A 70,959-nucleotide genomic window follows, 5' to 3' on the forward strand; every position below is an offset into this window, starting at 1 on the left:
TGGAGGAATGTAGAACAGAGGAGTTGTAAGATCATGGAGGCTCCACCCAGATTTCAAAGGAAACCCAGAAGACTAGGTGTGGTGTGGCCAGGTCAGTCCCTGAGAGGGCAATGTGTGAAACTGAGGAGGAAACTGAAGATACAGTAGAGACCATGGGAGCTGAAGATGCCAGAGACATGGAACAGCTGCCGAGGAAAACCATGGGCAATGAGCAGAGCCAACCCAGGAAAGAGGCCATGTGCACTACAGCCAGCAAGGCCAGAGTGGTGGGGTACAGGCCATGAAACTCACACCATGTCACCATGTGCCCTGGATGCAAAACATGGGTCTACAGGATTTGATGTTGGCCCTGTTGGGTCTTTGGCCTCACACCTCCTTTCCAATCTCCTGTTTATCCCAAAAGAATGAATGTGTTTACTGTGTGATGTGATTGATTGGTTGATTGATTGACTGATCGATCGATTGATTTTATAAGTCTTCCTTGACTCTCAGCTTCAGTTTGAACTTTCTTTTTAAGGGCATGCCTGAGAACAGAATTGAATTTTTTTAATTTGTTTACTTATTTTTATTGCACATACAGTGTTCTGTCTGCATGTATGCCTGCACACCAGAAGAGGGCGCCAGATCTCATTACAGATGGTTGTGAACCACCATGTGGTTGCTGGGAATTGAACTCAGGACCTTTGGAAGAGCAGTCCAGTGCTCTTAACCTCTGAGCCATCTCTCCAGCCCCTGAGCCATGTCTCCAGCCCCCTAGTTTGAACTTTTGATCAATGTTGAAATTGTTGAGGTTTTTGGAGAAAGCCTCAGTGCGGTGCTGGGTATGCACAGGGCAACTGCGTTGAGTCAAATGACCGTCTTGCAACTGTCTTCATTTGGAGATTAAGTGTGGTGTAAGGAAGTGTGTGTTAGGGTGTCACACTGACACGGAGTGGGATTGCTCCGTGTTAATCTTGATTGTTGATTGTCAACTTGATTGAATTGAGAGATACCTAGGAAATTAGTAAGGAACACCCTGGGTGTCTGTGACCATTTCCAGAAATGATTAGATGGTGGAGCCCCTGACTTAACCACTGATTTAATCCACCGAGGGTCTACTTTCAGTCTGCTTTTAGGGAGTGGAACTGTGGGCCTAATTGGAGGAAGTGGGTCTCAGAAGGGTATATCTTGGTGTGGGCTCCTTACTGTGCGTCTCTTTGCTTGCTGGCTGCTGGGATGATCAAGCTGCCTTCTACCACATTCCTCCTCCATGATGCTCCAACCTTGCTGCAGGCCTGAAAGGGAGGAATAGTTCAACCACCCACTGAAGCCTTTGAAACCACAAGCCAAAGGGAATCTTACCTCCTTAAAGTTGTGTGTCTCAGGTACCTTTTTTTGCTAAGTGGAATCAAATCTACACCTCTCAAACCCAGAGTGGGCCCTCACCCTGGCTTGCCTGCAGCAGGCACTCCTGGGGCCAGAGCTCCCTGCTTCAATTCTCCCTACCAAGGTCAAGGATGGGTAGCTGAAGGGCACAGGGCAAGAACTCAGAAGACCATCATCTAATCCTCAGCCACCGATGATTTCAGACCCACAGCATCACCGTCACTGATAAAGCCTACAGTGTTTGATCCAGTTGCTGTCATTTCCCTGGAGTTCTGGGAAGTGAGTTGCTTTCCATCATTTTCATCTGTAATGCCCAGCAGGCTCTGAGGCCTCTGCACTTCACCGTTCTCATTCTCTGTAGCTCGCCCACCAGGGTTTGGGGTGACAGGTGCCTTCCAGTTTCTCTGAAAACAGATGTTTTTGTTTCTGTTTCTTCTGCCCCTGTTTCATAGCTGCCTTTCCCCGGGGCCAGGGAATATGGACTTAAGGGTGTATGTACTGACCCAGGGTGTACTGACCCTCAGACAGAAGACTCTGAGGTCTGGATCAAACCGTAAGGGCAGGGGTATTCATGTGCCTGTCTCTCCCTGACCTCCCAGCCCCTCGTGCTTAAGGGCTGGGCCTCATCTCTCTCTGCATGTCCGGGGTTAGCATAGCCAGGAGGGGGACAAAGGAAGTGAATAGAAACCAGGATTACTTTATGCCTAGTGACCCCTTTGCCTTCCTTGGGGTCTTTTCAGAACATCTCCCAGCTCTGCCTCTCCCTCCACAGAGTCCATTATGCCCTTCCTGACACCCCATGAAGCTTATGTAGAGTCAGATGGGGGTGGGGAGGCAGAGATGAAAAGGGTAGTTAGCCAGGGCTCTCCAGACCCAGTTGCACACAGGCAAACATGTTACTCTCCCTCACGGTTTCGGGGTGACAGGACTCACCCAGGCAGCTCTTCTCTTTCACATGCTAGTCGATGAGACAATCGGCTCAGCTGGCATGGCACATATGCATGGCTACCCCGTTGTGGGCAGTGGGAAGCCGCTTCAGCAGGTTATGAACATGGCTGGTCCTCTCTATCTCATTTAAGTATCATCTTTTATCCATTCCCTCATATGCATAAATCACGTCACGCTTTGTGTCTAGGTGCCCAGACTCTCCTTGTGTGTGGTTGGACAAAATGCTGTGACCTCGGAGCCCCACAGGCTGAGAAAACAAGTATATTTATTTTAGAATTTTTAATGGTGGCCAGGTGGTGGTGGCACACACCTTTAATCCCAGCACTCAGGAGGCAGAGGTAGGCAGATCTCTGTGAGTGCAAGGCTGGTTTGGTCTACAGAGTGAGTTCTAGGACAGCCAGGCAGCCAGGGCTACACAGTGAAACCCTGACCCGAAAAAAAAATTTTTAATGTGTGTGTGTGTGTGTGTGTGTGTGTGTGTGTGTGTGTGTGTGTGTGCCACAGAAGCCAAAAGAGGACATCAGATCCCCCTGGAGCTAGAGTTAGGAACAAAACTTGGGTCCTCTGAAAGAGCAGCAAGCACTGTTAATTGCTGAGCCATCCATCTCTCCAGCCACTGAAAACAAGTATTTGTCTCACACTAAGTACACTGCTGTCCTGCCCCACACTGGCATTCTGTAGGAAGGAGAGTAGCATGGTGGGAGGGAGGGGTGGAGGGTCAGGCTGCTTTTTCCATCTAAGCTGACTGCTAGGCTTTCCGGGGCCTGTTTCTTCCTTTGTAATGGCTCGCAGCACCCGAAATGCATGATGGGGGACAGATTATATGTGCCTGGGAGGGCAGTTGTGTCTCTTACTCTTAGTGTAAAAGCCGGGGCAGCTGGGGGGGCTGAACACCCACAGCAGGGTACCACCCCAGCACACAGGGGTGTTTAAGGGCCCAGGATGGTGGGCAGATGAGCAACAGAGGAGAAGAAAGGTCATGGCAGTGTTTCTGGTGGGCAGATTTTTTAGGTTCTTGGTCTTGTATGCAAGGAACTGAAATAAAGGCGTACAGAGATTGCAGAAGGAACAGGGACTTTATTCGGAGCAAAGTGAAAGCAGAGATCAGAAAGAAATATGCTGTCAAGGCTGAGGGAGGCGGGCTGTATGAGTGACAGTGCACTCCAAGGCTCCAGATTAGAGCCCTGTATGCTTTTATACGGTCTACGGGGAGGAGGGGTTTGACCACTTAGGGCCATAGTTTGAACAGGTCTGTATTTTGATGATTTGAATAATATGTCTTTGCTAGTATATACACAGAAAGGAGCAGGGAGCTAAAAGAGGCAACCCCAGACTCTGGCTGACTACAGGGCACACCCAGGCCTTTAACGTGCCAGCCTGACTGGGGTACAGGGCCTCCCAACCATGTTGGAGTTCCCAGCAAGTGTGCATTTCTGTGTCAGAGAAATAACTTGAAAGATTGATCTCACACGAGCCAAGCTAGGAACAGTGACTTCCCCTGCTATTCCCAGCCCCTCCAGAGGTGGAGTCCCTTAAAGGGGAAAGGTTGCTGTGGAGCTGTGGGTGAGGGCTGGAACACGAGGAGACAGAAAATGGAGAGGCTGAGCACCCCTTGGCTGCAGCCATCTCCTCTCAGCCACCTAGAGTCTCAGGCCCTGAGGGTGGGAACTTGTATATCACAAAACCCCCGAGACTATGGCAGCACCTGACGCACACACACAGGTCAACACAAGTGTGCTGGGAGAAGGGCTGGGAATCTCAGGCAGTGTCATGCTCAAGGTAAGATTGTCTCAGGGCCAGGTCCTGGGGTGCCTGATGATATGGGCGCCTCATCAACTTCCACAGCAGCCTAAACTCTCTAGTAAGAATTTCACTGTTATCCAGGCATGGAGAGGTACACTTGTAATCCCAGCACTTAGGAAGCTGAGGCAGGAGGATAGCCAGTCTGAGGTCAGCCCAGGTTGTATAATGAAACCTTACCTCAAAAACAACAGAAAAAAAATCTGATTTTCTTAGTGCCAGCTGGGGCAGGCACTGTCGCTGGCAATGGTGGGATGGATGTTTACCATAGAGATCTCTGGCTTCTGGACACCCATCTAGTTCTAGAAAGGTCATCTTCCTTGAGAACCCATCCTCCCCACACCCACCCTGTACCCCAACTTCCTGGGGTTACCTCTACTCCTGGTTCTATCATAGCACATGGCCAACCGCAGCACAGTGTCTCTCTGACACAGACAGCTGGTTGAAGGTGGACCTAAGACAGGCTGGTCCAATCAGAGCAACCCTTCCTTAGAACTTTGCTTGGGGCAGATCCTATGCCTGAACTTGAACCTCAGGGATCAAGTCCCAAGAGTCAACTGCTTGAAAATGAGCCTGCCAGCAGCAAATAGGTCCAGAATGGGCAGGAAGGCAGACTCCATGGCATCATTTGACCCCTCCGCCATGCCTTGATCAAACTATACCTGAAGTCATAATGGTTCCAACTTGAATCATACATTTATTTTCTGCATAAGCAAGAGAGCTGTGTTTTCTGTCTGCAGTGGTTCTGGTCCTGGCTGGCAGGGTGAGGTGGACAGTCAAGATAATACAGCTCAGGACCCTTTGAATAAAGTAGGAAGTCTTGAAAGATGGTAGGGGTGGGCTGAGCCCCTCCTTTGGCTGGGAAGTCAAGAAATTTACAGAAATGGATTTGTTCTGTGTTTTTCTGAAAAATGAGACCAGAGAAGCAGACTCACACGTCTCTCCCTTTGGTTTGGGGAGGGAGATGACTCCAACAAGGTGAACCGGGGTATAGGAGCAAGACAGCCTGTCCTTTCAGACACATAGCGGTGGCAGGCCATGGAAACCGGAAACTTCAAGAGGGAGTCGGGAAGGCCTGGCGAAGGTGGGTGTATGACACTGTATGACATGAGGATGGTTGGCTGAGTCCTGGGGCTCCCCTCTGGTCCCTAAGAGCACAAAAGTATCCCAGATAGGATGTGGCCTGTCAACAACCTCCCATCCCCAGGGGACCTCCACTGAGGACATAGGCAAGTTCTGCAGCTGTCTGGGAAAAACACCACAAGGAGGGGATGACATGTTCTGTCAGCGCATCATTGGGCTTTGGTAGGGATCCTGAAGGGTCAGGGTGGGAGGACTGGGGTGAGACCTGAAAGGAACACAGGAAAAGATCAGTGTCAGGCACAGACTGAAGCCCCAGCCCAGGGCCATCCAGGCCCTTGGCGGCTTCCCACCTCTGCCTTCCCCAGCGCTGCCCTCTGTTCCTCCCCCACACAACCTGCTGTGGGTACTGTTGGGGTTCTCTGGTTCCATTAGGCTTTTGTGGCAAGGATGGGCTGAGTGAGAGCCCAGAAGCCCCTATGTCCCGGCTCGGGTCACAGGGCAGGTTCTGGCTTCCCAGGGCTGGATCTATCAGGGAAGAAGCTCCGGAGGCAATAATAAGAAGAGGGAAACTGAGGCTACTTTGATACCCATGGCCCTCTGTCCTAATCTAATGTTCCCCTCAGTGACCTGAGGCCCAGGCCCAGGGGCAAGGTGCCCTTCCAGCAGTGGAGGAGAGGTGTGTACCCCTAGAGCAGGCTGCAAGGACGCTTCTGCTGTCGTGTGGGCTGTGGGCACAGGACAGCCCGGATGGCCTCATCAAAGACTGTCTTCAGGCCTCGCTGGGTGAGTGCAGAACATTCCAGGTACTTCACTGAATCTGGGGAGGGACAGCAGAAGAGCAGGGCCTGAGTCATGGAGAAGATGTGTCATCCCAAGTGGAGAGTTGCATCTCTGTGCCTCGTCTTCCTCCTGCTGGCTCAGTGACCCCAAGGCAGGCCAGGCGGTGGACAGGTTATAATCCTTCCCGTGAAAGGACAGGACCTGCTTCTATGACCAAATCTCCCAACATTCCTCATGGAGCTGACACCTCTGGGCAGGTCTGAGGGCACCCCAGTACTTCTATCACCCCAACTTATGAGGAAACCAAGACTAACAGAGGCTGTGGGACCTGTCTACCCCAGAAAGAAAATAGAGAGCCCATCTGAGCCCTCCGAGGACAGATGCCCCTGGGAGGAGTCTGCACGACTTCCCATCCCCAGCACCCTGAACACAGAGCCCTGAGGGGAGAGAGAGGCTGTGGGATTTCAGAGTCCTGGGGAAGGAAAGGGATGCCCTCACTGGTGGCCTCGGCTCTTCTTTCTGGGGCAGGAGCTTCCGACAGCTGTGAGGAAACAGTTGCCCTCCCTACCCCAGTCACCTGAAAGGCTCAGAGCACAGCAGCCCTGGGCCCAAAGGTTCAGAGTAGGGGAGAGGGGCCCCCACTGGAGGGGGAACCACCAAAACCAGGGAGACAGGTGCACCATGGCAGCAAGGAGGAAACGGAGCTTCAGGGAGCCAGATACTTTGCAGTCACTCCAGCGTGTTTCCTGTCCCTGGAATGTTCTCAAGGCACTCTGTTCCCACTGAGAAGATGAAGCCAAGGTCCCATCCTGGCCTCCGGCCATTTATTCCACAGATGACTCTGGGTGGGGACTCCTGGCCTCTGCCCCTTGGGGCTCCCCATCCCTGTGACCAATTGTGAGACATTCTGAACTCAGATTCCTGGGGATTCGGCTGGAATGTTCACCTGCTCATTCTCACAATAGCTGGAAGGGAGTGGCTCTCAGCTCCTCAGAGGATGAAATAGTGGGAGAAGAGGAGTCACAGGCAGAAGGACACACACACACACACACACACACACACACACACACTAATACACACACACATGCACACACACATGCATACACACACATGCATACACACATATGCACCTACACATACACACACACTAATGCACACATGTACACACACACACACACACACACACACACACACACACACACTAGGAGACTAAGGCCCAGAGAGCAGGAACTGGAAGCCCAAGACCTCACAGCCAATCAGTGATGCAGCCAGGAACAGATCCTATGATTATGGACAGGAAGAAGTTTAGCCAGGAGTGACTGACCAGGTCTGAAAAATCCAGCACCAGGAAGCCTGAGACAGGTGGTTTGCACAAATTGGAGGCTAGCCTAGGCTACACCAGTGAGATGAGCAAAGGGTTGGGAGAGAAGAGAGAGGAGAGGAGAGAACAGGAGAGGAGAGAGGAGGGAAGGAGGGGTAGAGAGAGGAGAGGAGAGGAGAGGAGAGGAGGGGAGGGGAGGGGAGGGGAGGGGAGAGGGAAGGGGAGAGGAGAGGTAAGGGGAGAGGAGAGGAGAGGAGAGGAGAAGAGGAGAGGGGAGGGGAGGGAAGAGGAGGGGAAAGGAGTGGAGGGAAGGGAAAAGAAGAGGAGGGGAGGGGAGAGGAGGGGAGAGACAGATAACCTTGGCTGGAGAAGCATCTCTCTGTAGTGGGCAGCAGTCAATGTAGAGAAACATTATTCAGCATGTAGAGAGTAAGTGACTTCTGAGTGCTCAGTACTACATGGGACACCTATACCAACCCACACCCCACCCCAAGGCCTAGGGAACATTGAGTGAGACAGAGCAGAAAGAGTCAGGGTGGCATTGGATGCTGTGAAATGCTGTCTTCTGGGTATGACATGGTCATTGCACCTATGAACTCACAGCAGCTATGGTTACCAGAGAGAGACCTGTGCAAGGTCAAAGCTGAGGTCAGTCGACATTCCAGCAGGCATCACTAGTGGGCTACACACACTCACACACATATGTGTGCATATATGTGTGTGCGTGCATGTGACACACACATGCACACTCACACGCATGCACGCTCACACACATCCACACTCACACACACACATGTACACACAGGCATGCATGCACACACACATGCAGGACATTAAAGGAAGATGGACATGTGTTAGGTGTCTGGGGAGAGTGAGGGAATAGTTCAGGGTGGATATGATCACGACACATTGTTTACTATTATGAAATTGTCTAAGAATAAATAAAAATAGCCGGCATTGGTGGCGCGCGCCTTTAATCCCAGCACTCGGGAGGCAGAGACAGGCGGATCTCTGTGAGTTCAAGCCCAGCCTGGTCTACAAGAGCTAGTTCCAGCACAGCCTCCAAAGCCACAGAGAAACCCTGCCTCGAAAAACCAAAAAAAAAAAAAAAAAAGAATAAATAAAAATATCCCATTTTCAAGGACATATAAAGGGGAAAGTGAGCTGAGTTCCAGCATCCTCACTCTCTGCTTGCTGGCTGTGGGTTATGACCAGTTGCCTCAGGTTCCTGAAACCATGTCATCCCCCCTTGAGAGGTGGGAGAGCAATTCTAATGCATCCCCAAATCCATGCAGACCAGTTTGGAAACAAGCTGATTAAGAAGAGAAAGCTGGTGTATGTCTCTGACATGTAGAAGCTAGAGCAGAGGGCCCAGGGTGAAGCAGCAGAGAGGCCCCTGGGGAGACAGCCATGACAACCAGCGAGTCACAGGAAGGCTGCGGTCTCTCTTCCTGTGAAGAGCCACTCCCTCCGTTTCCTGCAGAGGAAGAGGTGCAGGGCTGGGTGGAGACCAGACCTAGCTGGTAGCCCTGCCTCAGGAGGACACCATGAGAAGGTCAGACCCAGAGTTAGGTCTCCTGGGGATGGAGAGTTTGGCCCAAGCAAGGTGTCCCCACTCATTCAGCCAGCCGCCAGCTTCCGTGCTGTCAGTCACTGCCACTGCCTCCCCAGCTGGGTGACCTTGAACAGTCAAGCCTCCTCTGACTGTCCTTGGAGGCAAAGAGTAACTGGTGGAGAGTCAGGATGCGTGGAGAAAGGGAGATGAGGGCCAAGCACAAGGGAACAGTCACCCTATAAGTCCCCAGCAGGGACACATTCTCCAGGAAGCCTTCCAAAAACAGCCCAACTTGACTTAGCTGCCTGTACTCCAGGCAGCCATAGGCCGTGCCTCCCACCTCTGCTTCAATCTATTTCCAGCAATCCCTTGATTCCAGGTCTACACCTGGTTGACATCACAACCAGCTAACACAGAATCCCCTGTGCGGTGCTGCTCGGGGAACCTGGGAACCAAGTCATTTCACTCATACACCCAACATGGCAGAAGCCATCACTACTGCCATATCTTCCTGACAGAGAAACACAAGCACAGAGAGGCCGAGGGGCCAGCCCAAGGTCACACAGCTGGTACAATGGCTTGGAGCACAGCCAGAGCTTGATCACACAGCATAACCCTAGGACAAGGCTGTGTCCAGGCACCCCCAGCCCCCGCCTCCCCCTCTCTGAGCTCGAGCTCCATACCAATATCCTTGGCCAGTGCCAGGCCCTGCGGGTAGGTGATGGGAGCCAGCTTCTTCTCCTTCAGCTTCTCAATGGTGTCCTTGTCATCTCGCAGGTCCAGCTTGGTACCCACCAGGATGATGGGCGTGCTGGGGCAGTGGTGCCGTACCTCGGGGTACCACTGACAGGAGGGGAGAGTGAGAGGGAGCAGAGGAAAGTGGGACACAGATGCCCGAGGCAGCAGGCAAAGGGAGGAAGGGGCCCCAGGGCAGGGTCACAGGTATAGCAGAATCTGAGCCCATGTAGAAAAAAAAAAAAAAAAAGGCAAATATGTTTTTGGAGATAAGAGTCAAGAGAGGTTGTGTGTTGTTAAGAGGGGACACAAGATTGGGCAGGGAGAGGGACAAGGAACAGAAGCGGCGGGGGGGGGGGGTTTGTGCTTGCTGACCTGGCCCCAGGGAGACTTTCCCCTCATTGGCCCTGTGTGGCTCTAGTGATCCTCTACCCTGGATTCTCCAAATCCAAGGTGGACCTTAACAGCTCATCCCTCCTCCCCTCAGTGCCACTTACATGTGTTCCCCTAGCCTACTTGAAGCTCACCTTGGCTCGGACATTCTCATAGGAGGCTGGGCTGACGAGCGAGAAGCAGATGAGGAATACATCCTGGAGACAGAGCAGAGCAAAGTTGGTAAGAGGGAGGCCCGAGAGTCCTGTATGGGTGCCCCTCCCCGCATCCCTGGCTCCTGCCTCCCGCTGTGTCGCCATCTATCTGGTGATCTGACACTCTTTATGCCATTGTGGGTAGGGAGACCAGATCTGGGGACCCAGAAGCCACAGAGCCACCTGCAGCAGGTCCCCTGCCCACACCAGACCAGGCACACAGGACTGGCTGCTCACAGGGACCCTACTGTGCACTGAGAAAGGCTGGCATCTCAGGGCATGGGTACTAGAGGCAGCAGGGCTGAGGGAGCCCCCTCGGGGTTGAGCAGGCATGGCTGGCCCGAAGGTCACCCACAGCAGATGGAACAGGATCAAGACCTGGACCACAAAGAGGCAGAGATGCGTACCGTCTGCGGGTAGGAGAGCGGCCGGAGACGGTCATAGTCTTCCTGGCCTGCAGTGTCCCACAGCCCCAGATTCACAGGCTTACTGTCCACCATCACATTGGCTGAATAGTTGTCAAACCTGTGGGAAGCAGGAAGGACGTGGGGTTAGCTAGAGCCCAGCCAGGACTTGCAGCACAGGCCAAAGTTGTTCTCAGTGTGCTATGACTAGCCTAAAGTCACTCAGCACTGTGCATCTGGCTGTTCTCACAACCGACGGGGACTGTTAAAAACATCTCAAATACAAGTAAACAAAGAGAAAAAGTGTCTAGATCACCTTTATGCCTCCACTTGTCCTTAGGAAAAGTGTCTGCTGGGTTATCCGACACCCTCCACCCCAGGTCGATGAGAATGAACTCTACCCCCCTGCTGTGCTGGAGACCTAGATTATCACAGTGTCTGCTGAGTGACTGCTCATCCCTTATTTAAGCTGGGTCCCCCTGAGGCAAACTTTGAGTAAAGGAGGCAGTGAGGGCTGCATTTGGGAAGTAACTCCAAAAGCTGTCGGAGGGAAACAGGTAAGAAACAGGAAAAGGTAGCAGCCAAATCCAGGTGCTAGTGGACTGATGCCCTGCCAGGGTGTGGGGACTATGGTGTGAGCTTCCTGAAAGGGCAGGAAGCTGCAGATGACCCATAATCTCACTCCCATGATGAGTGAATGTGCTCGGACCATGTCTAGAAGACAGACAGACAAACATCAATTGTGAGCCTGTGGCAATGTCTGCCTGGGCAAGCACTGGTGTGGGCCAGACCCTGGACCAGGAGCCCATTGAGCAAGTGTTGGGACAGGGAACACACTTTGAAGGCCCGGGGTGGGGGGGATCCATCCCAGCACTCTACACTGAGTGAAGGGGGCTTTAGGAAGTAAAATCCCACTACTCACACCCCTAGGGGAAAGTAACAGGTTTGTCAGTTGGGGCTCGAGACCAGGATCAGAGTGGTATCATGACCCATGTGAGGTCACATAGCCAGAGAGTGACCAACCAAGGGGAGAAACTGTGTCCAGCAGGCTCGCTGCACCCTGCCACAGCTGTGCCCCTAGGGAAACCTTTCATCACTTGTGTGTGCCAGCTCGGCATCACCTGATCTCCTGAGCTCAAACATGCACACACTCCTTGTGTCAAGACCTGGTCCACTGAGACCCTGAGCTCCTAGCTTCCTCATCTGCTCTTCGCTCACAAGGCAGGCTCACACCAGCTGAGCTTGCCTACGCTGACATCTGGGGAAATGCCCCTCCCTACCTCAGCTTACCCAAGTAGTCCCACCTATCCTAAATTGCCTCCCACCTTCCCCAGGACTCTGTGTCACTCTCTGGAACACTGCAGAGAGACTTTTCTAGTTTCTAGTCAGGTCAGCCCTGCTAACAACATTCCTTGAGGGAAGGGGGACCCACCTTATTCCTTTCTGCCCTGAGGCCGGTCCAAGATAGATGGCTGGCACATAGTAGGTCTGCTGCGTGCCTATTCTGGGACCCACCCCTGTGAATCTCAGAAGAACTTTTGAGAGGCAAGGCTGGCCAAGGTAGGAAGGCAGGTGTCTGAGCTATTTGGGGCACTGACAAGCTAGATACATCAGGACCTTCTATCTTCCCAAGATGCCTTGCAGCAAAGGCATCTGTCTTTTGGGGAACTCTCAGGGCATCTTGAGGAGGCAGAGAATGGCCAGGACCTTTAAAACACACCCCTACTAGTGTCTCCTGGGACCAGAAAGAAGGGACAGTCCTATGTGTATTAGCCTTGAAGTCCCACGTGACCCAGGAGACAGAAACTGAGTCAAACGTCTTTTCCAAGGTCAATCATCTCCTAAGCAAGGGAAGTGGCTTCATACACTGCTCCTCCTATGACATCCATTAGGGGCAAGAAGCAGGAGCCCAGGACAGCTGCCTAAACTTCAAGAAGGGCAGGGTTTGCCCTGACCTGGCTGTGTGGCTCAGGGACACTCACCTAACGTCTCTGAACCTCACTCTCTTCCTCATTTCTGGGGTCATTATTGAACTCAAAGAGGTGGGAAACATTCAGATCACCTGACTGGGAGACACCGAGCATCTAGGCTTACTGTCAAGGTCTCCAATCCCCCCCTCTCCCCCAGCCTCTCTAGAGAGGACAAACTAGCTGCTGTGTTCAAGATCAGCCAGGGACACGACACATGCTTTGACTATGCCACACTTCCTCTTCCTTAGAATCCTTTCATATGCATTACTGTGGCCACTGTGACCCCTTTTTCTAGATATGAGAAGTAGGCTCATAGGCAGGAGTGGATTTATACCCAACATGTTCCCGATGGTAGGTGGCAGGGCCAGGCATCTGGACTTGTTACCTGGTTTGGAAAAGCCCCTGTAGTGAGCATAGCTGCTGAGCATGTTATGAAATGGTGAGGATGCCAGAGATAAATTTTACCAAACCTGGTACTCTGTGGCCTGGCCTCTGGCTACAGGCCAGCCCCACTCCTAAAATGGAGTAGGGATGTGCAAGGGGTTGCACACCTAGGGTCACCTGGCCGTTACCCAAGGAGGATGAATGGCATATTCAAGGAACTAAGAGTCCATGAATCCATGGCTGGTGTCTTGGGGGACATGGGAGGACTGGCCAGATAGGCAGAGTGAGGACTCAGGAATGGTTTGGGTCTTGAAGGCCTGGTGTCAGGGCAGCTGAGGGAAGGCCAGATTGTCCCTACTGAGTCATCAGAGCCAGGGTCACCATGGAAGGCACAGATTAAGTCCATTTAACCTTATTTCACAATAAGCTCTTCCCTATGGAGCTGAGCCTGCAGAGTGGGCTCTACTCACCAACCAGGGTGATCTGCCCACTGCCAGCAGCAGCAATATGATATTCTAGAAGCTGAAACTCTGTTTTAGAGTCAGGAGTGAGCTAGCTACACCAGGCCCTTGGCCCTGCACAGCTCTGACCCAGCCCTGAAGAGTTCTCAGTGGGTGGGACATAAACTGAGAGAAAGAGAAGGAAGGGACAGACTGCTGAAGGCCAGGAATGCTGTCGGAAGGGAGGCATGCTTAGGGTCCCCCTGAGGGAGAGCATGGAGTCGAGAGCCCAGGGATCATTGACTGAACACCTGGACGAGATGGGACAGCCAAGGTGGACCTTTGGGAGTTTGGATACACACTTCTACTGGGTTTTAAGCATAAAGGGAATCCACCTGAGGAACTTAGACCAGATTGTGGCTTTGCCTAAATTCTACTTTTGAAAGTTCATCTAGGGAAAAAAATTAAATAAAAAGATTTGCCTAGGGACTGGTAAGCTCAGCACGACATAAAACCAGATGTGATGTAGTCCCAACACTCCAGAGGTGGAGGGAGGCAGAACAATCAGGAGTCCAAGGTCATCTTCATCTGCACAGTGAGTTTAGACTAACCAGCCTATACTACAGAACAAACAAACAAAAAGAACCCCCACAAAACTTACCGGGAACCTGCCTGTTGGAGAGACAGAGGCAGAAACTGGAGGCTAGCTATAAGCTAAAGGCCAGCCTGGGCTACGCAGTGAATTCTAGGTCAGTCAGGGCTATAGTATATACCCTACCACAAAATGGGGGAAAAAAGCAAAGTTTATGCAGGCTTTCATTGGACAGAGTCAGGAGGTAGCCAGGGTGGGGACCCTTGTCTCTGTGCCTGAAGGCACAGGCTGCTGTCATGTCCCTGAGCCCTAGTACTCGGCACAGAACCCTTCTCTCGCAGGTATGGCCATCTAAGGCTGTGTGTGCCAACCTTGTTGGCCACGGGTTCATCTCAGAAGAATAAACCCCAGCAGCAGTTGGCACCAGATGCCACCTACACAATAGCACAGGGCTATCAATCAGGGGCAAACCTCAGCACCTGACCTCAGCCTTCATCTCCCACCTCCTCACAGGGAAGCTGCTGCACAAGGCTCAGATCTCCCAGTCCAGGGTCTGTCTCTTGTAAAAAGGGAAACTGAGGCTCGTGGGCTCAGAGGGAGAGTGGCCACTTTGTGGCCACTTTGAAATCCCTGAGCAGGTGGGTCCTCCACCACAGCCAGGGCAAGTAAAGACAGGATAGGGTCTTGACTCAGGGACAAGGGCAGTATCAACACACCCTGGTGACAGTGGCCTTCAACCAGAATCCCCTTTGTTCCTGTTCTTGCTCAGGTCTAGGAGTAGGGACGTGCAAGGGGTTGCACACCTAGGGTCACTCTGACTTCCCAGAGCCTTAGAAACCTGACGGCAAGAGTCATCCCCACTTTACGCAGCAGGGCAGTTTCTAGTGTTCATTCATATCAGGACACAACTGGGCAAAAAGCAATGTCCAGCTGTCTACCCAGCCCCTCTGGCTGTCCTTTGTTGGGTCCTCCCAGCTAAGCCAGGTGTCAGAGACAGATGAATCCCTGTTCCAGAAATGGAGCCCTGTACAGGGACATGGAGGACTTGGAGTAGAGCCTTGGTTTGGCATTAGTGGGGTTGGTGGTTCCTCTGATGGCCTGCAGGGGTGGGCTTTGGGTGTCCCTTTGTTTACCCTTTATGCTCCAGGCAGGGCTCCCGTGAAGATAAAGGTAAGGGCCCCATTGAGGCTCTGAAGCCATACAGGCTGAGTGGCCCTGGGGGACAAGCCCCTTAGCTGCAATGAGCCATCAGGATATTGTAACACCCTCTTCCCTTGAGGACACGATGCAATCAGGAGTGTGACATCCTGTACTGGGCCACCAAACTGAAGGCCTTCTAACTAGTGTGATGGTTCCACTGGGCCTTGTCACTGCAAAACACATCTGTCATGTATAAGACTTTGTGTATGTATGACACTGTGTGTCAACCGCCATGTAGAGAAGGTGAGGAGAGCCCGAGAAAAACACAAGGCTCCTGCCCTCCACAGGCTCATGATCTTGGGGGAGATCTGGCAGACTCCTCTGGGGGATGATAGGACTCTAGGCCTGATCAAAGGCTCCCAGGAGGACACCAAGGATGGGCTGGAGAGTGTAGACATGAGGATGAGACAGGAAATCACCACAGGCATGGCAAGAGCTGATGCAAAGGCCCTACAGCAGGCTTACCAAAGGAGTGTTGGTATAAAAAGCAAAACAGTGGGTAAAATCTCTAGGAAAGGAGACTGAGGGAGAGCCTGAAGAGACTGAAATCTGTGCAAGGCACTGGGGAGCTTCCCTGTGAGTGGGGGTTGCCCAGAGTCCCTTCTGACACCTGGACACTCATCACTTTGTATCATGGTTGCCCCCTGTGGCTATATCCTGCACCAGAAAAAAGTCTTCCCACAGATTGCAGCTGGTACTGCCCCACACCAGCAATTTGGTCCCCTAACTTTGCTGCTCTCTAGTGCTACTCCTCCCTCACTGCCACACTCCGTCTCCACTCCTACTTTCTTCTCCTGGTCAGTCCATCCCACAGTCCTTCTTCCTTCTGGAGCATCCACCTCCCTTGGGGTCAGTTTCCCCAAGGTGGAGTCTCTCTAGCTTTACTAGCCTGCCTGACCTTAGGGGTCCAAAGAAGAGACCCCCAAGAAGTACCAGGAGCAGGCAGAACTCACACAGTGGGGATGTATTCTCCAGGGAAGGCATTGGTGGTATAGCTGATGAGAAGACACGTCTTGCCCACGGCTCTGAAAGACAAGAGACAAGAAGCAGAAGAGACAAGGTCACTGGCTGTGCCTAAGACAAGGGGAGACCCAAGCCCTCTACACAGGCTCCCATCTCTGGGCCTCAGTCTCCCAATTCCAGACACCCCGTGGCCATGCTCTCAACCTCTCCACAGTACCCATAAATACACTGACTTCAATCCTGGCCATGGGTCTGAGCCATGCGTCTTGGGAGAACTGAGGAACTGTACAAGTCCCAATGTCCTGGGTGCAGGTGATAGACACAGGCAGCCATTGAGCAGAGAAGAGGGCCATGGAGACCTGGACAAGGCTGTCACACACCTGGGCTCAGATCCCAGTTCCACCATTTACCATCTACACAACTTTGGCAAGTCTCCTAAGCTGCTTGTACCTTACTTTCCGCATCTAGATGACAAGGACAAGTCCATCTTCCCAGTGAATAAAGTGACACTCCTAAGACCAGACTGAACCCATGCAAGGCGCCACAACAACCAATGACTGTTAAGGAATGCCTGCAGCCTTATAGAGTATGGAGCTTTTTACCAAAGGGGCCTGGGTTCAAATCCTCTGCACTCTAAGGGAGGTTTCTTAACTTCTCTGGGCTTCAGTCTTCCCACCAATGAAATGAACTCTGCGATGGCAGATAGGGTTAGTGGGAAGCTAAATTAGACAAAGGGCCATGACCAGGTGACCACGCACAGTAAGTGACAAAGAAATGGGACAAATAGAGACGACCACCATTTAGGCTGTCTCCCTGCCAATCTAGGAGGCTGCCCAGGTCATTCAAGCAGGAAGCAGAGAGGCCAGAGGGGCAGCTCTGGGCCTTCCCCAGCTCTATTCCGTTAAGTCACTTCCCATTCTAGGAGCCTGGCCCGCCTTCTCTCCCACCTCCATGTTTGCCCTCAAGCCCCAGACTGCCACCAAGGTAACTCTGAATGAGTAGAACCATTGATTTCCGGCCACCCCCCTCTCGCCCACTCAGAGCAGATACAAAGCAGAAGTGAGTAAGGCAGCTGCAGCAGATAACGGCTGGCTGACACCCCTCTAGCAGCAGCAGCAGCAGCCGCAACGGCAATAAAGTCAGCTGAGCAGCAGATAGCCTCTGCCCCCAGTGAGACCAGCAGAACCCAAGTGTGGCCTTGGGACCCACTGACTACTCATCAGATTGAGTTCTGGGGCCATGACAGCCTGTGGTCCCAAGATCTGACAATGGTTATGCACCCTCAGCTGGGGTGCAGCCAGCCTGCCCCCTGGAAGTCCCCGCGATCCCCTTTCACCTTCCTCCTTCCCTTACACTGGCCTCAGTGTTCCCCAGTGTTCCCCATACTCCTCACTGACATCCCCTCTCATCTTCCCCACTACACTACAAGCAGGACAGTCTCAAGCGACCCCAGCCCACCCCTGGGGGCAGAGAGGCCTTGGCACAGATGGCGGGATAAGAGTCAGAAAGAGTGGAAATTCTCAGTAGTCCCTCAGCAGCAGCAAGTCAGTGTCTAGGTCAGCCTGGAGAACAAAGGTCCAAAGGTCAAGTTGCCTGGTTTCCTCACTTCACACCTGCACACTGAATAGGAACATAACTCCAGGCCCCCAACAGGAGCCCTACCCCAGCTCTCAGGGTACAGGCAAGGAGCAGTACCCCACCCACAGTCCTAGGCCCTCCACCCAGGTGGCTTCCGGGATGGGGTGGGATGGGAACAGAAGAGCAATCCAGGTCCACCCCAAATGTTCCTTGTGAGCCCTAGGAGAGGAAGTGACTATCCCCAGGACCTCCTGGGAGCCCTCAACCTGTGAGTATGCTAGGGAGGCAACATCCTGGTAGGGGGTGGGAGACAACTCAGCCAGGCACTTACCCATCACCCACCACCACACACTTGATGGCCTGCATTTCATTCGAGACCCAGCAGCCAGTGATGACACTTGGGGGCCAGGAGAGTTGCTGTGGACACCAGCGGTGTGGAGTGGCTGGGAGGTGTCTTGCAGTGAGGAGCGACACCCGAGTTCAGGAGGCAGGAGGAAACGGAAGAGGAACTTACCCAAGCTGCTGCCCCACAGCCTTGAGGGGGGTGGAGCATGCGGTCTGGAAGAGGACCTGGGGCCCCTCAGGTGCTAAGTTGGGCCTGGGCCACCCATGGGCACCAGACCCAAGTTCCAACGGGAATCAGGGCACCCTCTGAGCTTGGAGGTTCACTTCCTGACCTAGGGCAGGGACAAAATGGTTCTACTCATTCAGAGTTACCTTGGTGGCAGTCTGGGGCTTGAGGGCAAACATGGAGGGGGGAGAGAAGGCAGGCCAGGCTCCTAAGAATCTGCATCCTCCCAGAAGCCAGTTAGCCTAAATCCAAGTGTAAGCACTTAATGTGTGCCTACTATGTGTCAGGCATTGTATTGGGAGCTGGTGACTCTAAAGTACAGGAAGTCAGGGTGTTCTGGAGTTCTTAGTATGCAGAGAAATTCCATCACAGCCATGAGTAAGGCAGGAGGAGACAGGGGCCATGAGAGAGTGACCTCAGAGTCACCAGCGGGGAGAGCTGGTGGCTGTGAAATGTAATGTCCAACAGAGGATGCCTGGTGTGTGTGGAGGTGGTGGTGGTGGTGGGTTCCTGAGCAGGGGCCAGTGTGAAGATAAAAGGCAAAGGAGGGGAAGGGGGAACGAGAAGGAAGGAGGAAGAGAGGAGAGAGAAGAGGAGGGGAGGAAAGAGAGGAGAAGGAAAACGGATGGAGGGAGAGATGGGAGAGAAGGAAGAAGAGGAATCGTGAGAGAAAGATGGTAGGGGAAGGAGAAAGGAGGGGAGGCAGGGTCAGATGCAGTAAAGCAAGCTCATAGAAACTTGGCAAGCTATCTGTCAAAAGCTGCTCACAGCATGGTGACTCACACCTGCAATCCAAAGAAGCTGAGACAGCAGGGTCTCTGTGAGCTTGAGTTCAGGATACAGAGTGAGTTCCAAGCCAGCCAGAGCTATATAACAAGATCCTAGCTGGAAAACTATCCCAAACCAAAACCCCTGCCTACAAGCTGATGTAGGCTTCTTGCCATTTTGATTGTATCAATTGACTGTTAGGGATACTGAGACACTTGCCATGTGTTGTTGGGCTTTTGTGTTTGGGGTATTTTGTTGGGCACTTGTGGTTGTGATTGTTTATTGAACTTTTGAGTTTCCTATTGCATAAGTTGCCTATTTACATATTTGTCCATTTCTCTATTGGGATATTTTTTTCCTCTCATAATTATTTGGATAAGTTCAGTGCTTGATTTTCAAGTGTGTATTGCTATAAACATTGCCTAGCTCATTTCCAGTCTTGGGATTATTTTGTATAAGCTATGATATTTATAAATGTTTTTATGTGTTTGTATGTAGTCAACTTTAAATTTTCTTCCCTAATGACTTATACTCTTTAAGTCTTCCTTAAGCATTCCTACCCAATTTTATAAAGATATTCTGTAAAGTGTGTAAGGTTTCTGTCACACGTGGAGTGGATCAAGGACTGCTTGTAGTTGTTGTGGGATGTTAATTTGAATTCTCTAGTGCTTTCTAAGTTTCTTTTCCTACCCCCGTGAGAACACGCTCTGACCAAAGCAACTTAAGTGAGAAAGGGTTTATTCTGGTTCACCACAGAGGGCAAGCCAAAGCTGCAGGAGCTGGAAGCATCTGGTCACCCACAATCAGGAAACAGTGAACACACAGTGCCACTCAGATCCTTCTCTCCATGAACACAGTCCAGGTCCCTGCCCACAGGACAGTGTCACCCACAGTGGGCTGATCTTTCCACCTCAATCAACGTGATCAAACTCCAGTAACCATGTTCGGTGGCCCTTTTCCCAGGTGATTCTAGATTCTGCCATATTGACAGAATGCTGACCACCACAAAGTGCCATCCATTAAACAGAGTTCCACCTCTCTTTTCTCAGTGAGTGGCAGTCAAGCTGTCTCATGTGCCAAGACTGTCATCTGCAAGCCAACCCTGTCCTCTCCTCTGCTGGTCCACATGCCCTCCCAGCAGCCAGCACAAGCCTGCTTCTGTTACCCCAGCTCTAAGCCTTTACATGCAATCGGGAAACCCTTGAGATTGTTGAGATTGTTGCTGATGTAGATTTCACATCTACACTGTGGAATAAGCTTAAGCCAATGGCACCAGAATCTTGGGCAATGCTGAGTTCAATCTACAGCAGCGAGTGGGGACCTGATACCTTTGTAACACTCAGTCTGCCTGCCTATTATAGTATCCTCTCTTTCTCCTTCATATCTTTCAATAAAATTTTGCCATTTCCTCCCAGAAAGGTCATGCACATTTTCCAAAAGATTTATCTCTTGATTCCTTATTACTCTCAGCACTATTGAAGCTAATAATTTTAAATTGAATTTCCTATCTGCTCCCCATATGTAAGGGAAATGTCAGCCTTTGCATACTAGATTTACGCTTGTGGAAACCTAGGCCAAAGTCTCACGACAGCTTTTTAAACTTTTTAAAAATCACCTGCCAGGCTGTATCTGTGGAGGTCAGAGGACAGTGTGTGGGAGCAGATTCTCTCTTTCCGCCATGTGAGATCCTGGGGAATCTAACTCAGGTTATCAGGCTTGGCAGAAAAGCCCTTTACTCTCTGAACCCTCTTACCAGCCCTTGTTACTGCTTAATCTGAGACCTGCTAAAAAGGCTGACAGTGACTTGCTGACAGTTTATCAATAGTAGAAGAGAGACAGTGTTGTTTCATCCTCCTGGTTTTATAATCTTCATTCCTTGGCTCATCTGAAGAAGCCCACAGAGCCAGGTATGGAGCCTCAGTCCCACCTTGAGCAAGATGCTTTTGATGTTTTAACATGAACACAGGGGACCTGTTGCCCATGAAAGACACTCATTGCTTTTCTCCAAAACAGAGACTTTGGATCTTATTCTGTTTTATCTTTCTGAACACTTTTCCATATGAACAGAGATATTAAGGTGACAGGGATGTCTTTTCTGATGTCCTGTCACCCTGGTTAGTCAGTCTTGACAGTCTTCTAGCCTGTCCCCAGCCATTCTCCAGTTCATGTAACACTCTCGCTGTGCCTCCACGTGTGCTCATGTGGGGGGACACGCACCTACTCACACCTGCATGCACACACACACAGAAACATCTATACACACACTCACACCTGCATGCACACACACACAGAAACATTTATACACACACTCACACCTGCATGAACACACAACAGACATGTGTACACACACTCACACCTGCAGGCACACACAACAGACATGTGTACACACACTCACACCTGCAGGCACACACACACACACACACACACACACACACACACACACAGACATGTGTACATACACTCACACCTGCATGCACACACACACAGACATGTGTATACACACTCATACCTGCATGCACCCACACAGACATGTGTACACACACTCACACCTGCATGCACACACACACACAGACATGTGTACACATACTCATACCTGCATGCACATGCAAGGGCACACACTCACATGTGCACACCTACACACACGTGCATACTCACACATGCAAGCACACACCTGTACACATACACTCACATGTGCACGTGTGCACACACGTGCATACTCACACATGCAAACATACACACTTGTATGTACATGCCCACAAGTGCATGCACTCACATACATGTCCACACACTCATGCATGTACACACGTGTACACACACATGATTTACCAATTTTGATAGTTTCATATGCTCGTGACTTTCTTTTTTATAACATGCCATGTGAAAGTGTGTCATCCGTGTCCATGAGTCCAGGGAAGGCTGCTGCCTCACTGTGATACTTTCCTTACAATAGATCATGCACTATGTCCTGCTGACTCCTGCTGGGGCAACAGGGTTGAGGGCCCGGCTTGTGGGATTTGTAATAAATAGATGTGTGTTGGCTCCACACCATCTACCATCAGAGATGCTTGGCGAGCCTGTCCGGTCATTTGTAATGGCACAAAGAAGACTGGCAAGAACTTGATTCAAAGGCCAGGTGTGGCATCTCTGCTATGACAGAAGCTCTACATGAGCCCCTGTTCAGCTTTTGCTTCTAAACCCAGAGGCTATGTCATCAGACACCTTTAGAACGGTCATAGCTCCCTTAAACACCCAACATAAGTCTTTATCCCAAGTCTAGCCAGAGCTGAGGTTTAAAAACATCACTTGGGGCAGAGGAGATAACTCAGCAGGAAGAACCCTTGCCACACAGCATGAGACCTGAACTCAAATCTTCAGAACCCACATAAAAGCCAAGCAGAGTAGGGCGATTTTGCCATACATATGTTCCTACTGTGGGATGAGCGGTGGAAGCAGGAAGATCCCAGAAGCTCACTGCCAGCCTGTCTGGCACAGGAGCAGTAGACAACAGTTTCTGCCTCAAAACATGGGGAAGATGAAGACTGACTCCTGAGCTTGCCTTCTGACCTCCACGTGGGCACCATGGCAGTTTTGTGCCCCTAACACACACGAAGATTAAAAATAATAGATAGGGCTGGCAAGATGGCTCAGTGGGTGAAGGGGATTGCTGCCAAGCCTGACGATCTGAGATCAATTCCCAGAACTCATACATAGTGAAAGAAAAAAAAAAGTGACTCCCAAAAGTTGTCTTCTGAGGCAGGGCAGTGGTGGCGCACACCTTTAATCCCAGCACTTGGGACACAGAGGCAGGCAGATCTCTGTGAGGTCAGTCTGGTCTACAGAGTTAGTTCTAGGACAGCCAAGGCTATGAAAAGAAAGCCTGTCTCAACCCCCCTGCCCAAAAAAAGTTGTCCTCTGAGCTCCAAATTTGTACATGGTTTACACAGGTATACTTATGCATAACAAATAAATAATTTTAATTTCTCTATTTTTATGTACATTGGTGTTTTGCCTACATGTATGTTTGTGTAAGAGTGCTGGATCCCCTGGAACTGGACAGTTGTGAGATGCCATGTGGGTGCTGGGAATTGAGCCCAGGTCCTCTGGAAGAGCAGCCAGTACTCTTAACCATTGAGCCATCTCTCCAGGCCCACAAATAAATAATTAATTTATTTTTATTTAATTAATTTATTTAATAATTAATTGATAAATAATTTCAAATGTAATATTTGAAAAAATACTCAGGCAGTAGTAGTGCATGCCTTTAATTCCAGCACTCAGGAGGAGAGGCAGGCAGATCTCTGAGTTTGAGGTCAGCCTGGTCTACAGAGTGAGTTCCAGGAAATCTAGGACTACACAGAGAAACCCTGTTTCTAAAAACCAATAGACAAATAAATAAACTTTAAAAATGGAACACTAATCTACCTACCTAATTTCCCCTATCCCTGATGGGTGTGTGACAGAGTTAGGGCTGGGCAGTACATAAATGACCAATCCAGAGGCTGGAGAAAAGACGGTGGGCAGCACTAGCCTGGCAAGATCTTCCCCAGAGTGCCTGGGGAACACCTCCTCACCCCCTACAGCCTTACAGACATCCCTCTGCCATTCCAGTCACGCTTTCCCTCCTCAGCTGAGCAAAGACCTCATCTGGGAGGCTCCACTAGGAACAACCAGGGCTCAGCAAGGGGACTTTCTCCCAGGAGATCCCCCGAGAAGAAATCAGGCCTTTCATCAGGGACTTTCCTGACCAGGAACCTAGACATGTAACAGAGCCAGAATACAATATAGTGGTCTCAGGGCCCTCTTCAGCAGCTAGCTCCCCTGACCCACCTCAGATGAATGGGATGAATGGACTGATGGACACATAGATAGATAGATGGATGGATGGATAGATAGATAGACAGACAGACAGACAGACAGATAGATGGATGGAATGATAGGTCCACAAGTAGGTAGATACGTAGTTGGAGGCATGGATGAATGGATAGACTGATGTACAGATGGATGGATACACAAATAGATGCATGGATGGTCTAGCTGGATATCTAGATGCATGGATGAATGGATGGATCGGTGGAGGAATGCACAAATGGATGGATGCACATGTGTATGTTTATATGTATGGATGGATGGATTCATTCATGGATGGATGGACAGAGATGGATGAATGGATAGACGGATGCATGGATGGATGAATGGATGGGTGGATACACAGAAATGTGGATAAACGCATGGATGGATGGATGGATGGATGGATGGATGGATGGATGACAGACAGAGGGACAAGTAAGTGAACCCCCCCTCTTTCAGGTACATCCCCTCCCTATTGGCTGCATCTGCTGCTCTAGAGATGCCAAGCTTCTCACACTCTCTGAGACTGGTTCAGTGTGGGGCTCTGAGACCTCTCCTCACTCAACCATAGGCACCCCATTGACCTTCCACACTAGCCTTCACTCACCCATCGCAGTAAGGACACTGTCACTCCAGTACCCTAGTCACCCCTAAGTAGTGTGTCTAAAGCTTTCAAAGTTTAGGTAACATTCTGATATTTCCTTATGACACTTGAGTGGGAAATATGATCGCACAGTCCAAACTCAAAGGTACTTGAAGGGCTTGTGTTAGGAATGCCTTCCCGGAGCTGGAGAGAAAGCTTGGAGGGTAAGAGGGAATAATATTCCTGCAGAGGACCTGAGTTCAGTCTCCAGTGACTCACAACCACCTTAACTCCAGCACCAGGGGATGTCGCCCTCTTCTGGTCCCCAGGGGCCACTGCACCACTGCATTCATGTATGCATACTCCGCCCCACATACACATAATTTAAAAATAATAAAATAAAATCTTTTCAAGGGAATGCCTCCGGCTAGTGTCCCCGCTCTCTGGGTTCCACCACCAGGTGACTTCCAGGGCTGATTCCTCCTGTCCTGTCTAGACTAATCCAGGAGAATAAAGCGTTACTTCCTTTCCACGTTGTTCTCTGCACCTCCTTGGTTTCCATTAATCATTCACCCTGAACTTTGTTCCCTATCTGTGAATAGCTTCCTCTCTTCCCAGCCCCAAGTACCAGCGTGGGAATGTCTCAGGGTTTCCCGCTGGGCGAGGAGGAGGATCCCAGGCTTTCTCAGCAGCAGGACTACCACTGTGCGCATATGCATTCTGACAGGCGGGGCTTCTGGAGGCGGCTTTCCACCATCTTCCGGGTTACTGGATGCGGTCTAGGCCCTTGTTCTAAACTGCCCTCCAAGACTCATTCAGGTTCCCGCAGGCAGAGCCCCTCCTCTTCCTTCTCACCAACTCAGAGGTCCAGGCACGACTGTTTTTGACAGTCGGCAGGCAAAAAAGAAAGAAAAATACCAGTGGGTTGATTGTGACTTGCATTCGGCTTCCTCTCAGCTAGTACTTTTCCAGCCTGCTTGGAGCTCACCCAGTTTCCATTCTCCCCCAGCGCAGTGTCTTCTTATGTTTTGCCCTTTATATCCTTTACGATGGTCTTGCCCACTGATTTCCTTACTAGGGATATTCGCTATTCTATCGCCAGTGACAGGCACGGTTCTAGATGCATGCAGTGTGAGCTAGATAACCTATCTCTTCCTTAATGGTTTCTGGGCGGGAGCTTCCCCGGAAGGCTTCTGCCATTCTGGGCCATGTTTTAGAAGCATCCTTCTGTGTTGCTTCTCCCAGGTTCCTAGTTTAACATTTCACACTTGCTTGCCTGGGACAGCTCATATCATCCATCCATGTGGAGTGCATCCTACTTCCTAATTTTCCAGATGGCCACCCATTAGCCAGCCGCTCAGCCTGGTGATGTATGTCTCCACAGTGACATGCTTCCTGCCTCCTTCTAAACAACATTTAAAGTCAGGCTGGCCTGGGCTATCTTTCTTCAAACTTTTCCCTCTGTGTCCTGGCACCCAGGACTCTTGGGCCCCTTAAAGCGACTCTTCTTAAATATTTCCTTTCTTGGAAATATTTGGGGGGGGGAGTGAGCGTGGAGAACAAGGTGTCCCCATGAAGCCCAGGCTAGCCTCAAACTCACGATTCTCCTATACAGTACCCCAAGTGTTGGGGTTATAGATGTGCACCACCACACCCGGCTATAAATAGTTTTGGAAAATCTCTCCTTTCACTGTGCCCCCCAAAATGTGGTGGGGGACAGGACAGGTATCGTCAGATAAGAGCAAGAATTGCTCTTGCAGAGGACCAGAGAGAGCTAGGTTCCCAGGATCCACACCTGGTGACTTACAACCATCTTAATGCCTTCCCTGAGGGATCCAGTGCCCTCTTCTGACCACCACAGGGTACCTTCATACATGTGCCCACACCCACACACAGGCACACCATGTGAAAACAACAAAGACATGGCCCTTTAATTGGGAATGTAGCTTTCTTAGAGGACTGTGGAGAGGGCTTGGTGCTGGGGAGAGCAGCTTTGAGTTTTCTGTCTGGGTGGTGAGCCTCCCTGTGAAGGCTGCCGTCAAGATTGAGGGCTGCCCTACTCTGGCTGCATCAAGCCCAGCTTCTCTCCCCTGACCTCTAGCCAGACCCTGCTTACTGCTCCAAAATAGTTTCTGAGGCAGTTGCTCACCTCTCACTTTTACTCCAGCCTCAGCCAGAAGGTGCCCTGGAGCAGCTGCCCCACTCCCAATCCATCGAGCTACCTAGAAGCCCACACAAGAGCACACTGAACCCAGGAACTGTCTGAATTTGCCCGTGTAGAGTAGAGGTCTGGTGCCTACATAATCTCCAGTACACCTCCTCTTTCCCTGCAACGCTTGAGGTCTGGGGTGTCCCCCCCCCCCCGCTCCCTCCTCCCCGTCCCTTCCTGGGGCAGGGGAAGGGCTCCGAAGGCTGGAGGGGAAAGGGCCTGAAAGGAGAGCATGGATTGGTCCCCGGCCAGCAAATCCTATGTGTACTATAGAGCTAACATGCTGTATCTTCTGCTACATATTTAAACAGGCTCCCGCAGGGTACAGTTGGACAAAGCGACATCTCTGTCCCAGGGAACTCCCTGAGAGACAGACATTACAGTAAGTCAAACTAAGGAACCTCACTGGGCAAGGGAGATAGGGCGAAGGGAAGTGGGGATTCAGCTGGAGGTTTCGGGGTGTCTCTTAGTTCACCAAGGTTGCGGTAGGGCTGGAATGAATCGCATGGGGTGCACAGTACCAGGTCCCAGAGGCACACACTTGATGCTTCTTTGTATTTTTTTTTTTTCTGACGCAAAGTGAAAAAGAAAAACACAGGATGTGCATTCCACTGGAGCCCTCTGGTGGTCATATGAGGAATAGGCCAGGGTGGGTGGGGCAGAAACCAAGAAAAAGTCCGGGACTGCTACAGGATAGGTAGAGATGAGTTGCAACCAAGTAAGAGATGTGGAGGATGGGTGATGTGGACAGACTGGCAATATGTGCTATAGAATAGAGTCTGTGGGACTTGGTAGTGGTAGACTCTCCTATCTGGTGTCCAAAATGCGGGGCTCTGGCTGGGTAAAGGCGCTTGCTGCCAAGCTTGACTACCTAAGTTCCATGTCCAGGACCCACACAGTGGAAGGAAGGAGCAGACTCCCGCACATGCACACACACACACACACACACACACACACACACACACACACACGCACGCACGCACGCACGCATGCACGCACGCAATAAATAAATAAATAAATAAATATAAAGTGTAATATAAAATTTTAATGCCAGATCATCACCCTTACAATGTGGCAGGTGCAGGCATGGCACCTCTTAACCCTGAGAGGATAACCAGAAAGGGAGGGTTGGACCCCAGAAGAGGTCTTCTATCCTGGACATTTCAGCTGAGAAACCTGTTAGAGAAGTGTGGAGAAGGAAACGGTCCAAGCCAGAGATGCAGCATGGACCCACCCCTTACCAGTCTCTAGGGACTGAGTGTGAAGACCTGAACTCATGTCCTGAACCTGAGCCCAGTATGACATGATGGCACTTGGAGGCAGGTCCTTAGGCGGTGCCTAGGTTTTGAGGGTGGTTTCTTCATGGGTGGAAGTAGATCTTTATGGTGCGGTCCCCTCCATCACATGGGGACATAGCAGGAGGGTGGTCGCCACCAGCCAGGAAGCAACCCTCCCCAGATGCTGACCTGGCAGAGTCTGGACGTCCAGCCTCCAGAAAGGCAAGCTGAGTCTTTATTACAAGTCATTTGGTCTGCAGCACTTTGTCATAGTGACCAAAAAAGACAGAGTGAGTGAGGACTGATTGGCTCTTCAGCTGACAGGATGTTTTATTGATTGATTGCTTGGTATAGTATACTGGTATGGTACTCTGGATTTACTTTAACGCACAGTTATAGTAAAGTATGATCAACAAGTAAGAGTTATATATACATGGACCCAGCCTGTTGGGGTTTATGTACCATTGTGACAGGATGGAATCAAACTAATGAATGTGCCCTTCACCTACATGGTTGTTTTGTTTGCAGGGGGTGAGAACACTTCAGCTCTTGGCAAGTTCCAAATACACAACACAGGCTGCAGAGCACACTCTTCCACTTTGAAGGCCTCACCCCACTCACCCCAAGCATCTGTTCCCAGATCTCAGCACTGTCTTGGCTGTTGTGAATGGTGTTGTGGTTCCTGACTGTGGATCTGTGACCAGCTGTCTTTGTGTCCATTGCGAGCATATGAGGAAGCGAATACTGTTGGATCACAGAGTTCCAGTTTTAAGTTTTGAGGAAGCCCCCGGCTGTTTTCCACAATGGCTGCTCGTTTGCATGCTCACCAGCACATCAAGGCAACCTTCCTTTCATCCTCCACCACATAACTTACACAGGCTGCCTTCCCAGACTGATGGTCACCCTCCCTTCGGAAGTGGGGTCTCCCTGCAGCTTTCGTTTGGATTCCCCCACTGACTTATGAAGATGAGCTTTGTGTTCACGTGTCTGGAACCATTCTTGTCTTGTTTTGAGACTTGTCTATTGTAGTCTTTGCCAGCTTTAAGATCAGATTGTCCTCCTGCTATTGAGTTGCATTTGCTGTTTATATTTTCTGGATAGCAGCCATCTGACAGATGTGTGCCTTGAGAATCTATCCGGCCGTGTGCATTCTCTCCATTCAATTGATTTCTGGTTCTGGCACCTTCTGATTTCATGCATCCTGTATGTCTTTCTTGCCATTGCTCCCTGTCTTTTCAGGACCACATTTTTAAAACATCACAAGATGTATGCCAAGATGTACAAGATGATGCCAGGAACTATCTCCCCTAGTCCTCCTAGCACATCTAACAGAACCACATTCATGACCTTTATCCATTTTGCGTCTATAATGAAATGTTGTGTGAAATATAGGTTCATTTCTACTCTGTGTTATTATATGCGCGTTGGTGTTTTGCCTGTATCTGTGTCTGTGTGAGGGTGTCACATCCCCTGAAACTGGAATTAAATTACAGACAGTTGTGAGCTGCCATGTGGGTGTTAGGAATTGAACCCGGGTCCTCTGGAAGAGCAGCTAATACTCTTACCCACTGAGTCTCCTCTCCAGCCCCTACTCTGTTCATGAGAACATCCAGTGTTCCCAACATCATCTAGTCAAGAAACTGTCCCAGTCTCTTCACATGTTCCTGAAACCAGACTGGCTCCAGATGTGTGTTCATTGAATTCTGGGCTCTCACTGCTGTGTTGTGTTACTTTGTATGTCTGCTTTTGAGCCAGCACCATGCTGTTTTTTGTTTGTTTGTTTGTTTGTTTGTTTTAAGTTTTAAAAGGTCTCTTTCTTTTTTTATTTTAAGAAAAAGATTTATTTTATTTTACTTTTTTTATTAGTTCAAGTTAGGGAACAAGCTTGTTTCACATGTAAGTCTCTTCTCCCTCTCCCTCCCCTCACCCCATCCCTCCTCCCCACCCCCAACCTACCCCCCCCCATACACCCACCACTCCCGCACCATGCTGTTTTGACTACAATAGCTTTTTAGTGTTTTGAAATCAGGTATTGTGATGTCTCCAATTCTTGCTGCTCAAGATTGCTTCTGCTGGGCATGATGAGGTTCAGGCCTATAATCCTATCACAGTCGAGCACAGAGAGAAATGTCCATGAGATTTGGCCATGGTGGCCTATACCTGTCATCCCAGAACTCAGGAGACAGAGGGAAAGGATCCAGAGTTTAAGGCTAGCCTTAGCTACATAGGTAGGTCAGTCTAGGTACATGAGACTTATCTTGGGGTTGGGTGATAGAGAGACAAAGAGACCAAGTTGTAAGCATGTGAAGACCCAGGGGAAAACTGCTGTAAGCCACAGAGGTGCCTAAAACAGTCCAGGGCCAGTGAGATGACTTAGTTGGTTAGGTGACTGCCACTAAGTCTGATGACCCGAGTTCAATCTCTGCGACCCACATGGTAGAAGACAACCGACTCCCAAAAGTTGTCTGACCCTTGGCTTCCATATGTGCACACACACAGAAACACACGCACACACAATACACTTAGGGAAGTGCTCTGGGGCAAGCCTCCAGGAAAGCTTCCAGAAAACCATAGGATTAGACAAGGGAACTACTGCCAAGACACAACCAGGAAGGGAAGAAACAGTGGTCAAGCCAGCACTACAGCTGCCACCCAGAGGTTGGGCACTGCCACCATCACTATTTCTGTCACCTATCCCTCAGAAAGCATGTAACACATTGCCCAGTACTGCCACCTACTGTCACCTCTTTTCCACACTCACAGACCCACTGGCTAGCAGCTGCCACCAGGAGCAGCCAGAGACCCCTGTGTACAGCACAATCTATTGAGCACCATAGCTGCAAGGGATCCAGGACACTGCATTGTGACTGCCTATCAGGACCTTGGCCACACAAGTCAGGGTGTCCCCCTCCACTCCCCACAACACTCCCTGGCTGTGTGATTCAGGGAGAATCACAGAACCTCCTTCAGGCTCAGCCCCACTCTCAGGGCTGGCTGGGGTTCCTGTAGGGTCTCAAAGGGAAGAGCTTTGGAGGAACACTAAAGACAAAGGATCTGGCCTAAGAGATTCTTGACAAGGCAAGTCTTCTTTGCCTGGGGAAATAAGAGGTGCAGATGGGTCCTAGTGTCTGGCCTCTCAGCCCACTTCCTTTTGAGAATCATTCCTCCCAGCCCCCCTTAAGCCACAGGCACACGCTGACATACACACGGGCGTGCACTGAGGTCATAGCTACACCACATAGCTTGCACAAGTTGGTCCCACCTGCTTTTCCCCCTCCCAAGGAGACCCTCAGACCCCCTCCAGCCCACAGCCCCTTCCTAGGTTCTCTGCAGGGAACTGTCGCTACTGTCCCCCGATACTGTCCCATGTGGTGGTGGACTAACTAACCCAAGAACTGTGTGCTCCCAGGGTGGGGTCGACTTCACTGCACCCCGGGCGAGGCAGGACACTGTCTCCCTCATGGCTCAGATCAGCGTCACTTGTCGCCTGCGGAACCTGAACAGAGTCTTGTTCTCTGTCCATAGACATTGGTGAGGACTAGAGGGGCAGAGCAATCCAGGAGTACAGGGATGCTGCACAAGTGACTTGTACCCCCGATGGGGCATGTTCTCACAAGTGAATGAAGGGGCAGTTGGTCACAAAGGACAAACCTAGAACCACTGTAGACAGTGGACAGACAGACAGACAGAAAGGGGAAAGATGGAGGGTTGGGGGTGATCAGAGGTGATTGAGGGAGAGAAGATAGAGGGATAAAGGAAGGAGGGAGGAAGGAGGGAGAGAAATGGGGGAGGAGGGAAGATGATGGAGAGAGGGAGGACAGAGTGGAGGCAGGGCGAGCAGATGAGCGTACTGAAGGACCATCGCAGACTCCCTGAGAGAGCTTTGCATTTTAACTATCCGCACCATTCCTACCCCGCCATGACCCTAAGAGGAAGCTAAAAACTCACTGACAGAAATAAGTAGTGCCCACGCCATATCATTAACCATCAGAAGTAATGGGGGAGAAAGTCAGGATGAATAAAATTCTGAGTAGAGATAGAATCTGACCCAGAACATCAAGGGCTTACATCATCTGATTCAGTCAGACCCAGCCTCCCACCCTGGTAGGCAGAGTTTCTCTACACACCCCTGCAGCTCCTGACTCCATACTGCCCTTGGTCCCAGTGCCCTGCACCCTTCACTCTGAGACCAGCAATGGAGATTCAGGGAGGAGGCATGGAGAAAGCAAGACAGAGTTGTAGGGAGTCATCCTAGCCCCGCCCAATAGTCCTGGGGCAGATACCAGGTGGACCTGGGGACTCGCCCAGAGGGGCGTGGTGAAGGAAAGCCGGGGTGACGTAAGGGAGCTTCAAAAGTGGCCCGCACATGTATTACGTTGGGGTAGGGGTTTTGCATTTGTCTCCACAGGAGAAGAAAATCTTTGGATACCATCAAAATTGATCAAGATTCGAGTTGAGGGAGACAACCCCCTCAACAAGGATGACTGACAGGTATTTTCTGAGGAACCCCCCTCTATAAGTCAAAGGACACTACATGTATGGATACTCAAGGAAAGAACGTAGCTATAACCATCGAACAAAAGGAACGTGCTATACGGTAAAATTTACAGCTGTCTCTCGAATAACTCTATGTCTATTCATTTCCTAGTCCCTATTCAACTAAATCGAGACTGGATTTAGAGTTGGATTTGGCTTTCCTACTCTAAAATCCAAGCATGTTATTTAACAACATTTAAAAGTTTCTGTGTTATATCAAGAAGCCAATTGCTATAATACAGAATAAATGAAGAATAAGAGGACTATCTTTGTTTTTTCTTGGCTTTTCTTTTACACCCTCTCATAATCGTTGTTAGTCAAGGTTTGTCAAGGTACCTTTCCTGGTACACATACATGAACAAGCGAACATTTCTCTGATGATACTTATGTTTGAGTCCCATACAGCCATCAAGACCCAGCCTGACAGCAATCCCTACATGCTCTGGAAAAGGAATTGGACTACACCTTCCCGACTACACTGGATTCAACTCACTCCGTTTCGACTGACACTCCAACCAGAACCTCGAGTAACGACTTCAATCAAGTTGAGGATTTCAACGTAGATCTTCAATCAAACAAATCTCATCTAACATGGACTAGACATAACTCATTAGAGACTTTCCCTGTACTGGCATTTTTTTTCCACAGGGCCCCCACATGACCATCATCGTCCCATTTCAGCAGGAAGTAACCTAGAAGATGCTACGCCCCCGTTCCCCATTATTGTGTATTAGGGTAGTGTAAGCCTAGTTAAGAATGACCTTCTTATTGTTTAGAGTTGGGATTGGAAGAAGGTGTTCAAGTTAGACACTTTTTCCACATGACTTTAAGACTTAGCTAGAATAGACATAGGATGTACCATAGCAGATTATTGTATCTTCTTGTATTTCACCCTTATGATTGTTAGTTTTGGATATTTTACACTATTAAGTTTTAATCCTCTCTTAGACTAAAAGGGGAATTGTAGAGAGTCACCCTAGCCCCGCCCAATAGTCCTGGGGCAGGTACCAGGTGGACATGGGGACTCGCCCAGAGGGGTGTGGTGAAGGAAAGCCGGGGTGACGTAAGGGAGCTTCTTAAGGGGCTGCACGTGGGGACGCGGGCCCCTTTTGTTCTGGCCGCGCTGGCTGGGTTCTTAACCTAGCTCTGGCCTGTGTTTCACCCTGCTGTCCTCTGAAATAAAGAGACCTTAATCCAATACAGAGTTGAGGCCCAACCCCAGGGTACCTAGGGTGAATGTTGAAGGACCCTCAGAGGTTGGCATTGACCTGGAACCCAGTATTTCTGAGTATGGTCCCCACTTCAGCCACATGAAGGCACCAGGGAGCCAGCTGTGCTCAGTGTAGACTTGGTTTGTCTCCCTGGCTTCCTTCCCGTGGCCCAGGCTCATGGGTGTCCACAGGGCCCAGGCCCGGCCCTCCCACTGCAGCTGGCCATGGGTGACTATCTGATAACCGTATTCCATGGGCATTGTTCACAAGATCTCACTAAACTCCGCTTGTTAAAATACTCAGCTCCCTTGTGGGGCTGATGTCAGTCATTTCTCTCACAAACATGAAGCTGGGGCCTGTCCTCAGAAGCTGGAGGAAGCAAGAGAAGAGCTTTCCATCCCCGAGGCCCGCAGTTTCCATCGCACCCCCACCCCAAGACTGCAGGGCACCCAAACCTGTATGGGGGATAAATGAGGGATCGTCTCCACATTAGGACAGCTCCATTTTTTTCTTGTTTGTGGAGACAGGGTCTCATATAGCCTAGGCTAGCCTCGGACTCACTATGTATCCAAGGGTGACCTCAAACACTTGATCCTCCTGCTTCCACTCCCCAAATTCTAGGATTGCAAGGTGTACCACCGCACCCAGTTTTGGGGATACTGGGGATGGAAACAAGATGATCATCCTGTCACTGAACCATGTCTGCAGCTATGGTGTCTCCACTTGTGCAGCAAGGCTAACAAGTCTGGCTTTCACCTTGCTGCTAGAGCAGAGCCCTGTCTGGAGCCTGGGATGTCTGACGCCAATCCCCAGGCCTGGAGCTCCTGTCTGGAGTCCTTGTCCCATACCTGTGAGGCCCACAGTCTCCTGAGGGCCAGGTGAGGATGGCTTCCATACACAGGCAAGTCATGAATTCTCATCCCCCTCGACGCTGAATGGGCAAGATGTCCCCTCATGTCTGTGCCAAGGCTGTGTTGGGCTCTGTTAACCCAGGGCAGTGTTTCTCAACCTATGGGTCACAACCCCTTGGAGGCTACATACCAGATATTTCCATCATGATTCATAACAGTAGCAAAATTACAGTTACGAAGTAGCAATGAAGTAACTTCATGGCTGGGGCTCACTACAACATGCAGAACTGTATTAAAGGGTGGCGGTACCAGGAAGGTTGAGAACCACTGGCCTAGGGTGACATAGAAGAGTCAGGTAGCTGTGGTCCTCAGTCTGGCAGGCACAGGGACAAAGGGTGAGGACAGCACTGAGCAAAGAACCTCTTAGTGGTACAGAACTGGGGCCACGGAGGAGGAAGTGAAACCTGACCCAGGCTGACAGTGCTGGCCAGAGGCCCCCACCTTTGTTTCCTTTTCTGTAATTATAGAGGAGACACTTGGGTCACTGTCAGGGCTCCTCCTGTGGGCTGCCCTGGCTTTAGAGGACTACAAACTCACTGCCACCACATCTCCTTGGTTATCTTCCTGCTGCTGTAATAAAATACAAAAGCAACTAGATCCCAGTTTGAGAGTGCAGTCCACTGTCACAGAGGATTCAGTGACTGGATCTTGGTGTGTCGTTCACAAAGCATACACAGTCAAGAATAGAGAGCAATGAATGTTTGCACGCTGCTTGTATTCTCCCTTTTCTACAGTCTAGGATCCCAGCCTGGAAATAGTGCCACCCACAGTGAGCAGGCCTTCTCACTTTAGTTAACCCACACGCACACCCAATGGCCATCTCCCATATGACTCTAGAGCTCAAGTTGAACACAGATCTCAACCATCACAAGCTACCTTCCTCCCACCCTGGAGTGGGACTCCCTCTACCCAGCCCTGGCAAAGGCAGGCTTTTCAGCAAGCAAGAGCTGTGGAACCAGCAGCCTCAGTGGAGTGAAGGCATAGACCCCTACCTCACACCAGGAAGTGTGAACCCTGTGGCTTAGCTCCCAGTGCAGCCACAGCCACGTTGGGAGGGAGTGTCACCACCCCAAGTGACTAGGGAGGAGATCCCAACCTTTGGAAGTCACCCCTTGCCTTTTGCTGGGGTGGAATGTGGCAGCTGTGGGTTGTGGGAAACCTTCACTCATCCAAAAGACACTCCACATACTACATGCAATGAGCTAGCCAGACAGTTCCGAAGCCTACAGTGAGGAGTGGTGCAGAGGGAAGAGGGTCTTGTAGGGTGTGGGAGGCACTGAAGGGATCTTGTTCTACTCCCTTTAAGGAAGACTGTCGGAGTTTGGAGCCTGCTGCCAACCCGGATAGCCTGAATTTGGTCCTCAGGACCCACATGGTAGAAGGAGAGAACTAACTCTTGCAGTTGTCCTCTGACCACCACACACATGACCAGGCACCCACATGTTCCTCAACACACATGCACAAGAATAATTTAAAATGTAATAGAGCTGCATTTGTTCAAATTGTGGCAAAATAGGGATAAAATACACAGTTTTGCCAGTTTGAAGTCCTTACTAAGAGCATTCATAACAGGTAAACACTGTTTCCAGCCCTCTCTAGAACATTCTCCATCTTTCAGAACTGGAATTACATTCATTAATTAGCAAGTCCCACTCCTCCCCCAACCCTGGAACCCATGATTCCCTCTGTCTCTGGATCTGATGCCCTAGGGACCTCCTGCAGTGGAACCCGGCAGTTCTGTCATCTGTGGCTGCCTTACTTCCTCAGTTTAGTGTCCTCATGACTGATCCATACTGTGACCCATGACAGGATGCCTTCCTTTTGAGGGGTGAATAATATTCCGTTGGATATGTGCATACCACCTATCTGTGGATGCTTGACTCCACCTTCTGGCTACTATTAACATCTATGACCAAATAGCCATTGGAGTCCTATTGTGGCTTCAAGTCTAAATAATCAGAATTGAGTTTTAGACAACCACTTCAGATAATATTAAGGGAAAGGCATAGTGTTGGGGAGGGGGGGGAATGGGGCAAGGCTAGGAACCAAAGGGCTGCCAGGGGCTGTCACAGCTGGGAAGGTGACAGCGACCCTTGGAGGTGGGACAGCGGTAATGGCAATCAAATTGTGTCCTAGACTACTCAATTTTATTTTTGTTTAAAGTTCATTTTTATTTGTGTGTATTTGTGTGACTACAGAAATATGTATGCAGTGCCTATGGGGGCCAGAAGAGGGCATCACATCACCCCAAAGCTGGAGTTTCAGAGGGTTGTGAGCTGCCATGTGGGTTTGGAATCAAACTCAGGTCCTCTGGAAAAACAGCCAGTGCTCTTGACTGCTGAGCTACTGCTCCGGGTGTGTGGCCACCCTACTGCCAATGCGGTCTGTGCACACAGCCCTTTCGTGGTTAACCTTTGTCCTGTCGTTTTCTCTTCTCCCTGTGTCGTAGATTCTGAGAAGAAACATCTGAACAACCAAGACACTAAGTGCTGGAACTGCTTGTCAGGGTAAATAGCTGACAAGCTCTGCCCTGAGCCTCTCTGTCAGTTATCTGTTCCTGCACTTCTCACAGCCCAGTTCATCTGATGGCCTCCAGATGACATTGAAGTGTGGCCCAAGGGCTCCCTGATCTTTTTCTTTAATTAAGAGTAGATGATGCTCATCGCAGGGAGATGGTGTGTGGGCCTGGAGAGTTTTAGGGAACTGGCTTAGGAGTTAAGAGTCGACAGCATCTCAAGGACACTCCAGCTTAAGGACAAAAAAGATACCAGCCCTGAATAATAATGACCCTGTCAGATCTGCTGCCCAATGTCTCCAGCACCACCACCTTCATCCCCAAGAGAACCTTCGGCAGACCCAAGCCCTCTTGGATGCTCTTTGTTCGGCGGGGGGGGGGGGGGCATCTTTTGGTCCCATTTTCTGGGACCATTTTCTTCATAGATTTGTGTTGAATGATCACAGGTCCCAAGAACACACAGCATGTTGGTGCCTAGAATTTAGATCTGTCCTCCAATGCCACTGCCACCATACTTCATGTAGCCCATTTTTCTTTCTTTCCTTTCTTTTGATACTGAGAATCTCCCTCCCTATGACCACACCTCCCACATCCACAGAAGCCAGCGACAGGAAATTTGGAGGGAGCTATGCCAAACTATGGGGGTGCTGCAGCTGACCTCCAGATTTGCCTGAGCTTCCTGGCAGCTGAGGCAAAAGGAGAAGCAGAGCAAGTGACTCAGTTCACCGCATTGCAGAAGGAGAAGCATGCCAGAGCCCTGGTGAAACCAATTTTCCAGACAGCATGCTACAAGAAAGTCCTGGTGTATGTGGTGCCTGGTGATGTCATACCTCTAACAAGGCACAGATACAGCTTCCTTATGTCTTCCCGTAATTTTATTTCTGAAGCCTACAGCCCAGAGTGTGTGTTGACATCTCCCCACTGACAGGAGAACATTTTGTCACTTGAGTCCCAAGCATCCCAGCACAGGAGTGAAGGGGCCCCAGACCACCTTCACAGGGTCCCCGTGGGATATGACTGCAGCTGTGAGGAGTCCCCTGCCCTGAGCAACATTCCTAAACCCCAGCATGGAGGACCCTGGGAGCCCAAGGAGGGCACAGTAGAGACAAGGGACCAGCACCATGTTATCATCCCCAAGCTCCAATGAGATACTGCTGTGTCCCGTTTTAGAGAGTGGTATGCTGGGCCTGAAGGTAGTCACAATGGCTCATGAGCAGGGACACTGAGGCCGGAGCCTTGTCACCTGAGGTATCCTTGTTCTGTCTTTTGGATGCACAAAAGACACATGTATGGCACTGTGTTCCAAGAGGTACAGCACCATTCTCTTTGAATCATCTGTTCTGATAACAAAAGGCATTGCAGCCAAGCATGTTGACTGACATTCCATCGTGGAAGGAGGCATGAGGAGGGTCACTCTACCCTCACCTGAGGTTCCAGCTACTCCTCCCAGACACTTGAGGATAATCATGCCCAGATTGCATGTGGTCTTGGAGTCAATGGGGGAGGTAGAGAGGGCTCCAGTTATGGGGCAGTCATCCTCCATGCTGGATGAAGACATTCAGTATAGATGCATTGGGTCACTCCCATTCCTGCAACAGGTCCTCCACCCAGGCCCTGTAAGTAAGTCCAAAAGACACACTGTCTCCAGGATGGACTTCAAGGGAACCATATCTGGTTTTACTTTGGGACCATAGGGGGTACATGTTTCTGTCTCCCCGGAAGTAACTCTGACATTAATTCTCACATGCAACGGGACCCCCAGAGCCCATCTTATGCCCGGCATTCTTCTGTTCTGCCAGCCCTAGGATGAGCACGCCATGAGGTCCCTCCCCCCATATCCCAGGCCCAGTGATATCTCCCCACTTGAGCCCTCTGCTTTAGGGCCCTCCCTTACATGGCCCTGGGGCCCTCCTCCTGGGAACCATGTGACACTTCAACTTTCTTCTTTCTTAAAACAGTTACGTTTATTATTCTGTTTGTGGTGGGGAGGGAGGCATGTGTCCTCACACATGAAGGTCGGAGGAACACTCTGGAGTCAGTTCTCTCTTTCCACTTTTATGTGGAAACCTGGGAGTTAGTTCAGATCATTCCGCTTGCACGGAGCCATTTTGTAAGGCCCTGTTTATTTAATTTTAATATGCAGGGTGTATGCAAGTGTGTGTGTGTGTGTGTGTGTGTGTGTGTGTGTGTGTGTGTGCATGAGTGTGTATGTGCTCATGTATTATGATGAATAACTAATACGTAGCCAGTAATGGTCAGGATATCTTTAATAAGTAAATGCCAACCGACAGGAAACCAGAGCCAAAGCTGCAGGCAAAAGAGAGCCTTGGCTATCCCTTTAAACCTTTAATGTCACCTTGACATCACCTTGACCACATCCTGATGGGCGTGGTCAGACACACCTGTATCCAGCCCTTAAGAGGTGTGGTTACTGGTGTCTCCTTATACTCATGCAAGTGGAGGTCAGAGGTATTTTCCTCAGTCTCCCTCTACCTTATTTTTTAAGGCAGAGTCTTTCTCTCTCTCTAAACCTGGCACTCACTGATTCAGCTAGGCTGGCTCATGAGCTCTGCCTGTCTCTACCTTCCCTAGAGCTGGGGTCACAGATGTGCACCGCCATGCCTAGCTTTTATATGGTGGTTGATTGATGAGAGTTGCCTATAGGCTCATATGTTTGAATATTTGGTCCCCAGTAGGCTGAAGACTGGTACCATCACCAGTCTGTCTGTCTGTCTGTCTGTCTGTGTCTGTCTGTCTGTCTGTTTCTCTCTCTCTCTCTCTCTCTCTCTCTCTCTCTCTCTCTCTCTCTCTCTCTCTCCTTGATACTTGGGGATCAAGATGTGAGCACTCTGCTGCTCCAGGCTATACCTGCCTGCCTGCTGCCATATTCCCCATCATGATGGTGATGGACTAGAACCATAAGCCCAATTAGACCCTTTCTTTTATAAGTTGCCTTGGTCTTCACCACAACAACAGAGAAGTAACAAAACATGGGATAGAACTTGGGTCTTTGTGCTTCTGTAAAAAAGCACTTTACTGACTGGGATGTCTCCCCAAATCCCACACTTAGTCATTCAAATGCAATGGTTCCTTCAGCTCTGGGTCCATCACATCTACATGAAATTGAAAAGTCCTGGGCACATTCTAACCCCACACTGTCCTCAAAGCCTGCAGACCCAGTGTGTGCAGCACCTGCAGACCCAGTGTGTGCAGCTGATTTGAAGCAGAGGTCTAGGAAGCCCAACACTGCCCTGAGGCAGAGTGGTGGCCCAAAGCTAGTCCCTGAACCCAGGATAGACACCTAGTCAGTCCTAGGTTCTCCAAGAGACCATGGGGACAGCAGGGGTGGGTACATGCATGAAAACCACTATTTCTGAAGGCTCTACCATATGGTTTCCCATTGCAGCCTGAGACTCCAGCTGACAAGTGTCACTGATTAGACCCCATGTCCAGACAGGTGGCTCCACCAAGAACAGCAGGAAGGTCCCTAAACCTCACTCCCTGGGTTCCTGAAATGGGAGCTTCAGAGCAGGAGGACCTCAGCTCCCAACATTCTGGGCCCATGGTGGTCCTCTGCCTGTCCATTAAAGCCACCACCTCCTCCTCCAAAACCTCTCTGTGGGAAATGCCCTGGTGACACACAATAGCAATGGGACAGCTGTGGCTTCTTTCTGCCCCTCCCCTTTGTCTTTTTTTGAGACAGGACATCATGTAGCCCAGGCTGCCTCAGACTCACCAGTGTAGCCTAGAATGACTTTGAACTCCTAACCCTCCTGCTTCCACCTCCTAAGTGCTAGGATTGATTACAGCTGTGGGTCTCAGTGCTCAGCTCTTCATCTCCGGTGCCTACGGACCCCAGTCCAAACCTAGCCCTCACACTCTAGGATTGAGCCAGTCACTTCCCCCTTGAGGCAGGGTATGCTGCTTATTATCAGGGCAGGAGAGATGCCTGAATTGTGGCTAGCCATCACCGTTGTCTTAGTTGCTGTCTTAGGGTTTGTTTGTTTATCTGTTGCTGTGACAAAACGCTCTGACAAAGGCAACTAAAGAGAAAAGCTCTATTCTGCTCACAGCTCAAGGGTCCAGTTCACCATGACAGAAAAATGAAAGCAGTGGAAGCTTGAAGCAGCCAGTCAAATCCCATCCACAATCAGGAAGCAGAGAGCGATGATCACAGGCTGCCACTCAGCTCCCTCTCTCCACTTACACAGTGCAGGACCCCAGCCAGGGGATGGTGCCGCTCATAGTGGGCAGTCTTCACACCTCGATAAAATCAAGATGCTCCCCACAGGAATGTTTCTGGAGGCCTGTAGGCAGTAGGACCTCTGACCTCTGCTCCTCCTGCAGCTCCTGAGTCACCCCACCTCCCAGCTCCAGCTCTCACTCCCAGCTCGCTGCTGTCTGTGGTCCTAGCTCCAGCAAGCCCTGTGGCCAAGCTTGGTGAGAAGCAATGGATGGATGTGGGAGACACAGGGCACCTGGGAAACCAGAGTGCTGCGGAGCTCAGCCTGCTTACGCCATGGGCCAGTTGAGTCAGGCGCCCCCTGCTGTTTACCCACAGAACTGTGACATCCCCTCTGCTAGATTCTGTGGGTCAAGAGCTCAGACCCCATGGGGAGGAGAGCAGGAAGAGCAGGCCTCACCTCCATATTGTATGTATGTATGTATGTATGTATGTATGTATGTATGTATGTATGTGCAGGGCGCCTTGGATATGCCAAACAAGCTCTCTACCCATGAGCTATGCCCCCAAACCCTCCTTTTGTTTCTTATTTTAAGACAGGTTTTCACTACACTACCTGGATAGGCCTTGAATTTTCAAGCTTCTGCCTCGGTCTCCCAAGAAGACAGGCCTATACCACCAGGTCAGAAATACCAGCTTCACTCAAGGAGGGCACTACATGTGGGCTCTACAGCTTCACTCAAGGAGGGTACTACATGTGGGCTCTGCACCTTCCAGACTACCTCCCCTCAGTTCATTCATTCATTCATTCATTCACTCATTCATTCATCCTCACTTGAACACTCCCATTGTCCTTACATTTTAAGAGGTCCTAGGACACAAAGGTGACCTGGCTGTCGGATCAGTCAGCCAAAATGTGGCCTGAATTCCAAGGAGTAAGCCTTCATCTGATGGATGTTTCCATCTGCCATCCCCCTTTCCCTATAGGATTTAAACCAACATGCTAGAAAATACCTAAGCCATGAGGCTGTGAATTTCAACCAACAATGGGGAAAAAACTAAAGCCCAAAAGAAAAGCATTTCTTGAGCACCTACTATGTTCCAAGAGTCCCACACTGTGTTTTCTATGTTCCCATGATTGAGGGCAAAGTGAGCCTCAGTGCAAATGCAGGACTAGCCCAAAGTCACATGCATCCCACAACTGAATCCAGCCCCAAAGTCACACGGAATAACTGAACAGATTGGAGGCTGAGTTTCCCAGAAGCCTGAGGAGAAAGGAAAATTAGACTCTTCATGAGATGGGGGCATGCTTCTTTGAAGGGAGGAAGCCCTGCCCATCACTGAATGAATTTGTCTTTCCCCTGGTGAGAATTAATGAATAAGAATTCAGAGAGGACCCTAGAAGCAGAAAGTCCTTTGGCTTGGATATAAGGAGGTTTCTGGGGAAAGGCCTACACAACCCCAGAGAAGGTCTGTTCTTAGTACCTTCTTCCTCTGTGGCTGAATGTGTGTGTGTGTGTGTGTGTGTGTGTGTGTGTGTGTGTGTGTATGTGTGTTTGTGTGTATGCTTGTGTATGTACATGTATGCATTTGTGTATACATGTGTGTGCATGTGTATATGCGTGTGCACGTGTTGTATGCTTGTGTATGTGAATGTATGCATATGTGTGTGCATGTGTATATTGTGCATGCATGTGTGTGTGCATTTGTGAATGTGTGTGTCTTTCTTTATCAGATCCCCCCTCATCCCCAGGGCTGTCTTTCTTCATTTCCCCACCCTCCTAATACTCTTTTGCCAGGGTCCCGGCTAGCTGGTGAAATGCAACTGTCTTTAGGAAGTGTGTGCTGTGTCAGGAGCCTGCGCACAGACCCCTGTGGCCAGGGCTGGCTTCCTCCCACAGGGTCTGGGCGGGGCGGGCAGGAAGGTGTGGTGACTAACCCTGTCAGCCACCCACCAGAGCAGCAGCTGAGCTAGCAAGACCAACAGCAGGACCACCTTCCCCCAGGGCTTCAGAATGGACCTGTGTCACCCAGGTAAGTGAGCAGGGTCCAGCCATGGCCTCGGCATTTCCTCCTGCAGAACAGAGAAGCAGTGGTAGCCTTGCGGGGAGGACCCTGGAGGGCACAGAAGTAAAACTGGTTTTAACCAGTCCCAAACATCAGACTCTGTGTGCAGAGGCAGGCACCAGGCTGGGCTGCTGGTCCCAAGGTCCCACGGGGATCCGAGTGTTCCCTGACCTCCTGGGTCAGCTACGGGATGGATGGTGATGTAACAAGTGGGTGAAGAACAAGACAGGTGGACATAGACTAGGGAAGAAGGTATTGGGAGACCTCAAGGGGGCACAGCTTGAGCCCAGAGAGGATTCTTGGGAGTTCTGAGCCAGAGTATTCAAGCAGAGGCAAGAGCCTTGGCAAAGGCCCAGAGGTAGCTACAAGGGACAACTTCTGATGAAGGGTGACACGCATCTGGATGATACAGGGCACTACAGCACTTTTTCTACTCTTGGGTCTGGTGGTCTTTGATGGAGGCTGGGGACACTGCCTGAAGGAGTAACATGTCCAGTGAGGCCCTGATGCAGTAGGCCGGTGGTGGATCTGAGGGACAGAAAAGAAGGAGGCTGACAAGTTGATGCAGGAGGGACAAGCTAGTGTGGTAGAGAGCAGGGCTATGGAAGGAGCCAGGTCCCTGTACCCTGAGCCTCAGAAAGTTCCCCTGGAGCTCTAGGCTCTGAGGGACAGCAGCAGCTATCTGAATCTCCTGGTCTATGTGACTCTGAACCAGTTCAGACTGATGCCTTTCTCTAAATGAAACCTAACCCTGAGCAGCCTGGCCCCACCCACAGGCTGGGCATCCACAGAAGCTATGCCTACTGCTCTGGATCCCAGAAACACAGAAACCCATCAGGATCTTTCAACAGCCGTTCATTGATGGACGGGACACAGGAGGTTGTGAGGGGATATGATGTAAGTGGAGGCTGTGGCTCTGGCCACCTAGTCTCTCTGAGGTTCTGTGGGGGAGGGGATGGTGAATTCAGTCTTTCAGAGACTGAGTGACTAGGCTGAGGCTGGGGGGGGGGGTTGTGGAGAAGGCAAAGGAAGACCAGGTGACAGGCAAGCTCCACCCCAGGTCACTTGGGTCACTCAGAGGCACAAGGCAAAGACAGAGTCCTTTACTCATTGGGTCCTCACAGTATAGGGTTACAGGACAGTCCACACTTGGTACAAATAAGGAACCTGAGGCTCTCAGAGGGGGTTAAGGGTGAGAGGACTGGCTAGGCTCGGGTCATAAAGCCAATAAACAACCCAGCAAGAAGAGCCTAAAAGAAGGGCCCATATTAGGCAAGGGCTGCAGAAGGCTGGGATGCACTCCAGGCCAACCTAGGATAGCTGGATGGACAAGGGCCAATCTGTGGAAGATTTGGGGTCTCCATGGACTGGTTTGTCTTTCTGTTGGTTCATTGATTCATTCATTTTACAAACATCCCTGTAATGTGCTTCAAAATGCAAGGACTGAATGGGAGCTGACATTCCAGGGTGTTGGCTAAAGGGAAAGGGGGACCCTGATCCACACCTGACCACAACCACCTCTGGCACAAACGGGGAGAGGGGGAGAAGGAGCTTGGGACTTCCTGGAGGAGGCAGCTGGGGAGGGGGAGATCACTATGTCACCCAGAGCAGGTCCCACAGAAGTCCATGGTGGCAGGGGACCTCCCTCAGGTGCATTGTCTGTGAACAGCTGGCCCTCTGTCCTCCTGGCCTGCCTCTGAGCATGTGGGAATCTGCCCAGCAAGCACCAGGGCTGGGCCTCTTCCTTCAGCAGGCCTCAGTTTCCTTGTGATATTTATGGATGGGGATGGTGACAAAGACTCTCCCAAGCTGCCCCATCCCACCCCCACTCCTGCCACTGTAATGTGGGTCAGGCCCCTCCGAGGGTGATCCCTGAGCACAAGAAAACCCTGCCTGATGAAGGCCAGCGGTGGACAGAGTGAGGGCAGAGTGAAACTAGAGGTTTCTGGCAGGGATCAGCAGCTGCACCAGTACCCTCCACTTGATACCCCTTCTACCTAATGCCCCTCAGCAGCACCCTCCCCGTCTGCCCCGTGGTACTCCCTACACCGAGAAAGGGGAAGTGGAGCCAGCTGTCCTGGAAGCCAGGCTGCAGGCACTAAAAATAAGACGGGAAAGAGGAAGGGCAAGGGGGAAGTAGTGAGGGGCAGGGGTGGTGGCTTCAGGGCAGTGGGCAGTGGGCACTCACTGGCCTGAGACAGGAGCACAGAAGGCGGAGCAGGCAAGGGTGAAGAGTGACAGAAGGCTGAGAAGCACAGAAGGTAGAGCGAGCGGGCAGGGGTGAAGGGTGATGGGAGAGTGAGAAGAACAGAAGGCAGTGCTGGATGGGGCGAAGGGTGGCGGGAGGCTGGGAGCACACAAAGCAGAGCAGGGGCGAAGGGTGGGCGGGAGGCTAAGGGGCACTATGAGAGCATGGGATGCTCATGCCATGGTGGTATGTGCATATGTTTCCAGTGCTTGGACTGCTTCAAAACAGCCTCTCCCTGGACCCTTACCAATACCCGGAACCCACCCTTGGTGGGTCACATCAGAGTGGCCCCCGTCTAGCAGTGTCTACACTGCCCTCTGATCTCAGTTCCTTGGCTCCAGAATGGTGAAAAACCTCCGCTTTTTGATAAGCAGTCAGAGGGTCCTTGTGGGCCACATGACCTGTGTTAGGGCAGCAGGCCAGAAATCACGGCCTGCTGTCTCGTGAGTTCATAGTACTTGGACAGCTGAAACCCACTAGAGACGGGGCTTGGACAGAAGGGGAGTTTCCTCAGAGGGTTCGTGAAGACTTTGCCACCACAGAGCCTGAGAAGAGCTGAGAGGGGAAGGTTCAGGCCACACCTCACTTCCCCTGCACTGTCCACTCCACTAGGAATCCCATTTTCTTGTATCTGTTTCCAATCACTCTGTGCCTCAGTTTCTCCAGATGTCCATTGATTTGGAGGGTCAAAGGAGGTCCTGCTGCGGGCACCTTCCTGCATCTTCATCATTTCACAGTGTTGTGGTTGGCACAGGGTCAGAACACCCAGGCCTGTGGGTTCCATGGGATTACAGAAGGGTTGTTGGCTCTGGCGCCAGGTGGATGGAGTGTGAGTCCCAGCTCCACCACCATCCAGCTGTGCTGGCTGAGGGAGGTCACTGAACCTCTCTGAACTCCAAGAGTATCACATATAGGAGGAAGTTAGAAATCCCTTCTTCAGAGCAGTGGGAGTTGAGAGATAGAAGGAGAAGTGCACACAGTGGATTCTCAGTTGAGGAGGAGGCATTGGGAGCACTCAGGGCTGGCACACGAAGGGAGGCAGGGTGGCATTGGAAAGCCCAGCTTCTACCTTGGTAGTCGGATGACAGTAGGGGTCGTGGAAATGGAACATTGACAGGACCTGGTGACTGGGGGAGCTCAAGGGCTAGAAGGAGGGGACATCAAGGTGCTTGGGGCTGAGGTGCACTCCTAGAGCTCAGAAAGAGGTTGAGTGGAGGGGAATTCTGAGTTGTTTGGGACCCAGATGGGGCTTGCTGCTAGCCAGTCTGGATTTGGTGAGGGACACTGTCTCAAGGAAGGAAGACAGAAAGTGATTGAAGAATATGCACGGTGTCAACCTCTGGCCTCTACACAGGTGAAAACACATGCCCATTCCCTCCCCCAACACACACACACACACACACACACACACACACACACACACACACACACACACACACACACACCTGCCTCACCTGGGCAGAGCCTTGTGTCCATAACCATGCTGGAATCCCACACTGTCTCTTCCCAGTTGTGTGACCTGGGATATGTCACCTCACCTTCTTGAGTCCCTGTGTCTTAAGCTGAAAATTAACCCTTATAAAAAAAATTCACAAGGACTAAATGACTTGATTTCCTTGGATGTTTGGGAGCTTGGACTTCAATGAGACTTGAATCACACTCCTTTCTGTCCCACCTTGAACAAGACCTCTAGCCTTGCAGGGACCAAAGAAAGTCCCATGGAGCCATCAGGACAGCAGTTCTGCTAAAGCAGTTCTGCGACCAGCTGCATGTATAATGGGGGAGGGGCAACAAGTGTCCTGGAGGGGCCATCCAAGTCAGGAAGGAGCCTTCTCCACTGTGCTGCCATAAGGTTGCTCCATTCTCCAGCAGGCCTTGGTAGAGGCAAGTGTGGAGACAAGCAGTTCCTACTGCACACAGCCTTTGCTGGCAAAGAGGCTCTTTGGTTTCCCATGGCCCCATGGTTTGTGAAAGCCCCTGGGTAAAGGATTGGAGCTACCCTTGTCTACCTGAACCTCCGTGGACTCCAGCCAACATGAATAGCTGGGCCAGGATGGGGGTCAGTGGTCGAAAATTTGTCTGACATGTTCAAAGCCTTTCGTTCTATTCTTAGCAATACAAAAATAAAAATAAAAATAAAGCACTGGCAAGTCTTTGCTAAAGCAAATGTTCAAATTCATGAACCTTCCAGAGAAACCGTGGCTCGGTGCCAGTGTCTGAGGTTGGCTGGCTGGACATTGATGGGTGGTAGTCAAGGGACTCAGGAAGGAGTCCAGCTTCTAGCAATGCCATGTGGCTACTTCCCTCACTGGGCCACAGCCAAGATGCCCTAGTAGGAGGCAGGCGAGTCAGCTGACCAGGTCATTAGTGGTGGTGTGTTTTCGTGCCTTCTTGCATACCTGCCTGCTGGTGACTCCTGAAACTCTGTGCCCACCCTCCTCCAAAAATCCACCCATGTCTCCTCCCAATCGGTGCCCCCCATCTTTCCACTGTCCTCTCTCTTGGCCTTAGCCTTGGCCTCAGCTGCTTCCAGGAACTCAGGGGCACCCTCTCTTCCTGAACCACAGGAAGTGGTAAGCCAGGTCTTCACCGTGGTCTTTCTGGGAAGGCCTGAAGTTCCTCAGCTGCCCACATTGCACATTGCTGACCATACTCTGATGTTTGCTTTTGCTTTTCCTTTTTTCTGTTTCTTTTCTTTTTTTTTTTTTTTTTTTTTTTTTTTTTGAGACTGAGTCTCACCCTGTAACTCAGGCTGGACTCGAACTTGTAATCCTCCTGATTCAACTTCCTAAATGCTACAATTACAGGTGTGAGCTTCCATGCTGGCTCTGAGGCAGTTCTGACTAGAGTGTAGTGGGTGAAATGAGTGAGCATTGTCCTAGTCGGGAAGTCAAAGTCACACTAGCTCCAACAACATGGACCTCACTTTGTTTCGGGAGCTGTTGGAAGGGATGGCACAAGATTGGAGCCTGTCCAATCCAGGGTCCCAGCCGGTTTAGTAGCTTCACCCCTGTGCAACCTTAGCCAGTTTACTTCTCTTTTCTGAGCCACAGTGTTTGAGAGCAGGGACTAATTGCCCCCCCTCCCATTCTGTTTCCCCTTCTTACAAAGTCAGGACAACAGGATAATCTTAGTAAAGCTCATTTGCCAGCCTCCCTTGCAGTTAGGTGTGTCCAGGTGACCCCACAATGGCTACAGACTCTCTCTTAAAGGGAATGAAAAGAATTAATGGAGAAGTGGGGCTACTCTGGACAGGGATATCTAAGAATGCCTCTCAATGGTGGTAGCACTCAGTCAGGCCCCAGTGGTAACAGCAAGTTACAACTAGTTCCAGCACCGTGGCCCTCACTTTGTTTCAGGGGTCTCCCCAAGAAGAGCCCTGAAATACAGAATCAAGCAATCATCTCCTTTCTCTCTCCAGATCTAGCTGAGCTCAGCAGTGGGGAGGCCAAGGAGCTACAACAGATCAAATGGCATCGGAAGCAACTACTGGAGGACATCCAGGTGTGTGTACACATGCTCACACTCCTAGACCCACATACACACACTTACTGGTCTCATACATGTTCACACTCAGACCCACATATTCACACTCATAGACCCATACATGTTCACACACACACACACACACACACACACACACACACACACACACATTTACAAACCCACACATGCTTATACTCACTGACCTACACATACTCACAATAATCACTAAACCACACACACATGCACACACACCCACACGCACACACCCACACCCATACACGCACACACCTACACGCACACACACACCCCCACACACATGCACACACATGCACACACATGCACACACATGCACACACACACACACACAGAGCACTACACTATCATAGCTCCCACTATCTAGCCAAATGCTCAGAATGTCAGCCAACCTTGTCTTCTCCCCAAAGGCCCAGGTACAAGCCCCTCCTACCCAGGCACCAGCCCCTTGTTCAGCAGTCCCATACCACTGACTCCTTTCAATCCCAACCCCACGTCCCAGAGTCGCTCACCTTAGCTCCAGACCCCAGCCTTACTCCCATCTCAGATATAGAAAGTGGGCTGAAACTGCCAGGGACCGAGCAGCCAAGCCCAGAGCAGTCCAGGCACAAGCCCTCGCCTCCTCCCTAATGTACCCTTTGGACAAGGCCACACTAACCCTGGGCTCAGCGCTTGGGTGTTCACCAATTACTGAGATGATCACTACCATGATTGTTAGTGACCTTCAGATTCCTCGATCGTGCCTTGCTCAATCCGGCCTTTGCCTACATTCTTGTCTCCACCTGGGGGGGCTCCTCCCTGTTCTCACATTCCTGCTCCCTCTTCCCAAACCAGGTTAGAACCTACCTCCTCCTCCAGGCTGCCTGCCACCTAGACACACATGCACACTTGATCCCACTCTGCTAGGATTCTATTGAGCACACATGTGTCAGGCTCTTTCTCTGCCATTGCTGTGGTCACTTGCTGCATGGTTACTTTCTTAGCCCCAGAGCCACCCACCCATGATCCCAACATACCCAAACTCGAACTTTATGAAAACAGAGGCTGGGCCTTGCTCACCATTGGACCCCAGCCCCACAGCTAGAGCATATAAGTGCTCAGTCAGCACTGGTAAGGTGTCCCCATTATACATACCTATGGGTGAAAGCCCAGCCAAGATCCCTGGGAACAGGATCTGTATGACCTCGGAGCAAGGGATACTGTACCAGTTCTGATTTCCAGAAACACCCCAGGAGTACCACATCCCAGCACCCCTCATCTTGGGGAGAGGGTGGGTGCCTCTTGGGTCATTTGTTCTGTTCATCTGCTCCTGCAAGGGGTACCAGGATATCTTCCCCCGCCCCTAGCAGTAGGGCAAATGTGGGTGGTGGTCAAGCTGGGGATCTCCTTTGCACAGAGCAATCCCTGGGGTCAGGCTAAGGCAGGCTGGGGTGGAGTAGAGAGCAGCACAGGCCTGAAATTGGGACTGTAGACATGTGAATGCCTTGTCGGCCATGGCTGTTTCCTCTTCCCTCTGTTCCACTGAACTGCATAGCTTCTGGGAGGCCTGTGCTGCTCAGGTACCCTAGGATACCTGGCATGTGACAGGCACTTACTGAAAAGTGACAGAGAAGATGTGATGCCAGACAGGAGGTGTGGTCTGTTCCCTAGGTGGCCAGAGAGAGCCACAGGGGGATTCTGAATGGAGAGCAGTTCCCAAGTTGCCAGCCATGTCTAGTGAGGGCTTGGTGGACAGAGGGCAGTGGCTGACTGCATGGGAAGAGAGAGCAAGCTGGGAATAGGGTCAGGTGTGGGTATAGTGACTCCCACCCCTGAGGCGAGGGCGAGTGGAGGAACAAGGGTACACAGAGGCACTGAGCTCCTGCTCTGAGGGTAAAAGGGCATAGGAGGGAAAGGCTGTGAGAAGGCTGAGGGAAGGCACAGTGAGAGGCCCGAACCACAGGCAGAATGGGAGCTGTGGGGACATCCTGACCTCCAGGCCGACCCTTGTATGTGTGTCCACAGAAGCTAAAGGATGAAATTGCAGATGTGTTTGCCCAAATCGACTGCTTCGAGAGTACTGAGGAGAGGTGAGGAGCCCAGACAGTGGGAGGACCATCCCTGAGTACATCTCACTCCCCGTGTGCCATGGATGGGGGTAGGACCCAAGGAGATGCCACAGCTCCATTCAGACTGTCTGGACCACTCCCCACAAACTCTCAAGGGACCCTTATCCTCCCCCTCTCCATCCCACCTCCCCACACAACCGCCCCACATATTATTTATCAGGAACAGCTGGAAGCAGATGAGCAAAGAAATGTCCCCTGGGCAAGGGTGAAGAAACTCTGGTAAATGGGAACCAGAAGCCTGGCCTGGAGTAGGCCCCACTGGTCCACCTCATCCCACATCCATCATTGGTCACACAGGAAGGCTCCTGCTGGTTCTTTGTCCTAGGAAGGGGCCTTCTCTCTGGGCCTCAGTTTCCCCATTTGTATAAAAAGAAGGTCAGGTTTTCACATAATCTCCCAGATTACAACCTCTTGACACTGTAAAACTAACAAAATGACATTTCAGCTACAAACTGGAAAACAACCTCAATGTTTTCAGTAAGTTTACCTTTGAGTAGGTAGTGTTCATTGTTCTCTTGGGCCAAATGCAGCCATGTGTGCCCAGTAGGCTGGTCATGCCTGTCTGAACTCTAGGGCACTGAACTATAGAACTACACATGGTTACCTGCCCCACCTCCAAGACTTCTGCCTCTCCAGCATCTCATGCACACACACAGCCATGTATGCCCTGGGTGAGGGCAGCAGGCAGTTCTTGCACAGAAGGAAACAGAGGGATAAAGGGACTCACCTCTAGTGGCCTGGCCCAAGAGTATAGCAAGACTTAAGCTCAGGAGCAGCCTCTGGGGTGCATGTTCCTGCTGGCCCCATCATGCCCCAGCCTTCTGCATCCTCCCCAATGAGCTCTGCTGGGCTCCTGGGGGGCTCAGAGTTCAGTGCTCAGCTTGCAGCCCCGCCCCTCGACACCTCCCATCCTGTTCTTGCTCTCCCAGGTGGTCCAGACACAGGGGATACTCTTGGAGTTTCTCTCCTGAGGAAGGGCCCCTGAGGGATTATGGGGACAGTGGCATCTAGAGCCACCATTTTGATCTCCCCCTGTTCACAGCCGGATGGCACAGAAAGAGAAGGAGATGTGTATCGGGAGGAAGAAATTCAACATGGACCCTGCCAAGGTACACATCCAGGGGAGGGGACATGGATCCCACCAAAGTGGGCATCCGGGTGGCCACAGGAGGGTGATGTAGGCCTCACCAAGGTGCAAAGCTGAGCTAAGGGAGGAGGCTGCCTTCTGGGTACCTTTGCAGCTGATTCCACAAGCCAGCAGAGGTGAAAGCTGAGACCCCTCAGTGCCAAGCCTTTGGTCCCCAGCTGGGGCGAGCTTCTGTCCACTCCACAGCACTGCATCCCAAAGATGGGAGGCATGAAGTCCCCCCACTTGGACCCATTCCCTTTCTTCCCTGGCCCTAAGCCCTCCTCTGGAACAGGGTTAAGGCAGTGAGGCCCTTAGGTGGTGAACTCTGTCCCTAGCATGTCTTCCAAGTTCAGGCTGCAGAAACCATTTGAAGCTTGGTTGCCCATGACCTCAGAGTCAGCCTGCAGCCCTTCACTCTGCCAGGTGGCCATGGTTTCCCTCTCCAGTAGGGGCAGGCAACAAAAGGCATACACTGTACTAGGGCAAGGGTCCAGACAGACACAGCTGAGACTGCCTCAGCACATGGATTCCCTTGTCACAGCCACAGGCCCTGGACCACCGCTCCACTTACCTGGCCTCATACAAACGTACACCTATGTTCCCAGCTCTGGCCACAGGGTGCACAGCATCCCAGTCCTTCCATCTAAGAGCAGCAGGGACACAAGATGTCAGAACACCAGAGACCAGTCCATGACCTCCAAAATCTTAGGGGTGACTTTTTGTGCCTGGGCAGCAATGAGAGGGGCTCAGGAGCCTATCTGGCAAAGCTGGCTTCAAGGTGAAAGGAGGCTGGGCATGTCCTCCCATCTCCCACAGAAGGAGAGAGAAGGTCATTGCCATGGAAGCTGGCTACCTCCCAGGTGGGGTCTGTACAGTCTCCTCCTCTTTTGATTTAGCTGGTCTGTGTGACTTTTACACAATGGGCACAGATTGCTGGTGTGATGAAATGAAACTATTTGAAATAATAAGAGTTTGGAGAGAACAAAAGGAGATGCTGAATCACTGAGTCTTAGCACTGTGACTCCCAGCAGCCACGGGAGGGTGTAGTCTAGGCATGTCAGGCTGGGGAGACCTGGCATGACTATACTTCACTTAGCTCTCTTAACATACCTCCAGAGATTCGGAGTTCACCACCTCCCAAAGGCAGCTGGAGGGCACTGTCCCAGAAAAGCCCGTGTGAAGTCCAAACAACAGGCCCCCCTCCTTCTCCCCTCCTCCACCAGTGGCCTATGCTATAGGGGCTATACATGGGCTCTGTGTCACCTCCAGGGCATCCAGTATCTCATTGAACACAAGCTGCTGACCTCCGATGTCCAGGACATCGCCCAGTTCCTGTACAAGGGCGACGGCCTCAACAAGACAGCCATTGGCACCTACTTGGGGGAAAAGTAAGAGGACCCCAGACAGGGAGCAGGAAGTGGGGGTGTGGGGTGCTTGGAAAGCCCTCATGCTTAGGGCTTGAGATGAGCACTAACTCCCAGGCTGGCATATTCATCCATTCATTCAATATGCTGCTTGTGTCTACTGCGCTCTGAGCTCTATTCTGAATGCTAACTGTAGAAGACAAGATGGCCAAACTCCTGTCTTCAGGGATGGGTGCTTTCTGCATGGGAGAGGGACAGAAATGAGCTCTGTCGGGTACACAGGAAGCAGAAAGGAGGCCAAAGAGTGAAGGGCTCTGAGCTGGAGCTCCTGTTTCAGCCCATGTGGTGGTGGGAGTACTTCACACTGAAGGATTCCAGGTGATGAGAACAGTCAATGCAAAGGCCCTCCGGCAGAAGCAGCTAGGCTCACAGCAGGTTGAAGAGAAAGAAGGATCGTGAGGGAGGGAGGAAGGGGATGAGGCAGGGGGATCCACAGAGGCTCTAGGCAGGAGTGTCTGACTGGTAGAAGAGATGGGCCATTGAGGAGGAGGCTCAGGGAGTCTCCAGCCCTTCTCCCACACATTCTGAGTGAGATCGCTCACAGGTTCCTGACCTGAGAGCTTGGGAGAGGGAGGAAGCAGAGAGCCCTGCTTCTGTGGCTGATGAGGAAACTGAGGTATGGGATGTTCAGGGGCTTGAGTAGGGCCACCAGGCAGGAAGTGACCAAGGGAGAACTTGACTCGGGGGCCCAAAAGGTCCAAACCCAGAGCTTACTTCCCAAGTATGTGTGTCTGTGTATGTGTGTGTGCACACGTGTGTGTGCACATGTGTACCAGTTGTCAAGTGTTCCCCTTCTCCTGTCCCTCTCCAGGGACCCCATCAACTTGCAGGTCCTACAGGCCTTCGTGGACTGCCACGAGTTTGCCAACCTCAACCTTGTTCAGGCCCTCAGGTGAGTGGTCCAGGCAGGAGATGTGGTGGGGGTGGTGGGAGAATCCAACCCAGGGCTGCATGCAGAGGAGGAGGCTTGAGTTGGGGGAGCACAGCCCTGAGTAGCTGAGGCAGGACAATCTCAGGCTGAGAATCCTGCAGCTGCCTCTCATTGCTGTGCCACCATTATTGAGACTGAGATATTTGCAGCCACCCTTCCTCTGGGCCATCTGGGGGCTCCAGTGCTGTACTCTAGCACATTCTAGACTAGCACGCGTGTACTTTATCCCCACATCCGGCTCCGCGTGGAACATGGTTGCTATGGCTTATGACTGCCTGATTCCAGTATTTGTTGCTATTTGTGTTTTCACTTCCATGGGCACAGTGTGGTGCCCGAGTCAGCAGAACATGTCCCCAGACCACAGAGTCCTCTCCAAACCCCAGCTTTGCCATTTATTCCCCATGTGATCCAGAGCAAGGTACAAATAAGAAACTTCACAGCTGGGCTTTGTGCTTCACACTAAAGTGGGAAATTACCAATACGAAATCAGGTAGAAATACAAGGGTATTTAATAGGGAAAGGCCTTACTTACAGAGCGACCTAGCCAGCTACCAGCAGTCTTTACAGCAAGCTGAAAGTGAAACTGAAAGCCCTTGCAGGTGTGGTCAGACAAACCTGTAGCCAGCCCCTAAGTAGGCATGGCTACAGCTTCCCCTACATCACACCTGTAATAATGGCACTTGGAAGTCTGAGGCAGGAAGATTGCTGTGAGCTCCAGGCCAGCTTGGGCTACATAGTGGGTTCCAGGCTAACCTGGGATACCCTCTGTTTAGATTAAAGTCTCTTTATTCAAGAAGACACCAAGGCAAAATACAGGCCAGAGCTAGGTTATAGAACCCAGCAAGCACGGCCAGAACAAAAAGGGCCAGGGTCCCCACTTAAGAAGCTCCCTTACGTTACCCCGGCTTTCCTTCACCACGCCCTTATGGGCGAGTCCCGGGTCCACCTGGTACCTGTCCCAGGACTATTGGGCGGGGCTAGGGTGTCTCCCTACAACCCTCTCTTAAAATAAAAAAAAAAAAAGAAGAGGAAACAGAAAAGGAAAGGAAGGAAGGTTGCCTGAGCCAAGTCAGCACCAAACCATAGGGCAGAAGGACTAAATGAGGAAGGACTTGTAACCAGCCAGAGCTAGTCACTTCCATGTGTCAGCTCTAACTCTTAGTAAAACTTCATGTCACCTAGGGAATCAAAGCTGCTGCTGGGAAGGCCTGGAAATCTGCTCCCAAGAGAGGCATTTTATCTGGGCTTTGCAGGATGAGTAGGAGTTTGCAAGGCAGAGAAGGATGAGGTCACTACCATCCATCCAAGGAGTATGAACTTCTGGAGGAAGAACTTAGGAATCACTTGTCTCATTCACTCATTCATTGATTCATTCATTCATTTGATAAGCTTTTACTGAGCAGGTTTTAAGGGACCTGTGGAGACAAGAAAGCTTAGCTGACACCAAGTCACAAGCTTCCAGAACTGGGTGTAAGCTTGAGTCCCTAGCCAGGCCCATCCAGGAGAAGCACTGCCCAGGGTCCCACAGCCAGAGCCTGTTGCCCCACACCGAATCTCTGTAAGAAGTGTGACTCTGCCTTGTCCTGTGCTGTTGGCACCTTCACATCTGAACCCAACCACCCATGTTGGGGCTTGGAGGAAGTCACAGTTCCCATTCATGGGGACACTGAGAGCCCCACCTGCTTTACTGACCATTGCCCTGTCCCCCTAGGCAGTTTCTGTGGAGCTTCCGGCTGCCTGGCGAGGCCCAAAAGATTGACCGCATGATGGAGGCCTTCGCTGCTCGCTACTGCCTCTGTAACCCAGATGTCTTCCGGTCTACAGGTGACAAGCCCCTCATATTCCCCAAGTACTTCAAGTGTTCAGGTCTCTACTGAACCCTCACTGAGCACTGACTCCATGCCTGTCTGGAGCGTGGTCCTAGGGAGAGGGGCCAGGGAAAGATAGGGAGTGTGGAGTACAGGAAGGCTTCTCAGAGGAAGCATGGTCTGGGTGAGGTTTTAAAGGATAACTAGGAGTTCTCTAGGAAGCTATAAGGGAAAATGCTTTAAATATCTCAAATGAATCCTTGGAAGGGCAGATAAGGGGCAAAGGGCACAGCAGATGACCAACAGCCTCAGTCACTCATGCCTCCATCTCCAAGATAACCACAGGATGAAGAAGGGGCCACGACAGCCAACTGGCCATGGCCTCTTCTTTTGGCTCTAAAGTTACCACACAGCAATAGCCAACTTTGTGAGGGGTTTTTCCGTGTTCCCAGTGCTTATACACATATGCATGGAGCCTTTGGACCCTCTTTCCAGGGTCATCAAGTCTCAACGTCACTCTCTAAGCTCAGCAGCAGATTGTCCCTAGTGAAGCAAGAGCCAGAATCAGAGAGAAAGCCACTTGTCCCAGGGCAGACTGCTCCCTCCCTGCTGTGTGGAGGACTAAAGCCCCTGGAGCTTCTGCCACACTTGGCCATGACCTAAAAGCTGGCATTTGCTTGCCTCCAGGATTCACACACCTAACCCCTGATGAGGGCAGGGCATCAGTTCCCCTTGGTCACCTGTGACTTCCAGGCGTGGTAGCATGCATCTATAATATCAGCACTAGGGAGGCTGAGGCAGGAGGATTACTGCCAATTCCAGGCCAGCCTGGGTTTCAAGTGAGACCCTGTGTCAGTCAATCCAGTCAATCAGGCTAGGTAGAATGAAAGGCATTTTAATCAACCAATCCATTTGTCACTGTGTGACCCAGAAGCATGTGACTCTACCTCTTTGTGCCTCAGTGTCTCATCTTTAAGATGGAGGTGTAGCCGTACCTGTCAAACAGGATAGGCCTGGGGATGCTGAGCACAGGTGGGGGCCACTGCTGTGGGAGGGAGAATCACTCATGTGGGCAGGCTGAAGGTCAAGTGTTTGGAACTGCCTCTCTCAGGTTCTGGATCCTCAGAAAACCCAGAACAGCAGCCACACCCCCAAGCCTGCGCATAGGAATCTGCACAGTGCAGGCTGCTGGCAGCACGACCCACCAGGCAGCTTAGAACAAGCTACTAACTAACAGGGCAGCTAACAATGAGCTCTGGTTCCCAGGAGGCAGAGAGCAGAGTGGGCGGACCAGGAAGGGCTGCAGCTGACGGCAAGCGGGATCTGAAAGGGAAGGAGGGCACAGCCACAGCAGGCAGAGCCACAGAAGCTGCAGCTGAAGTTTGCAGGAGTGGGAGGGGAGGCTGGGCCTTGAATGTCTGCCAAGCTCAGCCAGAGGCAGGGTGGACCTTCAGGGCCTTGCCAGGACTGGGACAGAGGAGGGGACAGTGACCAGTGCCGGTTCCACAGACACCTGCTATGTGCTGTCCTTCTCCATCATCATGCTCAACACCGGCCTACACAACCCCAACGTCCGGGACAGACCGCCCTTCGAGCGCTTTGTGTCCATGAATCGCGGCATCAACGATGGCAGTGACTTGCCCGAGGAGCAGCTGAGGGTGAGAACGCTAAATCTCATTGGTCCTCTGGGAGTCCCATCCCAGGCTAGTTGTGAGGTGGGCCTCATCTCAACAAGGATGACTGAGGGTGGACCCCAGAAGTCCTTCAGAATTAGACTTTGGGAAACCTGGCCAGCCGTTATTCACACTTCTCCCAAATAATACCTCAGACTGGGATTGTGGGTCAAAGGCATCCGCAGGCCATAGGATCCATCCTGAGCCCGCCAATAAAAGGCGGCAGTGCTTCCTAAGCTCAGAACCCCAGCTTCTCTGCAAGTCAGGCGGAAAAGATGCTTGACTGGGGTCCTCAGAGGGAGAAAGACGGTCTCCCACAAGTCCCCACTAGCTCTACAGCAAAACTAGTCCCAAGCCACTTGTCCCCTTATCCCAACACCCCATCCCCACTGCACTGCACCAAACCCTGTCCTGGGTACAGGGACCCAGGAATGACTCCATGCCGGTCTGCCTAGACCAAATCCAAGCTCTGGTGGGAAGGGATCTACACATGAATTACACCCACACTCAACACCCAAAGCTCACTGATGTCACCCATGCTGACTGTGGGAGCTTTACTACAGAGAGATGTGCTGCTGCCATCTTGGGGGACAGGCAAAGGAGTCATCCCAGAAGCCTGGCCGGGGCAGGTGACTTCCGTACTGGGCTTCGACAGCTAGATAAGATTTGCCTCAGGGTTTCCATTGCTGCAACTGAACACCAAGACCAAAAAGCAAGGTTGTTTTTTTTGGGGGGGGGTTATTTGGCTTACACTTCCACATTGCTGTTCATCACCAAAGAAAGTCAGGATAGGAACTCAAACAGGGCAGCATTCTGGAAAGAGAAAGCTGGGAAGGAGTTAGTATCCAGTGTGATGCCCTGAGATGGGGTAGATATGAGCAGGGTGTCTGAGTGCTGAAGGCCAGCCTCGGGAGCACACAGAATCAGATGGTTGCAAACAGTGGGTGCTTGGCCTGGTGAGCAACAGTCATACGGTTCAACGATGAAAGACACTCTGATCTCGCTAGGATCAAAGTCATCAGAGAGGTGAGCAAGGACATGGACTCCAGATCAGAGTCTGGCCTCTCAGAGTTGAGCACTGCATCCCGTTAGCCCACAGAACATAGGTCCAGCTGGAGCCACTCTATCTGTAAGGAAGGCTCCAGAGCCACCCAGAGCTCCAGTCAGCCCCTTCTCCCTTATGCACCTGCTGGGTGGCCTTGGATGGCTCCTTGGGGTTCAGTCCACCACTCCCTCCTAGACTGGGGGTGATCAGCCTGAATTACAGTGGCTGTGAGTAGTCATTTTTTTTAACATTAAGGGCATGACCTGCCCTGCTCATAACTCAGGCTTAAAGGCAGCTCATGTCATCAGAAAGAATAATTAAGAATGTGCTGGGGATGTGTCTCTGTTGGTAGAGTGCTTGTCAAGCATGCACAAGGCACTGGGTTCAATCTCCAGTGTAAACCAGGCATTGTAGCACACACCTATAATCCCAGCCCTCAGAAAGTGGAGGCAGAACGATCAGGAGTCCAAAGGCATCACTGGCTACATAGCAAGTTTGAGGCTAGCCTGGGCTACAGAAGATGACATCTCAAAACAAACAAGTAAAAAAGAAGCCCAGACAACCAACCTTCAGAGCAGGCTGGAGCATACGGGCATTAGAGGCTTCACACTTGTGGGTGGAACCCTCATGCCTCCCACAGGGGTCCTGAATGTGCGAGGCCTCCCCATGACCAGCCATTCCTGCCTTCCACCCAGAGAGCCTTCCTCTGCACCGTCCTCTGCTCATGCTCCCAAGCTGGCACATTTTTGCAGGTGACTTGTCATCTTCATGTAGCTTCCACCCTGTCAAGGAGGCCTGGGAGGGGTCGGGCACCCTGGTCAACAGCATGGAGCCAGGCAGAGCAGAGCTATGCAGAGCCTCAAGCAGCTGGCTGCCTGTCTTTCAGCCTACAGGGGGACCCCTCCAGCAGGAGTTAGTAGAGCTCATAAGCTGGTAGATGCAATTCTTCCCCAGCTGTGTTACACAGTGCCCAGGCCTACTCTGAGAGCCATCCCAAGTTTTCACAGGCAGCCACGTGGACCCAGGATCTTCTCACCTACTCCCTGACTTCATCTTAATATTTTTAAAGCCAGAATCCAGTGTCACATTATCTCTTTGCGCAAGTGAGTTCTCCATGAACTACTGTTGCTCAGCTACCTAGGAAGCCCCCAAAGGCGTTACAGGACACCATGAGACAGAAGTAAATTTACACAGACTGATACCCCAAGACAGGTCACCCCAAGGCCACACAGCCCTGGATGGCAAGCTTGTAGGAAAGACTACGAGAAATGTATTATGGCTATAGGAGACAGGCAGACCAGGACACAGTACTTAAAAGATTCTAGGTTCAGAGTTAGGAGCTGGGCACAGGGGCCGGGGATGAATTCCAACTCCTTGGTGGGCCATTCTGGGACGCCCTGTCAGAGCAGGCAGTGTCCTAGGCATGCTGTCATTGTATGGCCCCTGTTCCCAGGATCTAACTAAGGTCACAGGGTTCCACTGGAGGAAGCGAACCTGAAGCCTCATGTTTGTAATGAGAGTCCTAGCTTGAGCTCCTTCTGATTCTGGAGCTCCACCCTCTGCAGAGATTAGAAGGTGTGATCTTGAGGACAGAGAGGCCCCAAGCATGCCACCACCCCATCACAGATGAGGAACTGGATCCAGAAGGCATATCCACTGAGGTTTCCAGGCTCTTGTGTCCTAGAGAAAAGAACTAGGCCAGGGACACATGGATAGTGATAGAAATAGAGTTTAAGGAAGAAAAAAAACATTTCTGAGAATGGAGGTGGGACAGGACTGAAGAGTCAAGGGCTGCAGGGGACCAGTCCTTTGGTATCCCTCACACCTTCTCCAGCATTTGGAGATGAGGGTTCTTCTCCTATGTGTTCTGTCCTTTAGTGTTGCCACAGTACACGTGTGAAGGTAAAAGGACAACTTGCAAGAGTTGGTTCTCTCCCTCTATAGAATCAAACTCAAGTCATTAGGCTTGGCAGCACCTAGATGGTCCTTCATATGTAAATTTTAATGTCTCTTTCTTTATGCCTTTCTGTCCTGCCACACTGGCTGGGAGAATCACAACTCATATCACTGAAAAGGACAGAGATCCCTTCCCCTTCAGACTGTTGGCTTTGGGTGTGGCTATATTTGGGTGTGGCTTCGTTGGTGGCCTGAGGGGGCTACATGTCATGGCAAGCCCACCCTAAACACTAGCTATCTCTTAGACTCTGGCTATTGTAAAGATGCCCAAATAGGTCCAGGCTGCCAGCTTCTCCCCTCAAAACTGAACCCCTGGAATTAAGTCCTATTGACTGGTTGGGGCCATGTGTCTCTATTTAAACCAGTCCCTATAGCACATAGGATGCAAGGCTCTCAACAGTCAAAGGGAAATGAGTCACTGTCCCTTCCTGGAATCTGGGATGGAGGAGGGTGCCCACCTCACAGAACAGCCAAGACAGAAAAGAGAGGAGAGGGCTCCAGAGCCCCAAGGAAAGACAGGACATGTTGTACACCCAGGGTCCTGAGAGGTCTCTATGCGGTGGCTTCTTCAGTGACAGAGACTTCAGGGTGTTTTCAAGACACAGGAAGTGTGGGTGAGCTGCTTTTTCTGTGAGGCAGAATACACACAATGATACTGTGACCACAGAAACTTCCAGGTACTCCTGTGGGTTTAGCAGAGGCTGAGGCCCTGGCTGCCACCCCTGAAGCCTCCTCGGGCCTCCCTAAGTCTTGTCTGAGATGATAGCTCAGCTACTGCTAGGGTCTTCCTGTCTCAGACACTTATTCCACCAGCCAGGCCACCTGGGGATTCCCAAGGTAAAGCCTGCCACCCCCACATCCATGCACTCCACCTCCACCCCAGCCAAAAAGAAGCTGGCCCCCACTTTTCTCTCACCCTCACACCACAGTGAGGTTGAGAGGGACATTGAAGGTTTGGCTGGAGGGTGCTCCAGCCCCACCTCCACAGACTCAGGAAAACCAACTTTAGGCCTGCACCCCATGGGAACCCCTGGACAAAGAACAGGATGGCAGTAAATAGGGGGGGTCAGGCATCCATTCATCTACTCAACCCATCCATCTGCATATACCCACCCACCCACCCATATACACACAAAGGTGTGAAATCTGCCATTACAATACTAGAAAACATCACTGCAAAGCCAGATGTACTGATGTACTGATAGGCTTTAACAAGCGGGAATGAGTTAGAATCCCAGTGCTGGGGGAGCCCAGTGCCCCAAGAAGATTCAAAACACTCTGGGGGGTTCTATGTCCATACCTTGCCCTAGAGTATCTCAGCCCTGGCTTGCGTACCTTCCATCCCTCTAGTCATTAAGCACCTTTTTACCAAAAAGTCATCCATGGAGGACTGAAGTCAGCTCTGGGAGCCCTCTACATCCCAATCCCTGTAATCAGAGCCCATCCTGCATAGACATTGGTCAGAGCCCCGCTGGGGACCTCTCCACCTGCTGTGGCTCTGAGCCTGAAGCAGTCAATTCCTTCCTCCCCAGGGCCTCCTCTATCCCCACCCCAGCTTGCTATCTAGAAGGTTCTACTGTCCACCTAAGTGGAAGAGGGGCATCTTCCATCGTGAGCACTGCCTGAAGCAGTAGGGACTCCAGCCCCTGTGTCTATGTGCCCACCTAAGGCACCCACCCTGCTCACTCTGCCCTGAGGCAACACAGGGGAAGGAACTCTGGGGTATGGGTTTGGCCAGTGCAAAGGAGAACACCAGTCACCTAAGGGGACAGGACCTGACCAAGGCCACCTAGGCCAGGTGGTCCAGGCCCCAAATTCAGTGGACTAAACCCATCTTTTCCATCCTCTTTTGGACAGAACCTCTTTGACAGCATCAAAAGTGAACCCTTCTCCATCCCCGAGGATGATGGTGGTGACCTCACCCATACCTTCTTCAACCCTGACCGTGAAGGCTGGCTACTCAAGCTGGGTAAGACCTCTGTGTACACACTCTGACAAGCTCACTTGCACACATGTGGTTCACACACACACACACACACACACACACACACACACACACACACACCTCAGAGTGGACCTGCACAGCATTGGGTCACCTGACCCCTGGGCCAGCAGTCTGCTTACCCTTTCTATCCTTCTTCTCACTCACCCTCCCAGCCATCCTCTACCCACCCACTGCCCTACCTATCCATTCACCTGACAAAGCTTTCATCTACCTAGCCACTCATCTGGCCACCACCCACCTCATCGTCTCTCCATTTATCCATCCATCCATTCATCTATCCACCCCGCACTCCTCTCATTCATCCATGCACCCATTCACCTGCCCACCCATCTATCCACACACTCTATTTACCCATCCATCCTCCCATCTGCCCATCATCCACTCACCCCTCTATCCATCCAACAACCCATCCATCCACCCATACATACATGAAAACACCTACCCTTCTACCCATCCATCTGTCTTGGGGCTACAGGTGGCAGGGGAGGCTAGATGTAAGGGGGCCGGGGGAGACAGAGGCTCCATGGACCGTTCTGTTTGTCTCCCAGAGGGATGTAGAAAAGAGGCTAGCAGAGTCCCTCTGTTCAGGACTACTGAACATGAGGTGCTAGTCCTTGAACAGCCCAACCTTTGGCTGGCTATTTTCAGGAAGCCAAGACTCAATAAGGTTAGGGCAACTTTTCAAGGCCACACAGCCAGCAAGTGTCATATTTAGGGCATCAGAGGGCTGGATGTCTCTGAAGCAGGAAGAGGGAGAGAGGGGATGTAGCTCAGACAAAGAGCCATGGGGAGTGTGGTGGTGGGTGCTCCAGTGGTTGAGGGAAGCAGCCAGCCCTGCCTCCTCCAAAGAACACTCCCCGGAACCTCCCAGCAGAACCAGCCAGCCAGGGACTGTGATCTTCCAAAGTAGGTGAGGAGGAAATACCTCATCTTGGAGGAAGGACCTCAGCTAGGCAGCCTCCATCACTTACTGTGTAAGGAGACTATGGCAGACTGACCTGTATCCTAGATGGCCACCAAGCCTCTGTCACCACACTGCAGCCTCTCCTCCTACAGACCTCTGGGCGTCCCATGCTGCCCCAGACACCAGCTCCCAGCCCCCAGAGTATCTCCAAGTCACCAACCCAGACAGAAGAGGAGCATCAGAGCCTCATGGGGGAGCTCACAACCACCCTTCAGCATCAGTTTCTGCAGTTGAACTGTGGCGACACTGACCCAGAGGGTACTAGCCACACAGCAACATGGCTGGGAGCTTGGGCTCCAGGGCAACAACACTGGAGTTTGAACGCACAGGGCCATGGACACATGGCCTAGCTTTGATTTGCCCAGCCTTGATTTCCTCATCTATAAAAATGGGGTCACCAGTGGCCCTCCTCCTGGATGGCCACAGGGATTCTCTTCCTTGTTTTTGTCCCCAGGCCTGATAAATCAAAGCTGTATTAGCAACTGTTCTCAATGTTGCAACAAAATAGCCAACAAAAGCAAGTTCAGGAAGGGAAGGTGTGTTTGGCTCTAAGAGTAGTGCTCCTTGTGGCAGGGGCTGGGGGTGGCTGGTCACTTGGTATCCACAATCAAGAAGCAGAGAGAGAACAATGAAGGCTGCTGCTCAGTTCGCTTTCTCCTTTTTTAGTCTGGAACTCCAGCCTCTGGGATGGGGGCTGCCCACATCAGTTGACTCAATCTAGAAACTTCCAGACATGCCCCTGTCAATTTGGCAGTTAATACTAACCAATAAATACATAAAGCAAGCATGGGTCTGAGTGGGCTCAGATGGGGTCAGGTGGCAGTGGCCTGGAAGAGCAGGAAACAGTGTCACTGTCCCCTCTTACCTAATCTCTGGGAACCCAAATGCAAGGGTATTGCATTTGGTAATGGGGTAATGGGAGCTGCTAACTTGGAGTATAGAGAGGATGGATCTGGAGGCTTGAGGAACAGGGGATGCATGCAAGGCTCTGTGGCTCGCTGATGGGGGAACATGGTGACCCAAGAGGAGGAAGGCTGACCTGCCATGCTGCCGGCTTCTTTCAGGGGGCCGCGTGAAGACATGGAAGCGACGCTGGTTCATCCTCACAGACAACTGCCTCTACTACTTTGAGTTCACCACTGTGAGTATGTGGGGATGATGGAATGGAACACAGCCAGCCACAACCAACCCCTCCAGCTGCTGCCACCACCTGAGAGTGTCCTGCCCTTTCAGAGTGCTCAGCTCCCCCCCCACTCCCATTTCACAGATGAGAAGATCTGGGGGGGGCAAAGAGGAGGGGCTGGGCAAGGGGGAGCACTGATTTAAAGTTGGATTTCCTGGGCTGGGGCTCTAGATCAGTGTTAGTTAGAGTGGGGGCCTAACAGGTGTGAGGCCCTGGTAGATTCCCAGAGCTGAAAAAACAAATCACTGTTCAAAGATGGCTGGGTCACCTAAAGGCTAAGCATGGGGCTCATACCCATAGTCCCAGCACTGAGAAGGCAGAGGTAGGAGAGTCCTAACATGTTTAAGGCCAACCTGAGCTATACAAGATCCTTCTTCAGAAAATAGATAGATAGATAGATAGATAGATAGATAGATAGATAGATAGATAGACAGACAGACAGACAGACAGACAGATAGATAGAATGGAGAGTGGTTCAGCAGTTAAAAGCACTGGCTGCTTTTCCAGAGGACCTGGGTTCAATTCTCAGCACCTACATGGCAGTTCACAATTGTCTGTAATTCTAGTGCTGGGGCATCTGTCGCCCACTTCTGGTCATTGTGGGCATTGTATGCATGTGATGCCCTTAATGCATTCAGGCTAAGTACCCATACACATACAATAAAAATTAGAAAAAAAAAAAGGGTCGGGCGTTGGTGGCACACACCTTTAATCCCAGCACTCGGGAGGCAGAGGCAGGTGGATCTCTGTGAGTTCGAGGCCAGCCAGGTCTACAGAGAGAGTGCCAGGATAGGCTCCAAAGCTACACAGAGAAACCCTGTCTCGGAAAACCAAAAAAAAAAAAAAAAAAAAAAGTTTAATCAGGTCTCCCAGATCTCAAACATGGTGCTAGCACAGTGTCAGTCTGTGACTGGGCTGTCTGGACAGATGGTCTGGGGAGGCCACAAGCTCACATTTCCTGTCATTGACTTCATTTCCTTAGGACAAGGAGCCTCGGGGGATCATCCCTCTGGAGAACCTGTCCGTGCAGAAAGTGGATGACCCCAAGAAGCAGGTGAGAGTCCAGCTGGGGATTCCCAGCACAGTTGAGGAAAGGTGCCTGCATGGGACCCTCCATGAGTCTGGGCCACTCTGTAGGGTCTCTCCAGGAGCTATGGATCCAGGATGGTCAGTGTCATTGAAAGGGCTCAGTTGTCTTGTGGAACTTGGTTAGTTGGGAGACTTCTAAGTCACAGCTCTTTCTGAGCCTTGTTTCCCCCATCTGTTACATGGGATGTTGGGATCCTGGTACATGGTTGGTGCCTGGTGTCATCTCCCCCGTGAGCTGTTGGGCAGGGCCTTCTGTGAGAGTGCTGCTCTTGCCTCTGTGACTCCCTCCCCACCCCAGCAGCAGCCTAGCCTATCCCCTGACCTTCCCCTCACCTGGCACCTCCCACAGTTCTGCCTGGAGCTGTACAACCCCAGCTGCCGGGGCCAGAAGATAAAAGCATGCAAGACTGATGGGGACGGCAAAGTGGTGGAAGGAAAGCATGAGTCCTACCGCATCTCAGCTGCCAATGCCGAAGAGCGCGACCAGTGGATTGAGGCCATCAGGTGAGGGTATCTGGGACACTGGACACCTCCTGTCACCTTCCTACTTCTTTGGGGTCTTCTTTCCTTGTCTGTAAAGAAGCAACCTCCAGGTCTCCCTCCTATTTGTGGCCTTTGGTGGGCAGGCACCATGTCAAGCCTAGGGAACACAAAAGGAAGAAACCAACCAATGCCACAGGTGCAGTGGGAGGGCCCAAGCACTTGGTACTTGCAAGAAGCTCATCCAGAGGAGAGACATGGGCCAATGGGAGACCTGTCAGCTAGAAGGCATGCATGGCCACTGGACAAGGACCATGCCCTAGGAATTTGAAGGATTAGAGCGGTCCAGAGATGGCAGAGCCTTGTGCAGATCCACACAGCAGTGAGGGGCCCAGTGGGCCTCACCACTGTCTCTCTTGCTTCTCCTGGTTCTCTAAAGGGGCTAAAAAACAAATCTGGGTGTGGGGTCTCTCTGTTGGGCTCTCACCTCCTAACCTTATGTCTTGTCCTTGCTGGGCCTGACTATGAGACAAGGCTATCAGGGTAGGGTTTCCATACATCAGTCCCTGGCCTTTCTCTTGCAGTAGGATGAGCCAGCCCCTCCCTGGGAAACACACACCCCAAATCACAAGTCCAGAAGTCCTACCCTCCAGAAAGCCCTGAAGTCTCATTTCCTCCCATGCCCCTAGGGCCAGCATCACCCGTGTCCCCTTCTATGATCTGTTGTCTGCTCGGAAAAAGAAGATTGCCAGCAAGCAATGAACTTCTGGGAGGTGACTCTGGCAAACTCATAGGACCTGTGTTACCTGGACACACGCCTCTCAGCCACTGCACCTGTTCCTGCTCACAAACTTACTCCTCCCCATCACTGGAACTGGCTATGAGGGACGTGGTACCTTGGAGAGCGAAGAGCTCACAGGGAAGCCCCTAATATCAGTGCTGCCTGCCAGAAAGAACCTTTGAGGCGCCACCCTGAACTGCTGCAGCCTAGGGTGAGGGTAGGGAGATAAGCCAGCCTAGAACCCACTACCAGTGTGCTCCTCCCTTCTCCTCCCCAGTAGGAGAACCATGGATTCTCTGGAAAGCTTCCAGTTCAAAGGCATCCTGCCCCTCAGATTGGGCTCAGCCCTCCCTGGCAGCACCCAACTCCAAGCCTGAATCACAGCCCTTTGCTAGGTCTTACAAAAACGCACAGTTTGGACAGGAAACATCCTGGCCCAGCTGCCTTTGGTCACACGAGGTGACTGAACCAGACAGACTGTGCTGGGAGGTTCTGAGGACACTGCTGGCACCATTCTCAAGGCTTTAACATGACAAGAAGCGCAGGGGAAGCCCTCGAGGAAGTGGCAGCATCTGTGGCTGGCAGATCTGAGCTACAGCTGAGAGAAATGAGGAGAAAATGCTGCAGGCTATGCCCACCAAGAGGGCTGCCCAGAGGCCACAGTGAGACAGAGCTGGTGGCATAGGACTCATGCTTGAACAGACTCTGGCCCATGACACCACTACTAGATTTCTGGCCAGCAAAGCTAGGGTAGTGAGGGGCTGCAGAATGGATTCTTGTTCCTGCCTCCAGCAAGAACAAAGCCAGCTTCCCACACACAACAGGTCCCTGTGTCCCTGAGGCCCCACCTGGAGGAAGCTTCTCCCCCAGAGCACTTGTACCCTTCTCTCCTGCCTGAGGTGCCCTCCACCACAGGGGAAGATTCCTCAGCAGGGCAGCAAGAAATGGGGCTCCTTATGCCTTGGGCCAGGCTGAGCAGGAGCAGCAGGTGGCCAGGCTGCTTCACCCTCCTCAGGAGCCCACATGTGCACACTTCCCACAGGGTCAGGAAGAGAAGTGTGGTAGGAGGGGTGAGACTCCTGACTCTGAAAGGACACACACCTGGGAGCTGGGTACCAGCAGACAGAGCCCTTGCTGGACAACTGGGGACTTGAGCTGAGCCCACCTCAGCTGCCCCCATTTAGGGGTTAAAGGACCCTACAGTGTTCCTCTGGCATGTGTGTGTGCGTGTGTGCACAGAGGCTGTGGGACTTTTTTCCCCAGCCCTTTCTGGTCCTCAGCTTCTTCCCCAGCACAAAGGTGGGGCAGGCATCAGTTTATTTCCTGTTCTGACACTTAGAAGCAAGACTAAAGCTCATGATCCAACTTGTGGACAGAAAGCTGCCCTGTGATTGTGTCTGCCATCCCTGACCCCTCCCTGGTCCTCCCCCCTCAGCCAGGAAGAGTGAGCACTCAGTGGTCCCTAGAATGCTGGGGGAAGTACTGTCCTGGACAGAAGATACCCCCAGGAGTTGGGCTTTTCTCTGGGCTTCTTTGAGTCAGGGGTAGGGGCTAGGCTAAGTTGATTCTCCTATTTCCAGGGAAAGACAGAATTTTCCAGAAGGCAGGATTATCTTCAGATAGAACCACTAACATGGAAGATAGGTAGTGAGCCCACTGTCTCTAAAGGAAGGCAAGCACAGACTGTCCCAGGAACCCGTGTGGGCAGGATTGTGTAACCTTTTCTGGCTGTCTTCCCACAGATGTGTTTAAAGTGTCCCCACTGTGCCAGGTCTCTGCTGTTCCAGGCCCTATTCCAGGCACTGGCAGGCCAAGCCAGAATCCCTGCCATCTGGGCTCATGGTGCAGTGCTCCAGAGTCCTAAGACCACCTCCTGCCTCCCTCACCAAGCCCCCTGCCAATAATCACCATTAGGGTCTTTCTTGAAGATCCTTGTGGCTGAGCTAGCTCAGCTCACCTATTCTTCCCTTCTTTCAGCCCATGTACTGAGTACTTACTGTATACCAAGATCTCTGTAACAGAGCCAGGGGTCCAAAGAACCCTGTGACCATAGTCACATCCTTGTCCTCAAAACAAGTTCAGGTCTGGGGGCTGGAGAGATGGCTCAGCAGTTAAGAGCACTTGGTGCTCCCCAGAGGACCCAAGTCTGGTTCCCAGAACCCACATCAGGTAGCTCACACCTCCCATAACTCGGGGGACCCAACCTCTTCTTCTGACCTCTACAGGTGCACAGTAAACGCACACATACCCAAGTATGTGTACACATACCTGCACATGCACAAACACACACAAACACATAAATAATAAAAGTAAGTTCTAAAAGAAAAAAATAGCATGCTGAGTGTAGTGGTGCATACCTTTAGTCTCAGAACCAGGAAGACAGAAACAGGTGGGTTTCTGTAGTTCAAGACCAACCTGATCTACATAGCAAGTTTCAGTGTAGCCAGAACTACATAATGAGACTATGTCAACACACACACACACACACACACACACACACACACACACACACACACACCATTTATTTTGTGGTGGTGGCATGCACCTTTAATCCCAGCACTCGTGAGGCAGAAGTAGGTGGATCTCTGTGAATTTGAGACCAGCCTGGTCTACACAGATAGTTCCAGGACAGGCTTCAAAGCTACACAGAGAAACCCTGTCTCAAAATAAACCTCCATTTTAATGGGAGAGACAAGTGAGACCAGCCCAGGCTGGCATGTGCAGGGGACTGGGCTGGGCTGATGAACAGTCCAGGAGGGGGGTGCCTCGGATAGGCAGCCAGGCCTGTGTTGCACAGTCACAACATCCCACCAGACTGTGAGGTCCATGAATGTCTGACTGTGCACTTGCTGAGCACCTGGCATACAGGGGTTTCATAATAATTGTTATTACCTGATTAAAAACAAAAACAACCTGCACAAAACTCTGGGCCTCAGCACCAATAGGTTCCAAGGTCTGGCTGCCTCTGAGACTGTGAGACTAAGAAGACAGATATTTTGAGGGACAGCAGAGGGCCCAGGACCACAACTCTTCCATACATTGGGAGGTCCCTCTGATCTCCCAGGGGTGGGCAGCTTTCACCTTTCTGCTTCTCTGTAGTACTAAATCTGGCCAGCAAGGGGCGCTCACCACACACTGATGAGCACCTTCCTCTGCAGCCTGGCCGCGCCCCCCCCCCCCAACAGAATCTGGTATGGGCATCATGGGTGGGGAGGTACCTGGACCACTAGGG

At 51.4% G+C, this 70,959-nt stretch overlaps 2 protein-coding genes across 2 annotated transcripts; one reads left to right on the forward strand and one right to left on the reverse strand.

Moving 5' to 3' along the window:
- Window positions 1-4,787: 4,787 nt before the first annotated feature.
- LOC100767225 (Rac family small GTPase 2) lies at window positions 4,788-18,936 on the reverse strand. The gene is made up of 6 exons (XM_035439185.1): window positions 18,037-18,936; window positions 16,118-16,189; window positions 10,582-10,699; window positions 10,115-10,177; window positions 9,536-9,695; window positions 4,788-6,013 (listed from the first exon to the last, which is right to left on the reverse strand). Exons 1-6 carry the CDS (start codon window positions 18,069-18,071, stop codon window positions 5,883-5,885), a joined length of 579 nt encoding a protein of 192 aa, XP_035295076.1. The 5' UTR covers window positions 18,072-18,936; the 3' UTR covers window positions 4,788-5,882.
- Window positions 18,937-43,332: 24,396 nt separating this feature from the next.
- Cyth4 (cytohesin 4) lies at window positions 43,333-67,708 on the forward strand. The gene is made up of 13 exons (XM_027403948.2): window positions 43,333-43,351; window positions 49,054-49,136; window positions 51,156-51,220; window positions 52,302-52,368; window positions 53,658-53,776; window positions 54,624-54,704; window positions 56,455-56,567; window positions 58,061-58,209; window positions 63,083-63,194; window positions 65,259-65,335; window positions 66,360-66,431; window positions 66,816-66,970; window positions 67,636-67,708. The coding sequence occupies exons 1-13, from the start codon at window positions 43,333-43,335 to the stop codon at window positions 67,706-67,708; spliced, it is 1,185 nt and encodes a 394-aa protein (XP_027259749.1).
- The last annotated feature ends 3,251 nt before the right edge of the window (window positions 67,709-70,959 follow it).

Source organism: Cricetulus griseus, chromosome 2, assembly GCF_003668045.3.
Source record: "Cricetulus griseus strain 17A/GY chromosome 2, alternate assembly CriGri-PICRH-1.0, whole genome shotgun sequence".
Taxonomy (NCBI): domain Eukaryota; kingdom Metazoa; phylum Chordata; class Mammalia; order Rodentia; family Cricetidae; genus Cricetulus; species Cricetulus griseus.

Bases quoted from the DNA above. Each gene is read 5' to 3' on its own strand.
- LOC100767225 (XM_035439185.1), bottom strand. From the start codon at position 18,071: ATGCAGGCCATCAAGTGTGTGGTGGTGGGTGATGG. The intron at 10,700-16,117 runs GTGAGTTCTGCC...TGCTTCCCACAG, and splicing joins GGAGAATACATCCCCACTGT to GTTTGACAACTATTCAGCCA. The intron at 10,178-10,581 runs GTACGCATCTCT...CTCTGTCTCCAG, and splicing joins CGCTCTCCTACCCGCAGACG to GATGTATTCCTCATCTGCTT.
- Cyth4 (XM_027403948.2), top strand. The intron at 54,705-56,454 runs GTGAGTGGTCCA...CTGTCCCCCTAG, and splicing joins AACCTTGTTCAGGCCCTCAG to GCAGTTTCTGTGGAGCTTCC. The intron at 56,568-58,060 runs GTGACAAGCCCC...CCGGTTCCACAG, and splicing joins AGATGTCTTCCGGTCTACAG to ACACCTGCTATGTGCTGTCC.